General features: G+C 38.1%; 1 protein-coding gene and 1 long non-coding RNA gene across 2 annotated transcripts; both read left to right on the top strand.

The window, feature by feature from the left end:
- The first annotated feature begins 22,668 nt into the window (after positions 1–22,668).
- On the top strand, positions 22,669–25,896 carry LOC139175728 (uncharacterized). Its single transcript, XR_011560560.1, has 3 exons — positions 22,669–22,718; positions 23,653–23,777; positions 25,809–25,896. It is a non-coding gene; the product is annotated as an uncharacterized lncRNA (long non-coding RNA).
- A 7,502-nt stretch (positions 25,897–33,398) lies between these two features.
- Positions 33,399–66,007, top strand: LOC139154074 (butyrophilin subfamily 1 member A1-like). Its single transcript, XM_070728505.1, has 4 exons — positions 33,399–33,693; positions 37,527–37,811; positions 63,521–63,547; positions 65,493–66,007. The coding sequence occupies exons 1-4, from the start codon at positions 33,399–33,401 to the stop codon at positions 66,005–66,007; spliced, it is 1,122 nt and encodes a 373-aa protein (XP_070584606.1).
- The last annotated feature ends 6,082 nt before the right edge of the window (positions 66,008–72,089 follow it).

Raw genomic sequence — 72,089 nt, 5'->3', positions numbered from 1 at the left:
TCCTCTCTGACTACTGAGGACGTCATTTGTTATGCTAAATATGAGCCAAATCTAGTTATTTTTGTTTAGAAAACCTGTGTTTTTCTCTTTCATTGATTGATATTGGGAACCAGTGATGGGCCACCATTCCTGGTGCCACAAGAATGGCGTTGTCACTGTTCTGGCTCATAGCCCATCCCTGGCCCAATGGCAGTGGAGCTAAGCTACACCCTCCATTGCCACCACCGGAATGGTGTTCCCGCCATTTAGGCTCATAGGCCATCCCTGCTGGAAACTTACAAAATGGAATTTTTAAACAAAACATACTAATTAGTAACTTGAACCAATGAATGTGGTCATATTTCAGACAGCAAGGATGTGCCAAATGCCTATACATTTTGAACGTTTATGAAAAAGTTTTTATTTTATTTCTTGGTCAAAAAGATCAAAGATAATTTGCAGTCTTATTTCTTTATTCTCCATTTTTCAAGGATTCTGTTGACATAGTTTTAAGATTTATCTAATATAATAATTAAGGATGGTATATAAACTGGCAAGAACACTTATTTATTTATTTATTGGATTTGTATGCCGCCCCTCTCCGAGGACTTCAATGTGATAGTATTTAAATAAAGGTAATAGCTATATTATACAGTGTATGTGTGTGTGTGTGTGTGTGTATACACATACATGAATACACATACAACTTTCCAATAATCAGGATACCCTAAGGTTAGTTTTCAATAATAGGATCTGTAGTATTTGGATTGTAGATAACTGAATTTAATTAGCTAATCCTATTGAAAACCGAAAACTTCTTTCCCATTTTTTGCTGAATTATATATTGTTCCTTAATCAAGAAAAGTACTATATACCATTAATAATCTGGCTGAGATACAAACAATTTTGAATCTACATGAAAAAGAACAAAATATAACAAAAATTTATAATTACTTTTTGGAAAATGATAATTCGGAAGAAATAGTAAAAGAACCAATGTTAGCATGGGCTAAAAACATAGGCCAAAACATCCATTTAGCAGAATGGGAGACAACTTGGAACATTAGTAGCAAAATTACTCTATCTGTGGTCTATAAGGAGAACTTCTATAACATTTTCTGTAGATGGTATTTGCCTCCTCCAAGAAACACTAAAATGTTTCCAAAATACGCTCCAACATGTTGGAAATTCAGTAAAGAAACCGGCTCTTTTTACCACATGTGGTGGACGTGCCCCAAAGTACAATGGATGTGGAAGACCATACACAACTGGCTAACTGAAATTACTGAAAAGGAAATGGAATTTACCCCAGAGGGATTTTTACTTGGATTCTGGGGGAAAAAAAATCCTAAGCATGTACTATACCTAATTACACACAGAATTACTGCTACCAGAATAACTTATGCCCAGATATGGAAAAGCAAAAATATACCCTCAGAACCACAAATCATAGAAAAAATATTCAGATGTGCGGAATTAGACGAGATGACTAGAGATGTTAAGGGAACAAGAGAAAATGAATCAATTAAAATATGGGAGAATTGGCATAAATGGATTCAAAAAAGATACGTGACAGAAGAAATGTAAGCCTAAGATTACACTTGTACTGAATCAACTGACTATCTCACTATAAGGTTTACTACGCAATAGGGGTTTATGTTAAAAATTCTTCTTCTTTTCTCTTCCTCTCTCTTTTTCTTTATTATTAATATTAACCAAGATTGATGTAAGCTCCCTGTTTTCCCATTATTTGTTTTTATCTATGTGCTATAAAACAACAACAACTAAGAATGTATACCAAAAACGGGTAACGATCTGTAAATAGATGTATTTTTACTTGTAATAAAAAACCCAAAATAAAACAGTAAAAAAAAAGAACACAAAAACCTGGTTACAGTTTTAGGACTTAAGTTCATGTAGTGATTTGGAGAATGCAAATATGTTCTTTATCAACCAGAATAACATACTTATTTGTTATATATATTCCAGGGTGACAGAGGGCCAGAATATTCTGGTCCTGCTGGGGAAATGTAGATATGGCAGGAGTCACAGGGCGAGCCGTTCTGGAGGAAAAATAGATCGCTGCTTAATAGCGATCCCTTGTTCTGGTCCTGTGAGCTCAACGCTCACTGGTGACAAGTGTAATCTGAGCCCTGGGCTCAAGCTGCTGCTGCTCAATGCCAGATCATAATAAACAAAGCTCTCCTCATCTGGGATTTGATCCTGGATGAGGAGGCCGATCTGGCATGTGTGATTGAAACCTGGCTGGGCCTGGAGGGAGAAGTTCCTCTCTCAGAAATATGGCCAGCTGGGTTTCAGATATGGCATCAGCCTCGACCCCAGGGAAGGGGGGGGGGAGGAGTGGCTATTGTAGCCAAGGAGAACCTTTGCCTGCGTAGACTCATTGCCCCTGAGATTGCGGGTTGTGAGTCCCTCCTTGTGAAGTTGGACTTCGGGGATCAGGTGGGCTTGTTACTCACGTACTTGCCTCCCAGCTGCATGTCAACAGCCCTGCCTGTACTGCTCAAGGAGGTGGCCGGGTTGGCAGTGGAGTTCCCCGGACTTATTGTCCTGGGGGACTTCAATTTGGCGTCACTCGGTGGTTCCTCTGGACTAGCACAGGAGTTCATGGCCACCATGACAACCATGGACCTGACTCAAGTAGTTCAGGGTCCAACTCACAAGGGGGAGGACACACCCGACATGGTATTCCTCTTGGAGCAATTGAGTAATGGTCTGAGACTAAGGGGCTTAGAAACATTGCCTTTGTCATGGTCAGACCATTTCCTACTGTGGCTTGATTTCCTGGCTCCAATCCTCCCCCGCAGGGAGGCAGAACCGATTAGGAGGTTCCACCCCAGACGCCTGATGGACCCAGAGGGCTTTCAGAGGGCGCTTGGGGTTTTATCAAATTCACTCATCCACACCTTGGTGGAGTCTCTTGCTGAGGCTGGAACAAGGCTGCAGTGGAGGCTCTTGACCGAATTGCGGCATTGCGACTTCTCTGTGGCAGTAGACCCTGTATAGCTCTATGGTTCAATGAGGAGCTCCAGGAGTTGAAACGCCAGAAGAGACGTCTAGAGAAGTGATGGAGAAAGAGTAAGTCCGAATCCAGTCCAGAGTACTTGTAAGAGCTTTTATTAAGACCTACAAAGTGGCGCTCAAGGCGGCAAGATGTGCGTACCATGCCGCCTTGATTGCATCAGCGGAATCCCACCTGGCCGCTCTGTTTAGGGTGACCCACTCCCTTCTAAATCAGGGGGGAGTTGGGGAGCCCTTGCAGGGCAGTGCCGAGGAATTTAACTCATTTTTCGCTGACAAAGACGCTCGGATCCGGGTGGACCTCGACTCCAATTGTATAGCAGTATTGGCTGACAATGAGTCAGTCGAGGTGACTGGGGCTAAACGTCTTTGTCCATCTATCTGGGAGGAGTTTGACTTGGTGACACCTGATGAAGTGGACAAGGCCATTGGAGCTGTGAGTTCTGCCACCTGTTTACTGGATCCGTGTCCCTCTTGATTGGTTTCGGCTAGCCGATAGGTGACACAAAGCTGGGTCCAAGAGATTGTCAACTCCTCCTTGGGGAGGGGGTCCTTTCTGGCTCCTTATAAGGAGGCACTTGTGCGCCCCCTCCTCAAGAAGCCTTCCCTGGACCAGCCATGCTTAATAACTATCGTCCAGTCTCCAACCTTCCCTTTATGGGGAAGATTGTTGAGAAGGTGGTGGCGCTCCAACTCCAGCAGTCCTTGGAAGAAGCCGATTATCTAGGCCCTCAGCAGTCTGGATTCAGGCCTGGCTACAGCATGGAAACTGCTTTGCTTGCATTGATGGATGATCTCTGGTGGGCCCGGGACAGGGGCTTGTCCTCTGTCCTGGTGCTTCTTGATTTCTCAGTGGCTTTTGATACCATCGACCATGGTATCCTTCTGTGCCAGCTGGAGGGCTTGGGAGTGGGAGGCACTGTTCTCCTGTGGTTCTCCTCCTACCTCTCCGTTCGGTCACAGCCGGTGTTAGTGGCTTACAAATCTAATAAATTATTATTATTATTATTATTATTATTATTATTATTATTATTATCTGATTTTACATGTATTGTTTTGTATAGTAAAAGACTTGAATTAGGAATTGGATTTATTATATAAGTGGCATTTGAGAAAAATGAATGCTATCCACATATCTTAAATAATGAAGGCTAAATCCATTACAGATTTAAAAGTGAATACCATTAGAAAATTGATGTCATAAGTTATTTTTTTTAGCATCAACATGAAGAGAGATTCTTGTCCTTTGTCTGAATTTACCTGAATTCTAAAGCCTTACTTTCCTTGAAGAAAAGTTTCATTTTAAAATGACCACCAGCAATATAATTTACTTTCTGCTGGTTTTTATTACTATACTTTATACAACACTGCTTGTTTTTATTACTATACCTGTGGAATTTTGTAAAGGCTTATGATGTCAGATATATAGAAAGTGGTTTCAGAGTTAAGTTCTCCAATAACAGATATCATATTTTTCTGAATCCAACAGCAATAGTTTGGAACAAATCTATGCCAGTTGTATATGAAATCCAGGCTGTTTTGGTAAGTCATCTTTGCCTCAAAATAGTTGTCATAGATGTGGAATCCTAAACTGATATTAGGTAATATGCTGGTGTTCTCATTGATCTCCTTCACAACAAACACCAAAGACAGAACATACTGATAATTCTTCAGGACTATGCTAAAACAATTATACAATAACGTATGACAATAACAATAGCAATTAAATTTATATACTGCTTCACAATATTTTACAGCCCATTAAATGGTTTACAGAATCAGCATATTTCCCCAAACAAACTGGGTCCTCGTTTTACCCACTTTGGAAGGATGGAAGGCTTGAGTTGGTGAGAATTAAACTGCCGAACTGCTGACAGTCAGCAATCAGTGGAATTAGCCTATAGTACTTACTGTAATCACTGTATACCAATATCTGCTATCCTGTACATGTTTGACAAAGGAAAAGAAAAGAAATATTGTTCAAAGCTGCGTTTTATCAGATTAGTTTTAGTTAAATATTTAAGTCTCGCCCTCCCTTGTCTGTCTGTCTGTCTGTCTACCTACCTATCATCTCTCATCAATTTACATATACAGTACATATGGGGAAGCATATATGCTATCCACACGAAGTGTGAGCTTAGTCTTAATCTTAATGATGCAATATTTTGATCTTAGCAATATTTTTAAACAAATCAATCTTTTAAAACAGGGCTTCCCTACCAGTCTATGGACTGGCACCAGTCCATGCAAATAAGCAAAGCCCCATTTGCGGAATGCAGACAGCAAGCAAAATCATACCCACTCTGATCCATGGAAAAATTTTACACACCAGTCCCTGGTGCTCAAAAGTTTGGGGGTCGTTGCTTTAAAACCCCAACAACATTTAGAGTTTTAAAATGTTCAGTTTTCCTAAAGCATATATTTTGATCTATAATAACTTATTTATTAATTTCTTTCTTTGCAATATATCAGAAGCTATATTTGATCATAATACATTATATTTATATAGTTAGATTCTGTTAAAGTTGTAGAAATAGAGTAGGTATATTTTGCAATACAGAGATATATAAATTTTTTTTTAGGAATAGTTGTTTACATAGCATAAGTATATTTTGCAATACATTTGTATGCCGCTCTGATTCTTCAGAGAGGGGCGACATACATATCTAATAAATTATTATTATTATAATATATAAAATATTTTTCTGATTAAGTGAAGTGAAAGCAGAGCTCTCTCTTGTTTTTACCTGTAAACAAGGAACTGGGAACTAAATACCAGTAGCAGATTATATTTAAGTGAACTGAAATAAATCTTACTTTCAGTTAATAGGACAGCAACACCCATATTTGCAATGATGCAGTTGCTGGGTCTCTGTCTTCTTTGTGAGTATAATAAAAATTAATAATGTTTTTTTTTAAAGATTGAGCAGTTTACAATATGAATGAATAAAGTTTTTCATCCAGTGAATTAATTCTTGGGTTCTGCAATGAAATGCATTTATAATATATAACAGAAATAGAGCATCTGTATCACATATTCTTCTATAACTGAGGAATTCCCTTTTAATTTTTTGATGTTTATTCAAAATCAAAGTAATTTCCATCTTTTACATTATTGCCTCCATCCAATTTGTGACCTACAAACCATGGCATAACTAGAAGGAGCGCAAAATAGAAAAGAAAAATGAAGAAACCAACAACTAGAGGGTTTTTTTTCTTTTTTGAACAAATAACTACAATGGAAAAAGATTTTATTGTGCTGTGTTATTTCTAAGCCTAGATCCCACAGATAAGTCTACCCAGTGAAGTTTTTCTAAATTAAGTGGGTTAATTAAGTAGGTTAAAGTTTTTCTAAATTAAGTGGGTTATAGAAAAGCTCTAATATTTTAATGGATTTTGCTACAAAACAACAATTAAATAAGTCATATGTTTAGGAAACATGTCAAAATCTGAGGTTTAATTGGTAATATTCAATAGGACAGTCAGCAGTGTTTAATACAATTCTGGACATGGACTTTATTTTTAAAAATCAGTTTTCATAAATATTTCACTGTCATATTTTATTCAGTAATATTTGTTGTATTACTTTATGATATAATTTATATACTGCATGGCTCTGTGGATTTTAAAAAAATGACAACTAAAACTTGATCATGATTGATATGTTGCTGGGACTTTGAATAAAATATTTGCTAGATGTATATAAACATTTTCTTCCAGATTAATATTTCTTGTGCTTCAGTTTCTTATATCTGGGTTATATTGTGACATTTTCTCTTTTCGGAACTATTCTTGTTAAATGCAGGACAAAAAGATAATAAATCTAGAATTAAAATAAAAACAATATATACATAATTCTTTTTAATGAATAACACATGCATTATATTATAATTTGAAATTGTAGATAGTTTTATTATTGTAATGAGAGAAACAGTGGCATGTGTATACACTTTAAACAAATACTATGTTTAAAAATGTATCATTATTTAAAGTTTGTTTTTTTTAAAGAACAATATTTAGTTTGTTCACAAAAATTAAAATACAAAATACCAAAATATTAGACAAAAAGAAAAACCCAGCAAACAAGACATTTTAAAAGTGTCTTTAAAAAGATTAATACATATATGGAAAACTTCCTTAGTTGAATGTTGATTAGTATAATACAACAGTTAATATTCCATCCCTTATAAAGGCCAAATGTAAATTTAAATTATTCAGCTTCTAAATGGTCAGCCTTTATAAGAAAATAGTTAACAGGAAAAACAACAGAAATAAGAATAATATACAAAAATATAAAAATAATAAAGATTTTCAATAATAATGAAAAAAAATTCTAAAAGCCTCTTTTAACAAACTGTTAATTCCTGCCACAGATTGTGGACAGGAGAAAACTTCAAAAAATTTAGTTAGGTGTCCTTTGCTCAGTTGCTGTATGGGTGTAGCCAGTGAAGGGATACCAAACTTTTTACTACCACACTGTGGGCATGGCTTATGCAGGATGCCCTACACTTTATTTCAACACCTTTCAGTGCAAATTCGTTGCTCTAGGGTGGAGCTCCATTTTGCGCTACCTCACTGCGTTCCCCCTGTCTGGGTAGTAGCCCATCCTTGGGTGTAGCCATGGTGGGAATGGCCTAGTCAGCCTCCTGCATCAAGTCAGTGGAGGCATTTTTCCCCTCTCCCAGCTCTGGAGTTTTTCCTCCAGAAGGGTGAAAATGGCTTCCCTAGACTTTGGGGGTTCTTTGAATTGCACAAAATCTTAGCAAGAGGTTTTCCTGAACCTCTGTGAACCCCCAGTAGCCCAGAATGCCTCCAGAAGTCATTTTGGGAGAGGACTAAAGTTTGGCTTCTGTTGTCATTAGTTGCCATTACTAATGCACAAAAGGCTAGAATTAAAATAAATAAATAACTGCCTACTTAACTATAAATAGTTAGTTGAATTAATCATAAAAGTAAGTAGAAACATAGAAACATAGAAGATTGATGGCAGAAAAAGACCTCATAGTCCATCTAGTCTGCCCTTATACTATTTCCTGTATTTTATCTTAGGATGGATATATGTTTATCCCAGGCATGTTTAGATTCAGTTACTGTGGATTGACCAACCATGTTTGCTGGAAGTTTGTTCCAAGCATCTATTACTCTTTCAGTCAAATAATATTTTCTCATGTTGCATCTGATCTTTCCCCCAACTAACCTCAGATTGTACCCCCTTGTTCTTGTGTTTACTTTCCTATTAAAGACACTTTCCTCCTGAACCTTATTTAACCCTTTCACATATTTAAATGTTTAGATCATGTCCCCCCCTTTCCCTTCTGTCATCCAGACTATACAGATTGAGTTCATTAAGTCTTTCATGGTAAGTTTTATGCTTAAGACCTCCCACCATTTTTGTAGCCTGTCTTTGGACCCGTTAAATTTTATCAATATCTTTTTATAGGTGAGGTCTCCAGAACTGAACACAGTATTCCAAATGTGGTCTCACCAGTGCTCTATACAGCGGGACCACAATCTCCCTCTTCCTGTTTGTTATACCTCTAGCTATGCAGCCAAGCATTCTACTTGCTTTCCCTACCGCCTGACTGCACTGTTCACCCATTTTGAAACTGTCAGAAATCACTACCCCTAAATCCTTCTCTTCTGAAGTTTTTGCTAACACAGAATTGCCAATACAATACTCAGATTTTGCCCAAGTGCATTATTTTACCTTTGGAAACATTAAACTGGGAGAGGGGTGGGGTCAATGGCCACAGCAACATGGAGGTGCCCTTGTTTCCTTGAGGGCTCCCTCAGATCCCCACTGTCCGGGGGCTTTGGTTCTGCTGAACCGAGCCCAATCCTCCCTGAAGGGGAGGTGATGCAGGGGACGCTATCGAGGGCCTGGTAGGGGGTCGGCAAATCCCCGCCAGGTGAACCGACCTGGTCTCACATTGGTGGTGGTGCAAGGCCGGACAGGCATCTATGCCTGAGCCGGCACCAGCCACGGAAGACAACGTATTTTTCTGTCCCCTGTCCAAAAAAGTTCTGAACTCCTCACCAAGCACCTTGGTACCTCTGTATGATGGATGCAAACCATCCCTCTTAAACAACTCCCTATTAGACCACCTACTAACATCATGACTAACATATCCAAAACCTTCAACGTTACACCATTGCCTTAACCATTCATTAAATTCTGCAATACAAGTTGTTTTATCCTCCTGACCACAAACTAGTAACACCTCTGAGAAAGTCACTGAATCAATTATTCTGCCCAACTCCACACTAAGACATTGGAAATCTCTTTTTACTTGATTAACATTTCTCTGGGACAAATCTTTTGTGCCAAGATGCACCACCACATCAACGTTATTATCTTTACTTACAGCCTTCACAATATTTGTAATCTGCCTCCTGTCCCTGCTGGCAGTAGCCCCTGGGAGACACTACATCAGCCTCACTACATCCTTACTCGGTCCCAAATCAAGACTTCTAACAGTCGAGTCACCCACAAAAAATGCATCCTCTTTTTATTTCCACTAATTGCACCTGATGGTTTGGTAACACTATGCCTCTCTCTTACAACAATTTCCCTTTGGAACATCCCCTCATCCTCTACCTGTGAGGGGGGCTCGCTAATGTCCGCAGCAACCTCACTATTTAAATCTGCAAGAACATTAGATAAAGTCTGCAGGAATTAGATAAAGAGAGACCAAAATTGCTTTGTCTATGCTCCACTGCACGTAATCTTCCTGAACCAACAGTTGTCCACACAGCCCTTCTCCTCGAGGGGTGCTGAGGAAGTGGAGGCTGAACACATGGCTGCATTACAGCACGTGGCTAGGATAATCTTTCCACTTCTGACTGCAGGGTACAAACTAAGGACTGCAACCTAGAGATTTCACCATATAAACTAGATGTCCTTATGCAAAGAGAGCAGCACCCCAAGTTCCACAAGGTATTACGGAACACAACAGCCAAACAAGTGTTACACTGTACCAAGCCAGACATTTTATCAATTTATTGAAAAACAAGTACATTCCAAGAAAATCAACAACCTCTGTAATTAAAATTTAAAAATTTTACACATCTGTAAAACAAATATGAATTGAATTCAAGCAACAGAAATAGAAAATGGCTTTTACAGTACTAGTTAAAATGGCTTTAACAAGTATTTCATTTTTCTCCAAAGAATTGTTTTTAATTATTGATGTTATGGGCCACTAACTGTCCCAAGAAAGGATTTTTCAGTGAATCTTAAAAATCAAAGTTAAAATTAATTACTAGAATAATTTATGCACTTTAATAATTCTCATAAAAGGAGGAAATGATTTTTATATCAGTAAATTATAAATTCTTGTTTACTATAATTAATCCTATCATTGTAGAAGTGAATATATTGATTATATTCATTATTATTATTATTACTTTGTATCTTTAATGATAAAAATAAACATTTATTCTGAAGTTATGCTTAGCTTTGCTTCTCTCATACTACACTATCTGATTATTCATATTATTATGGGATACACAATAAAATATTTAATTATAATATAATTTTGAATATTTTCAATGATGGCATATTACTGGTAAATATAACAAAAATAGTATTTTCAATTATTATCTCTTAATTTTAAAGATATACAGCTAACAAGACAAGACAGCTGTAATTTTCCAGGTAAGATTTTGCTCCTTTGTAGGAAAACTTGCCTTTTCTTATAAATATCTTTGCATCCATTTTATTTCATGATTAACTACTTCTTAATACAGGAAGGCTGAATCTCTAAATATTATGCAGATTGTAATGTCATGCTATCAACTTCTGAAGGTGAGAAAGATTAGGTATTGATGTGTACGTATGTTGATATGGAAAATCAATGTATTGTTTTTAGATATTTATGATATGCAAGAAGGAATTGCCCTTTTCTAAAAAAAACCAGTTAAAGTAGCTCTTGGGCTGTTAGAGTCCAGATCTAACAGAATAGTGTATACATAGTAATAGATAGTAGATAACATGATAATCAAAGAAATAATGCATTGTGCAGAAATGAATAAGTTAACTCTAGAACAACCAAGTAGAAGGAATAAAAAGAAAATATGAGAAAAATGGTACCTTTGTTTAGAGAATAGGAAAGATTTATTAATATAAGTATGAATAAAACATGTATGTATCTATGTGTATATGTATGTATGTGTATACACACACACATATCGACTTCCATTTACAATTTCCATATATATTTTCCAATCTTATTATATCACACATAATTTTGTATATTTGCATTTGTTTATATACACACATGCGCGTGCGCACGCACACACACACAGAGTACATATACATACAAATGCAAGTACCATATTTTTCAGGGTATAAAACGCACCTTTTTGCCGCAAAAAGTGCTTTAAAAATTGGGTGCATCTTATACATCAAATGCTCCCGAGGTGGATTGGGAGGCAGCGGCAGCAACTGCTGAGGCAGCTCTGGCTGCCTTTCAAAGAGCAGCATGTCCATGTCCCAGGCCACAGGAATGTCATGTCCATGACCCAGGACACTGCCAAATCTGAGGAGGTTGGTACAGGGGGCAGAGCCATCATCTGAGTGCCCTCGAACCTACTCACCCCTGCCCCAGCCGAGCCAGGCAGCAAAGCCCTGACTTTCTTCTGCAGTGAGAGAGCAGTGGCAGCAGGCACAGCCAGGGGCAGAACTCCTTTGTTAGTGCAGCAGAGGAGGTGGTGGTGGCCGTGCCGGCAGAACAGCCCAGGAGGCCCTTCTCCTTTGCTGCAGTGGGTGCTCCAAGACCCTCCCCACAGTGCTTGGGCCATGCAAGGCTGAGGCAGGGATGGGCAGGTCCAAGGGCACTCGGACCAAAGGTCCCTCAGCTGGGGGACAGGCGGCACCTGACCGGCCCCTGCCACAGCCAGTCACCCAGCTCAGCTGAGGCAGCGTTGTTCTGAGCCACCCCTACCTCAAGAACAGCACAGTCTTCAGAGCACCCCACCACCAGCCCTGGTATGAAAACTCTCCCGTGGCTTTATAGGCAGAGCCACAAAGGGAGCCAGGTGGCTGAAGCCGCTAGCCCAGGGACACTGTGGAGAGCAGCAGGCTTCATTTTGGCCTTCACTGCAATGGCTGCCTGGCAGAGACCCAGCCATGGTCCTCTGAAGGGAGGCCTGCTGCAGTTTCCCCACCCCACACAAAAACTGTCCCTGCCCCAGCATTCTAAGGTGCGGGGCCTCTGTCGGGAATGGGGATGGAGGAGGGGGTGTGGTGATCATCAAGCCCTACAGTTGATGCATGAGCCAAAAGAAGGCCCCACGGCTGGTAAGCAAGGCCCCGTGCCCTCCCCCAGAGCCCTGGAAAAAATGGGTGGTTAAGTGACAGGCCCAGACCCTCTTGTCATGGCCCACCGTCCCACCCTCAGGACCCATGCTTGCTGCTGGACAAACTCTCCCGGCCATCCTCCTTCACTCCCTGTCAAATCTTCCATGGTTCCTGGTGATCACCACGATTCCAGGAGCTCGGTGTTGTGAGGGGGAGTTATCTCTGGCTTCGGCAGCTTCTCCGCCATCACCAGGGATACACCACATGCATACCCCTTGCTGCCCGACTTGTTGGCCTGTGATCATGCTGACAAGTCAAAGGAAAAAGCGCCCTTTTAAGCCACTCGCCCACATGCAAGAAAAGGCATGGATGTAAAGGCAAATCAGAGAAGGGATAGAGAAATGAGAGAAAGATTAAGAGAGGGAGAGAGAGAGAGAGGGAGGGAGGGAGAAGAGGGACAAAATGAGAGAGAGAAGGGGAGAGAAAGAAAAAGGGAGAGGGAGAGAAAAGGGAGAAAAACAGAAATGAAAGTGAGAGAAATGAGAACAAAAAGGAGGGGAGAGAAACAAATGAGAGAGAGAACGGCGAGAGAGAGGGAGGGCTACACAGAAAAGAGAGAATTGGAGGGAGAGAATGAGAGAAGGTAAAAAGAGAGAAGTAGAGAGAAAGAAAGAAAAAGGAAACAGAGGGAGGGAAAGAGAAAAGTGGAGAGGAAGGAAGGAGGGAGGGAGGGAGGAAAGGAAAGAAGGAAAGAAGGAAGGGAGACATTTCTCACAGAAAACATCGGGAACCACAAAACCCACCCACTTGTGGCTGGAGAAGTTACTATTACTATTTAATACTACACCATTTGGTTCAGAATACTTTTTTCCTTGTTTTCATCCTCTAAAATCTAGGTGCAAATACGGTATACAAAAGTATGTGTAATGTAATAAGATTGGAAAATACATATGGAAACAGTGTAAACAAAAGTTTACAAGTTCCAGGATTGAGAGAAATGTATATAAGATGTTTTTTAATGTGTAAAATTTAATAAACTTTATTAAAAAAAAGAAGACAAAAAAAGTAGCTCTAAGCTCTTAGAGTTCAGATATTTGTCACCTAATTTTTTCACACTAATCAAAACTTACTCAATCAGTAGTAGTCACTGTATAATTGTTTTTCTTCACAGGCAATCTTCCATCACCTGATATATATTTGAATAACTCATCAAGAGATGAAGGAGATACTATTTGGTTTAGATGTAAAATACCCCTATTCTTGAATTTTACCCGGGTAGTTTTTTGTAAAGATGGGAAAGAGATACAAAGTTGTAAACAAATGGAGAACATATATGCATATAACCTTCATTACAAAATATCACAAGAGGACACAGGATCAATTTCCTGCTTGTATCAATTCAAGGACTTAAAAAATCGGTCCAATAATTCTGGTCTAAGCAATGCCATATATCTTCAGCAAGTTTTGGGTAAGAACATTTCAAAAAAACAATATTGAGTTTCTTAACTGGTGAATTAAAAATAACATCTTATTTCTTACTTAAGAGTGGATCTTAAGATGAAATAAACAGGTTAACTTTTAAACAAAACAAAACAAAACAAAACAAAACAATGCTTTTTAAAATTGCTTTAATTTCCTTCAGAATTCAGCCTATTTCAAATATGGAACAGACCCAAGAGAATTTGCAGCAAAATGTTGCCTCTTTCTTCTTTTAAGTCTTACAAACTAATACTATAACTTTTATATATTAACAGTCATCTTTCAACCTGAACACACATACATTTATTAAAGATTATACTAAATTCCTTGACATTAGTAGTACAGCCTTTTTTTCACTAACACAGCAACATGCCAAAAAAAAAAAAAAGCCAAAAAACACTCCCAAATGGAAGATGATTATACCATTTATGCTACAAATGCAACAAAACCATCATATATAAAGAAAAATGCACTAAATGTCAAATGTGCTTAAATCACATCCACAATACCTGCCTGGAGATTACCAACTTCCTACAAAAAACTCCCTCATTTCTACATTTCTGCCCATCTTGTTTACCAAAACTGAACGGCCTAATCATCATGGCAATAAAATTCCAAAATCTTGAAACAATAGTCTCACAAGAAGATGTCATAGATTCCATCGAATCACACATTGAAGAACGTATACAAGCATGCTTCACATCTTTGGATAACAAAGTTACAGCACAATCAAAAGGAAACCTAATGTATCTAAACCATACTCCAACTCAGCAACAACAATCACTACCTCAACCATATGCCCAACAACTACTACCACAGCCATATGTTCAACCACAACATCAACTACCTCAACAATCCTCAAACCATCCTAATGACATTTCCTTTGCTCATCAGAGACACTCTGGAACATGGACAAAAATGGAATGATGCAATTCTATTTGGGCTTGAAATCACAAATGAATCTGATATATGAGCCGGGGTGCCACAGCAGGTAGAGTGCTGTACTGCAGGCCACTAAAGCTGACTGTGGGTCAGCAGTTCAAATCCCATCACCGGCTCAAAGTTGACTCAGAGTTCCATCCTTCTGAGGTGGGTAAAATGAGGACCCGGATTGTGGGAGCAATATGTTGGCTCTGTTAAAAAGTGCTATTGCTAACATGTTGTAAGTTGCCCTGAGTCTAAAGAGAAGGGCAGCATAAAAATCAAACAATAAATAAATAAATAAATAAATAAATAAATAAATAAATAAATAAATAAATAAATAAATAAATAAATAAAGATCAAATTTGAAAAATCATTGCACCCAAAATTCCAGCTGATGAAATCATTGAAATGACCAGAGATGGCCTGGAATTCAAATATAGAGATGGTTCAGTGGCTCACAAATTCTGCAAAGTTGTTCTTGCAAATGAACTTAGTAAATGCAAATTCATTAAGACCATAAACTCATTAAACAGAGATGACTCAAATCCTAAAAACCTTCGCTCTAGACCCGATTTATCCATTTTACAATGAATCCAATTCCATGAACTACAAGCAGATCTTAAAAAACGACAAGACCAAGGCCAAATTGACCTTTACATCAACTACCGTGCCAGTTGCATTAAAACCAAGACATGCAATCCACCAACCAGCCCCCAAACCAACATCAACCCAAAACACCTTAACTTCCAATCTATTCTCAACCAAGATCAACCCCTCATTAACTACAACCTTCAAACCACCATCGCTCATAACCACCTTAACTTCAAATCTATCACCAATCAAATCCAACTCCCAATAAACCACTGCTGATCTCAAATGTAAACTGATGAACTCAAGAAGCATTGTTAATGTTTTATTTGAACGAGTTCTCTTGCTACAAACTACTAAATTCGACATCACATTTATCTATGAAACATGGTTAAACGAATCCCCCCCAGACTCCATTATCACAGTAAGTGACTATCAAGTTTACCGTTCTGACTGTGAATCCTGCAGAGGAGGTGGAGTTGCAAGAAATCACTCAACCTAAAAAAAGTGCAAGTTAAGAAAATATAAAAGTGCAAGAACTTTATCTTCCTGAAACCATCATCTGTGAACTGACCTTAGATACCAAATTTCACTTCCTTCTATGTTATAGAGTCCTGGATTATGATATCACACAGGTGAACAAACTAACCTCACTACTAACGTGGGCAACCTCCCACCCACATCCTCTTATATTTCTTGGAGACTTAAACCTACCACATATAAACTGGACCCTAAATGAATGTTCCACTGAACCCATACATTCAATGCCATTACTAGTCTAGGACTAGATCATCTAGTTACTGACAACACTAGACTTAACAACTGTCTTGACCTATCTTTTGCAATTGTCTACACTCAATTTACGGACTACAAATAAAAGAATCCTTTTCTAACAGTGACCATAGCATGATTGACTTTTACCTAAACATATGCCCTCACAAAAAACATCTTAATGAAAGGACAAACAACTATAACTTCAAAAAAGACAACTATGACCTCATCAAAGCCTACCTCCCATTTCTTGATTGGCACACAATTTTCTATGCTAAGGAGAAAACAGTGTAGATTATTGGTTATGAAACAAAGAGCAACAAAATAATAATGATGTGAGAACAGAATTCACCATTTGATTGTATTATAAGTTTGGTTTCATTAATCCAGACTTTGTATATAATTTTAAAACCTATTTATTTAATGCTTTTTAATATCTCAGCCTATATTTAATTTTCCAAATAACTGTTGAAATATTTTAATTGTTATTCTGTATTCTTGTATTGTAGAACCCAACTTCAGAATGGAGGAACAAAGCTCAATTTCTCTGAGTATTTACAATATGCAATTTTTTTTATTTTTTCTATGTTTATTTTACATTTGTCCCCCCCCAAGTTTGTTTCCTACTTTAAATATTGTTTTTTCTTTCTTTCTGAATCTGTTTGCGGTTCTACATTTCTTCATTCTATTGGTACTGAATATTTGTTCTTGCTACTTCTAGTTAACAACAATGTACCTAATAATGAAAATAGCACCATTTTCATAAATATGTCAAAACTCTGCTGAGAAACTTGGACTCAAAAGAAGATTATTATATTTTCAATTTTCTATGCGTGTCTGAATCCATCTACCTACCTACCTACCTACCTACCTACCTACCTACCTACCTATCTATCTATCTATCTATCTATCTATCTATCTATCTATCATCATCTATCTATCCATCCAATTTCTTGGCTGTCCATATTACCACATGATAATAGCATAAGTGAGGCAGCATACTATTAAAATTAAAATTATATAAATAAAATAATACAGAAGTAGAGAAATACAAAATATAATAGCTAAAATATGGGGATGGAGTAGTTTATGATGATTGAAATGATGATGCTACATTCCATGTTTTACAATGGTGAGAAAGTCATATTTATTATAAAAATGATTTGAAGTCTTCATCTCAATGATAAAATCTGTAATCTATAAAACTATTCTCTACACTTGGAGAACTGTAAAGCCTCTCTAATCATGGTGTTGCCTCCCACCATTTCCAGTTAAATAATTGATTAATATATGATTTTTGCCTGCTTTTAGGCTTAGGAATTGGAATTACAGCTGCCATTTTAATCATTGCTGCACTATCATATGTGATGAAAAAACAAGGTAATATTTTTAAGTTTACAGTTGTGTTTAGATGTTAAAAACTGACAATCAGTGAAAGGAGCATATGATGATGATGATGATAATAATAATAATAATAATAATAATTATTATTATTTATTAGATTTGTATGCCGCCCCTCTCCGAAGACTGACATGATGATTGGCAGCTCAAATTTTTTCATTTTTTTCTGAGTATTACTGTGCATTTGACTATTGTAAATAATGACAATTGAGGACCAATCTAAAATGAGGAGTGGAAGGTCCTATTTTGAGAAGTTTGAAGGAATGAAATGCATGGTTGAAAATACCCCTTTTCTTATTTGAATATTCCATTTTTAAAAAAGGATTAAAATTTCAGCTTCACCCATCGTGACAAACTATGGAAACATTGGTGATAGTTTATATCAGTGGTGTCAAACTTACACCATCACGGGGACATCACGTGACGTAGCAGGACTTTCCCCTGCTTTATTAAATGGGGCGTGGGCATGGGCAATGCGTGACACATCTGGCCCACGGGCCAAGAGTTTGACAGTCCTGATTTATATGAAGAAAGCCAGTTGGTGTAACAATTAAGACACCAGAGTAGAAATCAGGAGAACATGTGTTCTAGTCTTGTTTAGCACAAAACCAGGTGGGGTATCTTGGATCAATCATTCTTTTTCAACCCTAAGAAGTAGGCATTGTCAAACTATTTCCCAAATCTTGCAAAAAAAAATAAAATAATTGTAGGATTTGTCTAGAGAATTGCCAGAAGTTTTTCTCTGAATCAAAGGGTTTGCCTCCATATCCCCATACATCCATGTCTATATGAAGTTCCCAGATCACATTTTTTTGCATCCTGCTCTATGCTTTATTGTGAAAGACAGATCACAGACTATGTACAATTTCTTTCTTTCTTTTTCTCTGTTTCAGCTATACTAAAGTGGAAAGCAACCAGGTAAATATATTGAGATTCAATGGTAACAGGAAATTTAATTAATATAAATTATATTCTAGGTCGAAAAGAGAACAGTCAGAAAAACCCATTACTCTTTTGAGAACAAGTTTATTTGATACTATTGTAATTTATTTATTTATTGGATTTGTATGCTGCCCCTCTCCAGACCAAATATTTCATTGTATGTTTTTGTTCATGGTGATATATATATATATATATTAAATCTCTTATTCCTTCTTATAAATTGTTATCTTTTTTTATTCTAAAAAAAATACTGTTCTATCTTGATTATAAAACCAGTGATGCATTTAGAGAACGGGGGAGGGAAATACTTTCCTTGAAAATTTATATTTATGTTCAAATAAAACCATTATTGATGGTTGGGTTTAAAAAATAATAATAATGAAGGTCTACTTTTTTTAAAAGGTAGGAATTAAATTTTGATTAAAATTTTGGAAAGGTTCAGTATCAATTTATTTGCATTCCTCAATTGGTGTTTCATATATCTTGTCATCACCAATAGCAATAATATCATAATCATGAATAACAACTTCAAAGCCTACCCTTGTCACTTTTAAATTATTATTCATATTGACAATATTACTTATGATGCACAGATCTTTCAGAAAAAATACTAAGTGGATATGGCTTAGCAGCAGTGAAGGGCTACCAAAATTTTTATTACCACACTGAAGGCATGACTTATGCAGGACGCCCTGCATTTTCTTTCAACATCTTTCAGTGCAAATTGGGTGCTCTGGGGTGGAGCCACTGCGTCCCCCCTGTCCGGGCAGCAGCCCAGCCCTGCTTAGCAGTATGATATGCAGTGCACTTTCTCTGCCTTATGGAATGCCCTTCCCCCTAATAACCAAGGCCTTGTCACTCTTGGTTTTCCAGAAGGTCCCCAAAATCAGGTTTTTACTAACACAATAGGGCCAGGACTTTAATGGCGCTCAGTATGCATACTCACTGTATTGTGAGTTTCATTTGATCACTATATTACAATAGTAAAAGTTGCATTTTTGCTTCATTTTTAGAATTTTATCATATTTTTTTCTTGTCTATTGGCTGCTAGTTCTCAGAATTATTTGTTGAAGAAGGATGGTAATCAATAGTGAATTGCTACTGGTACAATAGAGGACAATGCACCATTAGCGCATGTTGCGCTACACATGCAGTTTTAGTACTCTTGTGTGCATAAGATTTTGGCAATTTTTTTGCTTCTGCGATGCGTGGAAGCAAAAAAATTGCTGAAATCTCACACATGCATGCATCCCCTCGCAAGATTTTAGTGCGTTTTTGCTTCCTGTGCATGCACAGAAGCAAAAGCACGTCGGGACATGCATGTACACACAAGAGAACTGAAGCTGTGCCCACAGTGCACTGGTAGCAGCAGCAATGGTAATCCACCTCTGATGGTAATGTGGAAAAAAACCCCAACAACCACAAATGTGCACACCCAAACAAACCCACCAGATGACAACAACAAATGTAATAATTAACTAAAGTTTCCAAATCAGGAGGATTAGTAATTCTGTTTTGTTCTCCAATGATCAGACATCATCTTGAAGTTTACCTTCTGTTCCTGGCACCACACCTTTGAAGGATTAAGACAAATTAGTCAGAAAAGGGCATATTTGCTTATAGGCCTCAGAGATTAGTGGATCTTTACTCTTGAAATGAGAAGTCTTGAAGAAATGCTTCAAGACCTAATCTTTCTTCTGTCAGAGAGGAGATTATGAACAATTGATTTAATGGAAAGGAGAGTGGATTGAAATTGAGCATTAAAGAAAGCTGCCACCACCACCAGGATCACCAAATAGCTTGTTATAGAAATTCAATAATGGAAACAAGTGCTGAGGACGAGTGAGGCCTGGGGAGTGGAGTGGGCTTTCTCTGGTGTGGCAGAAGGCCAGAGCATACCAGTCATGACTGGGAAAGGCAAGTATGGCAGGAGCCGGGGTGTAGGCCGCTCACGAGGAACTAAGATTCACTGCTAGAAAGCAATTCCTTGTTCCAGCCCCTCGGAGTCATCTAGCTCAATCACTGGGTAAGACAACACGGGGTGAATTTCCAACAGTACTCTGATTACACTCAGCATACTCAACATGGGGTGAATTTCCAACAGTATGCTGATTACACTCAGCTGTACATTTCCACCCTGTGTCGATTCAGTGAAGCAGTGGAGGTGATGTGCTGGTGCCTGGCAGCTGTGAGGGTCTGGAGGGGTGTCAACAGACTCAAGCTCAACCCTGACCGCACAGAGTGGCTGTAGGTTTTACCCCCAAGGGCAATTCCATCTTTCCTTCCATCATTCTGGGGGGGGGGGACTCTTGACCCCCTCAGAGAAGGTCCTCAACTTTGGAGTCCTCCTAAATCCACAGCTGGGGGTAGAGCAACATTTCTCAGCTGTGGCAAGGGGGAGACTTGGACAGGTCTGCCTGATGCACCAGTTGTGGTCCTATTTGGACAAGGAATCTCTTCTTACAGTCACTTATGCTCTCATCACTTCAAAGCTCGATTACTGCAATGTGCTCTACATGGGGCTACCTTTAAAGAACATCTGGAGACCGCAGTTAGTCCAAAATGCAGCTGCACAAGCCATTATTGATTTACTAAAATACATTGGCTACTGATTGGTCTACAGACACAATTTAAAGTGTTTGTTATTACCTTTAAAGCCCTACTTGGCTTAGGATCAGATTACTTACAGGACTGTCTCTTGCTTCACATATCCCAATGGCTCAGATCCCACAGAGTTGGCCTTCTCCAGGTCCCGTCAGCCAAACACTGCCAGCTGGCCAGGCCCAAGGAGAAGGGCCTTCTCTGTGACAGCTCCGGTCCTATGGAATCAACTTTATTTATTTATTTATTTATTCATTCATTCATTCATTCATTCATTCATTCATTCATTCATTCATTCATTCATTTGACTTCTATGCCGCCCAATCCGGAAGGACTCAGGGTGGCTTACAAAATAATATAAAACAATACAAAAAGATACAAGCAATAAAAAGAAGTCAAATATAATATTTAAAACAAACCCCGCAATAAAACTCATTGTATAAAAAACAGTCATAATCATACCATTCATATAGTTTGGCCATGGAAGATGTACAATTCATGGCTCCAAGGCCTGCCAGCAAAGCCAGGTCCTCGTGGCCATGTGGAAGGCCAGTAGGGTGGGAGCAGCCACAGAGAAGGCCCTCTCCCACAGTCCTGCCAACCTGCATTGCTTAGTCAATGGGATCTGGAGGAGGCCAACCCTTTGTGGTCTTATTGGTCTCTGGGAGGTATGTGGCAGGAGGCTGTCCCAAATAGTCTGGCCCTAAGCCATATAGGGCTTTATAGGTAATAACCAGCACCTTGAATTGTGCCCGTAGACTAATAGAAAGCCAGTGCAGCTCACGGAGCACAGGTGTTATATGGGTTTACCGAGGTAACTTCCCCCACAGATTCATACTGCGTCACCCTCCTGGCCTTTCGAATGACTTTAAAAACATGCCTTTGTTGCAGGCCTGGGGCCATTGAGTGCAAACACTCTGCTCTGGTTGCTAGTATCTTAGTGGTTACTGAACGAATTACGGGTGAATGGTCTTTTAATCTTTGGGTTTTTTTAGATTTGTATTCATTTTTATCTTGTACGCTGCACTAAGTCCCTTGGAGAAGGGGGCTTATAAATTTGAACAAATAAATAAATAATAAGTATGAAACAAGATATTGAATCCTTATTGCTGAAGATATTCAAGAGAAAGGGTGAATAGCCATTTATCAGATATATTTTTGGATGCTTGTACTAAATGGCAGGTTGGACACACTGGCATAAATGGTTTCTTCCATCTTAATGAATCCAGAGTTCCAGGTGTAAATAATACAGTAAACTGATCTTTCCATATGCTGAGATTCTCTTTCTCTTTCTTTTTCTCTCTCTTTCTCTTTTTCCTCTCCCTCTCCCTCTCTCTGTGTAAAGAAATGTTGGATATTTGTGATAATCAATTCTGTTGTATCTTTTTGTAACATCTTCTGAGTAGAATTGCCGGGTACAGATTGCAAGATTGCTTGGCAACTCCCAAAGCAAAAGGCATTCTCCTTTTATGTGTTTTACCGCCTTGAATGTTGTGATAAAAACAACATATAACATTATCTAGCCTGCAGCATCAACATACTAAAATGAATATGTTCTTCTGCAATTTTAAGTTTAAAATGTGAGAATTTTCTCTAATAGCCCATTTTCACTTCAGCTTTTTTATCCAATCTATTTTTTTCAGAGAGCAATATATACCCAGCGCTCACACAGAAATGGAAAGCCAACCAAGTAAGGCTACTCAAGTCAATCCTTTCTTTCTGTTCACATTTTCAAATGAACTTAGATTGTTCACCTTCTGGACAGCAAATGAAATTCATTATACATTTTTTTCTATCCAAGATACAGAAAGATAGTAACAGATTACATCTTGTAATATATTAGGCATGATAGGACTTCAGCTACTTGAAACTTGAAAATATATATAGAAACTTTCAGCTTATTTCAAAACAATTAATTTATGGACAATTTTTTTTTAACATGAAGAATAGTTGATAAGCAAACATTAATAGGAATTTTTGAAATAATGAAGCCGACTTTACCACAGGCAAAGCACAACAGTGATATTAAGTAGGCTATGGTAGTTTTCCCTTATATAGATAAACCAGGACACTAGGAAATGTAGATCTTAATCTCATTTTTAAAACAAGCCATTATAAGAGAGTCTCAATTGGTCTTTGGTCCATTTTCCTGTTCCCTTACATAATTAAAAAATATAGTGAGGAAAAATGTTTCCTGTGGAATTTTGCCCATAAAGATATAAAATGATAGATGAGTCCTAAATGTTTCTTTTTTCTTTTTTGGTCATCTATGCTTCAAAAACATCAAAATGGCTACCTTTAACCTAGTTTATTTCTAAATAAAAGGAGCCAACTGTTTAAATCCAGACATGAATTTTCAGTGGTGCTGGCAAAGGAGTCCAAGACTCCTTAGATTAGTACCTAGGATTGGCAAGTAACTCCTGTTAGCTAGCTTCAAAATGAAGTGTTCACAATTGATCTCTCTAACCTGAAATAATTGAGATAACTCAAAAAGCTTCAGAAAACAATCTACAAATATAGCTTAACCTCTTCCTACAGAATGGAAAACTAATTTCAAGCTAATATATTTAAAATTAACAAGTCTGCACACTAAATGTTCACAAAATAATTGTTGCTACCAATAGGTGCATACTCCCTTATCCAAGAGAACCAACAAATCAATTCACTTGACGAAGGTGATTCAACGGTTAATGCTCTGCATTTCTATGCAGCAGTGGCTTCCAATCAGTTTAGCATGACATCTCTTCAGGTAAGTAACAACAACAACAACATTAACAACAATAACAACAACAACCGAGTTGGAAGGGACCTTGGAGGTCTTCTTCTCCAACCCTCCTGCTTGGGCAGGAGACTCTACACTACTTCAGACAAATGGTTACCCAACATCGAGTATTAAAGTATTGCATCTAGGTTTATTTTAATAAACCCGGATTTTAATTGGGTGGCAAGCATAATATATAATGGGAACAAAATAACAAACAAACAAGTAAGCAAGCCAATTTATCCAATTGATCAACTTGTGGAAGTTTAAATTTACACAAAATGATGTCAGGGACATCTAGATGTAGTTTAATTTACCTAATCCTCCAGGAAAAAGACCTGGAAGCAACAGAAGGAATGGCTAAAACAGGATTGTCAAGGCCTGGCAGCATGGAACATATCTCACAAACACTAATGAGCTGTAAAAATCAAATTATGCCCATTATTACCTATTCGATGTTAGTGATATAATGAAGCATTTCTATCTATGCAGATTGGATGTCTTCATTGGAGGCATGGCAATACAAATAATCTTATCCCAGATTATAGTGCAGAAGAAGAAAGAAACAAGAAAATAAGAGATTTAGGAAACATATATGGAAAAACAGGTCTGAGGAACCTACTGATCCATGACTAGGAATACATATATTTGACAGGGAGGAAAGGATAGGAATATACTCTACATGTATAATGGTCTCTACATGGGGCTACCTTTGAAAAGTGTGACTGTGAGTGACTGTGAGCAGTGAGTCCTGGTCCAAATAGGGCTGCAACTGGTGCACCAGGCGAACCTGGGCAAACGCCCCCCTTGCCACAGCTGAAAGATGTTTCTCTAATGTGAGCTGTGGATTGAGGAGGACACCCAAGTTGCGGACCCTCTCTGAGGGGGTCAATAATTCCCCCCCAGGGTGATGGATGGGCAGATGGAATTACCCTTGGGAGGCAAAACCCACAGCCACTCCGTCTTATCCGGGTTGAGTTTAAGTCTGTTGACACCCATCCAGGCCCCAACAGCCTCCAGGCACCGGCACATCACTTCCGCTGCTACTTAGATCTTTAGTTATTAGTATCCCAAGGTCCTTGACCGAGTGGGGATTATTTGTTTATTAAATTTGTATTTGAAGTTTTGATTCTTTTTGCCGATGTGTAGGACAGAGCATTTGCTGGATTTGGAGTTGCTATGTGTTGGATCAGTCAGAAACTGAGTCTAGGTCTTTTTGTAGAGTAGTTGTGTTATCAGTGGTGTTGAAGAATTTTACATTGTCTGCAAAAAGAACACAGGTGCTTGGGCTGAGATTGCAAAGGTCGTTGATGTAAAGAATGAAGACTGTAGGTCCCAGTACGCTACCTTGGGGGACACCGCTTTTAACAGGGATGGGTGTGGATATGGAACTTCCTATTTTGACCACTTGTTGCCTGTTAGACAGAAATGCAGTAATCCAGCTGTGGAGGGATCCTGAGATGCTATAGTATTTGAGTTTTTGAAGTAGTTTGTCATGGACCACTGAATCAAAGGCTTTGGAGAAGTCAATATAAATTGCATCTATAGATTTTCCTTGATCAAGATGAGTTGTCCATATGTTTTTGCAGTGAAGGAGCTGCAGCTGCAGTGAAGGAGATTGCAGCTTCTAATAGTAGAGCTTGCCACTCACCAACAGGTCTCCTAATGTACAGGATAAACACACAAGACTAGCCTTGGCTAGAACTAAAATGATGTTCAACTGTTGTTCTTGGTAGTGGAGCTCTCCTCTCTTCCTACTGCCTCCACCAACCAGAAACAGAAATGTCAAAATACTAGTAATACGACTGGGTTAATGACCAACTGAGTTAAAAGGACTTTGAGAACAAGGCCAATGAATCATTTTTCATCAAAAAATGGATCATAGCCAATTGCTTTAAACATGGCAATATTATTAATCTTTGTTCACCTTCAGTTTTGCTATTAGAGTTAGAAGAGAGTTAGAGAAAAACTAGAAGTCAATGTTAATTTCAGCAAATTATTATTATTTTTAATTTTAAGAGGGAAGAAACCCAAGTGGTACTCCACCAAGTCTACAGCTGTGTTAAAATTAAGAGAAAAGAAGAAACTGATTATCTGCCAAACTTCTCTAAGGTGAGTACATCACACTATAACCTTGAAGTTGGTTGGTGGACAGAACACCATCTAATAAGGATGCTATTACAATATATTGAAAAAAATTGTGCATTGAAATAATAGATCTTTGTTTTTTTCATATGGAATGCATTATATTCTCTTTTTTGTTATCTAGGAAGAAGTATGATTTCAGCTGCCTGGGTTGAATATCCATACACCATCTTGTGATAAAAGAAAGCAATTGCCTCAAAATCAGATGGAGATGTTAATAAATCATAAAAAATTGAACTCAGCTCAAGATATATTTACTTTAATCTATTTAAAGATTCACCCAGTGTCTGCAAGGAATTGGGTGGCTTATAAATCTCACAAATTAAATTAAATTAAATATATCATGGAAGCCAGATTGCTGCTTTGAGACATTTGGAGCAGAGCATAGAGAACATAAAATATTGTACAATATTAGTAGAATTGAGAAAATCTAATGATCCCTAGTTAAAGCTAATGGTTTTGATATATGTATGTTCTTACTTGATTCTTTTATTTTCTTGTGCAATTTATTATTTCAATAAATAATACTGGTTCCCTGCCCTGATGGATAGGCTCTTGTTCCCCAAGAGCGGCCTGCCCCATGTCTCCCACAATATCTGCCTCTCCCCAGCAAGATCAGAATATTCCAGCCCTCTGCCACCGCAGAGATAGGCTCCCCCACTCATCCCGCCTCCAGAACACCAGGCATGCTGATCTTTCCATTCAGTTCATTCATCGCAATCATATTCTCCATCAACAATTATCCTTTCTAAAAAATTAACCCCCCCATTAACTCCCAGGCCAAATAGAGGTGTAACATTGCAGTTCAGGGAGAAACAGGCAGGGGTTACTAACATATTGATATGGATCACAAGCTGCCTAACAGACAGGAAGCAGCAGGTGAATCTAGGAAAAATCACATCAGATACATGTACAATTAGCACACACACCCAGTCTATGTACTCTCATCACTTCTCTTCTCTCTATACACTAATGACTGCATCTCAAATGATCCATCTGTTAAACTACTGAAGTTTGCAGACGATACAATGGTGATCGGACTCATTTGAGACAATGATGAATCCGCATACAGACGGGAGGTTGAACAACTATCATTGTGGTGTGACTGGAACAATCTAGAACTAAACACATTCAAAACCGTAGAAATGGTGGTAGACTTTAGGCAACCTTCAAATTTCTAGGTTCTATCATATCTCAAGACCTAAAATGATCACCTAATATAAAAAACATCATCAAAAAAGCACAACAAAGAATATTCTTTCTGCGTCAGCTCAGGAAGCTTAAGCTGCCCAAGGAGCTGCTGATACAGTTCTACAGAGGAATCATTGAGTCTGTCTTTATAATTGTCTGGTTTGGTGCTGCAACCCAACAAGACCGACACAGACTTCAGAAGATAATCAGAACTGCAGAAAAAACAATTGCTGCCAACCTACCTTCCATTGAGGACCTGTATACTGCATGAGTCAAAAAGAAGGCGGGGAAAATATTTACTGACTCCTTACATCCTGGACACAAACTGTTTCAACTCTTACTCTCAAAACATTGCTATAGAGCACTGCACACACCAAGACAACTGGACCGAAGAACAGTTTTTTCCTGAACGCCATCACTCTACTAAACAAATAATTCCCCCAACACTGACAGACTTTTTACTAAATCTACACTTCTATTCTACTAGTTTTTCTCATCATTCCTATGCTTTTCCTCCCACTTAGGGCTGTATGACTGTAACTTGTTGCTTGTGTCCTAAGATTTTTATTAATATTGATTGTTTCTTCATTGCTTATTTGACCCCTATGACAATCATTAAGTATTGTACCATATGATTCTTGACAAATGCATCTTTTTCTTTTATGTACGCTGAGAGCATATGCACCAAGACAAATTCCTTGTGTGTCCAATCACACTTGGCCAATAAAAATCTATTCTATTCTGTTCTATTCTATTCTATTCTATCACTAAGGATCTGCAGAATTTTTTGTCCTCCTCCCAGTGTTTTTTTTAAAATGGTGGCAAACAGTCAAGTGAGTCTTCTCCTCACCAGCCTCCCATGGTATTCAAACTGTCCTTATCAGCTGCTCCCACCCACTCACAAGGGCAGGTAATAGCTTCCATTTGAGCTCGAGCCATTCTCATTCGCTGGTGGGTCCATAACACTAGTTTCTCCGTCCTCCCCGTGAGAATAGGCATCCATTCTCTGTGTTCTGTTCCAGTCTTCGTCTTGCTTCTGTTATTGGCTCATAAAAACACCACTAGCTGCTCTAATCTGTGATGACTTGAAGCTCACTCAGGCATTGGTCTCTCTCCTGCCCCTCCAGCTGCTCTCACCTGCTGATGGACCAGGATGTCAGTTCTTACACTCTCCACTCACTCAGCAACACAGCAGTATTGCAACAAACTCCGTTTCCCCCCCGGTGTCAGTCTCACTTTCACCCCTCCAGGCTCTCTCACCCACTGGTGGGCCAGTGACGCCGATTCCTCCACTTTTTGCTCTCTCAGCAACACTGCTTCTCCCAGGCATCAGCCTCACTTTTACCCCTCCAGCTGCTCTCACTCACTGGTGGACCAGTGATGCCCATCCGCCATCTTCCGCCTCCAGCTCAATTCTCAATTCACAGTTCACAAGCACTGCAACAGACTGGCCAAGGTTCCCAAAACACCCCGCACTAAAACACACCAATGTTCCTGATATCTTGCTTGGTCTTAAAAGTTTTTGCCAGTGTCATAAAAATTGTTAGAGTTGTTAAACTCACCGTTGTTCTTGGCAACATCTGTCCTCCTTTCTCCATGCTGCCAGAACTGGGAAAAATGTATGCCACAAAGCATATGTTTTAGGTGCCATCAAATCTACAATGCCACAGATGAACATATATTTTTCTGTTGGAGTATAGATTGACCAATAATCACTTATTGTTCCATGCCTATGTTTTCTACACCTTTTAGAATTTACTCAGACCAAGGAAATCACCAGGAAAATGTTTTAGATGTTGGATACTAAAGTAAAATATATCTGATTTAAGAACATTCCAATGTTGGTATGTGGGTAACCGTCAACACACCAATGTTGGTATGATGGTAACCGTCAATTTATATTAAATGATTTACTTTGCTATTCCAACAAAGGTTCTCCATTGCAAGTTCAAGAATGTATCCTCAGAATTTCCTTATAGGATATGCAATACTCTCTTTGATTCTTGACAAATGCATCTTGTCTTTTTATGTACACTGAGAGTTTATGCATCAAAGACAAATTCCTTATGTGTCCAAGTTACCACATAGAGTCCGTCAGGAGTTGGGTGATTTAAAAATCTAATAAAATAAAATAATAATTAAAAAATTCTATTCTATTCGACTCGACTTGACTCGACTCGACTCCATTCCATTCTATTCCTTGCCAAAAAAATCTGGTGCTGAGTTCATTTTCTATCTTTTGCCATATTTCCCCTTTTATAATGTTGGCCAGTAGAACTTCACTTTCCTTTGTTAAAACTTATCTCAGATCAGTCTGACAAATTTGATCAAAGCTTTTTTTAAATTAGTCAATAGCACTTATGTTATATTTAATGTTTGCCAAGTTTTTACAATTCATGTTAACATCTACAAAATTGACTTGACTTGATTAATATGAATAATATTGTGGTGGTATTGTTATTCATTATGTCATTGAATAGTATTGTAAGAATTAATTGCATTATTTTAATATATTGTTGTGATTCAGTCTGAGGCTCCTCAGGGAACGGCTGGAATTCTGCCGGCTCCATGCTCAGAGGGGGAGGACGAGGAACAGGAGGAGGAGGAGGACCAGGCAGACGGGGAAGAGGAATGTCAGGACGAGGAGGAGGGAGAACAGCCTGAGACCCCCGGGGGGGAGCTCTCCCCAGCGAGTAGCCTGGAATCATTAGATGAGAACGCACAAGCCATCATAGATATGAGGCAGAGAAGGGCAGCACAACGAAGGGGACAATTAGGTAGGTATTTCCATCCCTAATAGGCAACAGCTGGGTTTGGGTGTGGTTCTCCCTAGAAAGGTTGAAAAGGCAGGCCCGCCCTTCCTGTATTGTGGAGAGTTATCTTTTGGGAGTCCTGTGACCTTGCTTCGATCCTGGGCGTCTCTGATTCTGGCTTGTGGCCTTGAAGGCTGAAAACTTGGGGGAGGCATGGGTTTTATTATCTACAGTGGTGTGTGTGCCAGCAAGAAGCCTGTTGTATTGTCTGGCCGTCGTGACTCTTCTGTGAAGCTTCATAGCATTCCAGTGTGTAAGAACAGTTTTTGTTATCTGTGTTTGTTTTCAAAGATATAAAATGACTTTGCTTTTTACCAGCGTGTCTGGCTACTCTTTTTAGTTGGTGTTGACGTCTGGGGGAACCCAGACAGAACATATATGAGGCCATTTTACATGTTTTATTATTTTTTCTGTCTTGTATTTATAGAGTAATCTATAAAACCTACCACAAAATCCATACAATATTTAGTAAAGAGTAGGCGAATAGATTATAATAGACTAGCTAACTAGAGGGTTAAAAAAACTCATTGACAAAATATGCATGCATTCTCCTAAATGTACCAACCCAAGAATTGTCTGTTGAACTTACAGGCTAAATGAATAGTGTGACCTTTGTCTTTTAGTGGAATGGGTGTGTTTTATAACAACTAGTTAACAGTTTATTGCCCTCATTTTCAACGGTGTATTGGAGTTCTAGAAAATGAAAGTCAACAATTCAAATTAGGGACAAAGGTCTAGGAAAAATGGGAGTGAAGAAAACCTAAAGAATGTATCTAGGTGGTCTGCTTTTCAGGTAAGAAAATTATATGATTTAAAAAGATTTTTTTTAAATTCCACCTTTATTATTTTTATAAATAATTCAATACAATCCTCCCATCTTCCCTATTGCAACAATCTTGTGCAATGAATTGGCCTCAGGAAGAGTGACTGGCTTAAAATCACCCAACTGGGTTTCATGCATAATGTGGGACTAGAACTCACATTTTCCTGTTTCTAGCAACATTCTATATTTTTTGAACCGCAAAATAAGTACTTGTCTTTATTGCTATACACTCAAAAGCCCAATTGGGCTTATTATTAGGGGATGTCTTATTTTGGGGAAAGCAGGGTACATCAAATTTTAAAAATCAGAAATATGGGTCATTCTTTTTATTATTGAAATATGTTTCAGTTTAATTATTAATTTGTAATTTAAATGAATGAGGTCTTCCTTAGTGTTTATGAAATAATATTTTTGTGAAGGTACAACAATAAATGTATATTTTTATTTTATGCTTTGACATAAGCTTTTCTAGGAAATAAAATATAAATGTAGGGATATCACTAAGACCTATTTCATTAAGGAGTTATCCTTGTTAATAAAGTAAAAGAGGGTATTTACTACTTCAGCTTTCATTTTAAATAGATTTGAAATGGTTGCTTCTTCTTATCATCCAGAGATCACTTTACTAAGGAATAAAAGTTACCCATCCTAGGTGGGTGAGTAAATTTACTCACTTAGCCCTTTGGGATTGAGCGGCATAGAAGTTGAATTAAATAAATAAATTCAAAACATATAATATTTCTGAATGTATTTGATTCCAACTAATAAATAAATAACACAATCTTTAGAAATATCTGTTGAACTCACAAGACAAACTAATATTTCAACCTATGTCTTCAGAGAAAATCCTTGGCTTTCTAAGCATTTTTAATATTCCCAGTATTGAGTATAATATACACAAAAGTAGAGGAAACATAAAATCAGGGGAAAGTGGAGTGATACAAGCGGATGTATATTGAGTGCAGCCAGATATGCAATGCAATTAGATTAAACAGATGTAGATTATTTAAATTTATTTAATACTAACAGAGTCTGGGCATAAGTTCTCAACATTGTTAACCTGTACTTGCTTATTTATTTTTCTATATGGTACATTACAAAATGAACTAGAAAGAAATAATTGAGAAATATTTATTTTCACATTATGTAGGTTTACATACATCAACAAGAATCTTTATAACTGAATAGAAATATGATAATCAACAAACAAACAAACAAACAAACAAACAAACAAACAAATTAAATATTTATGTGAAGGAAGAACTTTGGCCAAAAATGAAGAATCCAAAATTGACCATTTATAGTAAGATACTGGAGAATATAGTTTAATTAAACTACAATAATAAATTTATTATTTAATTCAATTTAATTAGTTCAACCATATAATAAAAGCTGCTTTCAAATTTACAATGTAAAAATCTAAAATTCCATGAATAATTTATATGTGTTTTTTTTAGCAATTATATCATCAAAACAACAGACGCATCTTGAAACCTATTATTTTCCTTTCCAGAATTGCAGACTAAGCCTATTTTTTCTATCTGCAGCTCCATGTGTTCCTTGTTCTCTGCTGTTTGGATATTGATACTTCTACAGATTTCACATGTAGTAGGTAACTATTGTTTTGCATTAAATATATGGCAGTGACTCATTTGGTTTTAAGGTAATACCAAAATAGAAGCAATTTTCTGGTTCTTATTATTCTGCATTGAAGAGAAAATAGGGCAGCTACAATAAATAATTGATAGAATTTATTTATTTATTTATTTTGTCCAATACACATTGAGGGTTTTAGTGGGTATATATACACACACACATAGTAAAATACATGATGAAGGTTATAGAGGAGATACTCATAATAAAATATATCTAAGAAAGAATAGAAAAGAAGATATAGTAATAGAACGTATCAATGAAAGAATAGAAGAAGAGATATAGGAATAGAAGAAGGGTATAGGAGATATAGGAGAGCAATAGGACAGGGGACAGAAGACACCCTAGTGCACTTGTACTCGCCCCTTACTGACCTCTAGGAATCTGGATAATCTAAGGGTATAGTGTTGGGGGCTTGGGGATGACACTATGGAGTCCGGTAATGAGTTCCACACTTCGACAACTCAGTTACTGAAGTCATATTTTTTACAGTCAAGTTTGGAGCTGTTAATATTAAGTTTAAATCTGTTCTGTGCTCTTGTGTTGTTGCGGTTGAAGTTGAAGTAGTCGCCAACAGGCAGGACGTTGCAGCATATGATCTTGTGGGCAATACTTAGATCTTGTTTAAGGCGTCTTAGTTCTAAGAATTATCACTTTTGTCCTAACATTTATTCTAGAATCTACTCTTGATTACATATGCACCAAAGAAAAATTCCTTGTGCATCCAATAATACTTGGTGAATAAAGAACTATTCTATTTTGTTCTGTTCTGTTCTGCTCTGCTCTACTCTACTCTATCTCATTCTTACAGCCTATTAGAAAAATTCACATTCTACAAACAAGGCAATAAAATTAGGAACAAATGTGAGAATGTACTACAAATTTATAGTTTTTACATTATAATGACTCTTTTGATTTATTCCTTTTTTAAAAGGTCACTTTTCAATCAAACCATTGAGAGATCCTGTAATTGGATACCTTCACATGGAAGTAATTCTCCCATGTGAAATAGAAATTTCAAAGACGCTCACAGACACCAAAATCAAGGTTCAGTGGATCTTGAATAAATCATCCCAGAAAATTGAAGTGAAAAACAATCAAGATGCAACAAAGGATATAAGATATCAAAATCGAACACATCTCTTTGATTCTGAGTTTAAAAAAGGAAACATGTCCATGCTTCTGAGGAACGTTAGCCTCTCTGACCAGGGATCATATACCTGTATTATAACCACAGAAACATGGTATGATGAAACAATAGTTGAATTGGTTTTAGCAGGTAAGATTATATTATTTATTCATAAAATAATGAGACTGATAATTTGGATTTTGCAAGGGTCATATATATATAGCAACAAAGAAAAACAAAAAGAGAAATTTGCTTTTCATTGGCATTCATAATTTCAAACGTGATGAAACCTGATTGTATCCTGTTCTGAATCAAATTGCACAGGCAGGTCACAATACCTTTATGACTTCTGCATTTTTAGCAATTGATGGAAACATTCATTTTCTTCTGAGTAACTGTATTTTACTGAAAGGAGTATAAATGAATTCCACGGTTGTTTTCTTTTTCTTACCTATGAAATGCTCAAAGTTTCTTACACTATGAGATGATTATCTGTGTTTTTTATAGCTTTAATTTAAGATTAAAATGAAAAGCAAAAAAGGGGAATGGAATTTGTGTGTTTTGCAAATCAGAGAGTATGAATACTAACTGAAATACCATAAATAAATAATTTTATTTTTTATCTTTTTCAAGTTTTTTATTTATTTTCCTTTTTTCAAAAATATAGACATTTCATCTCTCTTTATGCAGTGTCACCTGGGTACAAATATTTCTATGCAACATCCTTCCACAAATTATATACATTAAACCAGTGATTCTCAACCTTTTTTGAGCCGTGGCACATTTTTTACATTTATAAAATCCTGGGGCACACCACCAACCAAAATGAAACAAAATGACACTCTAACACAGTTGAGGCTGAGTCTTCATCTAGTGGTGGCAATATTTACCTCCAGTCCTGACCAGGATTAGAAATTGGGACCATGGGGAGGAGTAGCAGCTTCAACTACTCGCTGCGGCCACACAATGACAAGTGCATGGCAGCTCGAGCGGAGACCTTCCTGGGTGTGGATGAGAGGCGGCCTGCAATTGGTTCATCACTAGTGGTCAGGATGAATCCTAGAATGTGATTGGTCAGTGAGCGTTCCCTGTGCCTCCACTCTTCCTGTCGCTGTTAGCTGGTGGGATGTGAGGGAAATGTTTATGTTTGGATGAAGGCGGCTTGTGGCGGGCTGAATAAATGGCCTCCGCAGGCCATATCCGGCACGCAGGCCATAGTTTGGGGACCCATGTTTAATTTCCCCATGGCACACCGGACCATATCTCATGGCACACTGGTTGAAAAACACTGCATTAAACAATTATGCCTTGTGTAACTCATTTCCTTCATAGCATATCTTTTAATAAAAATACAAAAATAACAATAAACATAATTATTCCCATCATATACATGTAATCTATTGCCATTTTATTCTTATCTCTATTTTAATGTATTTTCTATTCTTCTTATTATCTTCTTCATTCATTTCCATTTTCCTGTTTTATTCTCTAACTGTGGGTTATGGGACCATCTTCTGCCTCATGTATCCCAGCGACTGGTCAGGTCCCACAAAGTTGGCCTTCTCCAGGTCCCATCAGCCAGGCAATGCCATCTGGCAAGACTTGGGGAAGAGCCTTCTCTGTGGCGGCTCCGGCCCTTGGGAATCAAATCCCTCCAGAGATTCATACCGCCCCCACCCTCCTGGCTTTCCACAAGGCCCTGAAGATTAATCTTTGCTGGCAGGCCTGGGGCCGTTGAGTGCTAATATCTAGCTACAGCCAATGTCATGAATGGGTAATTTAATAGGATGAATGTGGATGATTCTTTTATAAACTGGGGATTTAGACTATTTTAACATTACATTTCTTACAGACATTATTTTTGTATTTTGTATTTATCTCTCTTGTGAGCTGTCCTGAGTCTGTGGAGAAGGGCGACATAGAACCTAATAAACAAGCAAACAAATAAAATGCTTCCCACAACATATAATAATCAATTTGTTCTTTCTCCTTCATTTCAGCACATTCTAATATTTTCCTGAACACCTCTTCAGTAAGAATCTCTTCACTTTTCTAATGCTATACAAATACAATTCTAGCTACTGTTAATACCTGAATAATTAAACATATATTTTCTTTGTTTTAGGTTTCAGGCAAGATATCTAGCAAAAATATTTCTTGTTTAAACTCAATATGTTGTTTTATTATCTTTTCCAAACATATGTTTATTTTGGTATAATACTTCTTTGCTTTTACACATGTCCACCACATATGATAATAAAATCCAGGTATCTGGTGGCACTTCCAACATTTAGCTGATTTATTTGTAAGCATCTTTGCCAACCTAGCAGATGGAAAGTGCCATCTATAAAACATCTATAAAGCCCTATGGCATTGGATCAGATTACTTGTGGGACTGCCTTCTGCCGCATGAGTTCTAGCGACTGGTTAGGTCCCACAGTGTCGCCTTCTCCAGATCCCATCATCTAGATAATTTTATCTGGTGGGGCCTAGGGGAAGAGCCTTCTCTGTAGGGCCCCAGCCCTCTGGAATCAATTCCTCCCAGAGATTTGTACTGCCCCCCCTCACCTTCCATAAGAGTCTAAAGAGAATCTCATCTGTGTCATCAAGCTTGGGGCCATCGGACTCTGTCCTCCTGGCCAACGAATATAGGTATGTTTGCTGTTGAATGGGAATGAGTGATTTTTAAATGTTATTAGGGTTTTTACATTTAATTATTTAATTTAATTGGATTTTAGATAGTTGTACTGTATATTGTGTTTCATGATATGTTGTAAGCCACCCCGAGTTCTCAGAGAAAAAACAAACAAATAAATAAACAAACAAACAAATTTTATATAAATTCTGTTTATATGCAGTTGACATTGTTAATTTATAATCCCTTTCCCACAGTTTCTGCCATTTATCTAGTTCTATTGTAGGACTGAAATTTTTCATCCATTGTCTCCTTTACTTGTTCTTCTGCTAGCTTTTCACCCAATACATAATTATACTGCTTATTTATTAATATTTCTTCTGTTTCTATTAAGATTTTATCTAATTCTGTTGGTTCTTTATAAAACCCTGTAATTTTGCATCTTTTTCATATCTAGTATACATCTGCATACCATGTTATATTGATCCTTTACTCACTCATTTCCTCTTTCATTTGTTTTATTCAAAAAGTCTTTTTAAAAAAAAATATTTTAATTAATTTTTCATAGAAAGACAAACAAAACAAACAAACATTGAACATATACAGGGGCTATAATTGCCCTGCTCAAAATAGAAGTCTTTCTAATATAGAAAAGAAAACACTAAAATTTATAAGATCAATACTGAGAATATAAAAAAAGACAGTTTTTTTTAAAAAAAATTCATATATTAAAACTTTTGTAAGAGAATCAATTCACACACACACACACACACACACACACACACACACACACATATATATATATATATTTCTATTCCATTCATTTAGTATTCTTTTTATTCAACCATATATAAATCCTTTCCCAAATTTTATAAAAATCTAATTCTTCTTGATTATTTAACCGCTTCGTCATCATGTCCATCTCTGCACACTATGATTTTCTTGAGTACGTCATCCTCCTTGGGGATATCTTTTTCTTTATTTCAAAAAGTCTTTATAGCTAACAATATTTTCCATATTAATAACATTTGGGCGAATCAATATTTCTGTTGTTGAAAGCCAGACTGGTATACTCAAGTACTGTTGTTTTTTAGTTTTCTCCCATACCAACCTTGGTGCATTTCTTATATTTTTCTAAATGATGCAAGATATAAGAAGTAGAGGAAGTTTTAGCTACCAGGCTATGGTATTAACATGGATGAAAGAGTGGATTGTATTTAGTAAAATATACAGTATATTTATCATGATAATGCCCATATATTTTATTTTTTTATCAATCTTAAACCAGTTTAGTTATTTGTATATTTCTTATGGACATAGAAACTAAAGGCTTTGTATTTCTCTGCAGCAAATGGAGGCAATCCAACCATTACCTTGGCAGAGTACAAAGGTCAAGGTATTGGACTTACCTGCAGCTCTGAAGGATGGTACCCAAGTCCACAGGCTTTCTGGTTGGACAGCAAAGGAAAAAATAGGATGGAGAAGTCAGCTATAGCAGACATGAAGGTCATGGCTGGAGTCTTTTCAGTTTTTGCTTCTATTGCACTAGAACCAAGTTTGGATAGTGAAGTCTCCTGCAAAATCATTAACAAACTGGTAAATAGCGAGCAAGAATCCCGAGTTCATATTTCTGGTGAGTGGGGAGATGGACCAGAGGCTGATTTTTAATAGTGGAGCTTCTTTGGAATATAGTTTTTGAAAATTATGTATTTATTCCTTGCATTAATGATATGCTGCTTTTAAATATGTATTTGTCAGCATAGTTCCCTCTAAGCTGAGCAGTGAGCAATCGCTCACTTAAAAATCATCATCAACTCAGAGTTTTCCAAACCTGCCCAGAAGCCGAGAGGGAAATTTTATTATTATTTCTGTGCCGCCCAGTCCCGAAGGGACTGCCGCTCAGACACTATACTTTTCCGCTCACCCCAAAAAAAATTTAGAGAGAACACTGTCAGTGTCTTATATAATAATAAAAACAAAAATATTATGTTTGTTTCAAGCTGCAAATCCAGCACAGACAGAATATTTTGCTCAGGTTTAATACCACATTAGCATTTTTTTTTTTAAAAAAAAAATGGATTTATATATGACTCTACAGGTTTTTCCGCTTTTGCATTTCCATCTTTAATCTGTAGAACGTTCACAATTTAGAAAATAAAAGGAAAGGTATAAAGGATGGGTGTTATATTTATGGTTTTAGATGTAGGAGCAGAAGAAACCTTGGCCAGATAATTTCTGTCCTGCCAGTGCCCAATTCTTTGAATGTCCAAAAGCTGAAAATACCACAATATTTACAAACAGGTCTTGTTTCTAGAGAAATAGATGGATACAATAGATAGAGATCAATAGATATAGCTGATAGAAAGAATTCAGCATACCTTTTTCACACCACTGGAGGTCATTTCCCTAATTTGAAGAAATATTTTTTACTTCTTTACTGAATTTGTAGATTAAACATATTATGAGTTTAACACATATTCTTGTTTTGTGACCAAAAAAGTGCAGGAAAATCACTCCAGTTGATTGATGCCATTGAATTTTGGCAGCACAATATTGAGGATCTGCAGATGTAATGAAATAGAACATAGGAGTTTGCATATTATATTGATTAAGTAATTAAAAAACTTATGGTACAGTTATGAAATAATTAAACAAACTGTATTTTTATTATCCATGTGAAGAACAGAAAGAATTTAAAATATGACAAAAAGATCATATGTGTACTATGGAGAGAGAACCCTTTCCATTTTGAATTTTATGATGGTGGTCACTGAATCACATGGTCTATCTGGAAATCTTGATCTAAAGTCTAAATTAAATTACATTCAAAATCATTATTTAATTTAAATAAAGTAAGTTTTAGATTATGGTAAGCTTAATTAAGTTAAATTAACTTGCTTAAATTAATTAAATTCATTTTAACCCAATTTAGTTTAATTAATTTAGTTAATAAATGAAATTATTAATTAAACTAACTTGAATTAAAACATTTCCATCCATCACCTTACAAGGTACACTTTGAATACTGGAGTAATTTTAGCTAAACTGTTTGTCAATTTTGAATTTCTTTGAGATAAATAAAAATGCTAAAAAGCTTTCAATGCATCTTTCAGATGTTTTTTATCCAATGTCATCCCCTTGGATTGGGCCCTTCGTAATAATATTAGTGCTTTTTGGATGCCTGATTGCTTTTGTGGCACATAAATTGAAACGTAAGTATTATAAATTTGTTACTAGAGAAACCTGTGAAGTTATATCCACAAAATATTTTAGGAAATGCCTATTTTAGTGTTTGTGCTAATAAATGTGTTGTATGTGGTATAAACATAGAAATGCACCCAATTGCATATATACCATGATTTTTCTTCAAAAAGCATGATAATCTTGGTCTAATTGTATTTTTCTTAATAATAAATAATATACTTATTTAATGACAGCCATTTCCCAACATGGAGTTCACAGGACATGGGAATATAGTAAATATTACTAATGTGTGTTGTGTTGGAAGGTCTTGACTAAGAACTTTCAGTCCAACAGCCAAAAATGCTGCTTTCTTGCTGAAAAGTAGAAGATTGGGGTCTTACAATTTCTCCTGGGATTGACCAATCCAAACTCACCAGCTCCCAGTCATGTAGATTGCTCAACTTTTGAACATAAATCTTAATAATTACCAAGATTGTAAGGGACCTTGAAGGTCTTCTATTCCAATCCCTGGCTTGGGCAGGACACCCTACACTACTTCAGACAAATGATTACCCAACATTTTGTTTAAAACTTCCATTCATGCTCCATGGTTGGAGCATTCACAACCTCTGGAGACAAGCCATTTCACTGATCAATTGTTCTAACTGTCAAGAAATTTCTCCTTAGTTCTAAGTTGTTTCCTTCCTTGTTTAGTTCTTGATGTTTTGTTCCCTGTGAAATAATTGAGGATCTCCAAAAATGAATATTTGAAAGAGATTGTGATAGAATCTCTTTTATGGATTGTAGTTTGAAATCTAACGAGTTTATATTTCTCTACTTTATTTCAGAGAGCTTGCAAAAAATATCTCAGTTCAGTAAGTAATTGTCAGTTGCATTTTTTTCCACATTATAACAATGCCTAAAATAAATAGGTATATTTTTTTTGAAAAGGACAATGCCTACTTAAAAATGTATCCCCTCCACACACACATAAAGGTGAATCATTTATGTTTAACCTCATTGAATATTTCAGTTTTTCACTTTATGTTTATTCTTGCATCTATAATTGCAATGCATGTTTCTCTCTGGACCTTCATTTTTAGATACAGTTCCCTAGCAAACTGTAAAAAACAAGGGTTAAGAAGTTGTTAGGTATTTTTGGAAGACCAATTAAAGTTTACTTGTCATTATCAATAAAAGAAGCATATATCTGTTTCCACTTAGAAGCATATACTTTTCTCATTCTGGTGATGATGTCAGTCTATCATGCCCATATAGGTCCTTGAATCTAATGGGTTGTAGGCTGTACGTGATGTGTCCGCAGGTGGCTGGTAAGGCCTATATGAGCATGAAATGTTCTCTCACATGTTGAGCATTTGCAGCTCTGGCTTTGCAGAGTGCTTGCTTCTTTTCTGCTATGAATGTTCTTATGGCCTCAGATGTCTGGCAGCCTTAGTGAATTAGCATGTTGGTTAATCAGGGTTTCAGAGGAGGTGGTTTAATATCAAGGGACTTGATGGAGGCTTTCAATGTATCTTTGTATCACTTCCTTTGTCCCCCATGTGGTCGTTTTCCTTTGCATAGCTCACCATAGAGGAGCTGTTAAGGGATGAGATGGTCTGGCATTCTAGCAACCTGCCCAGCATGTCTGGGTTTTCATCAGCAGAATAGGAATTCATGGCGGGCCTTCTCTGGAGAGGACTTCAGTGTCAGGCAATTATCCTGCCAGAGGATCCTTAGAATTTAAGGAGGCAGGTCATGTGGAAGAGGTTCAATTGCCTAGCATGACAGTCCAAGTTTCACTGGCATACAACAGGGTAGTTATCACTACTGCTCACTTTGAGGTTTGTAGCAAGGCTTATTCCATATCGGTTCCATACGTTGGTCATTTAGTCTGCCAAATGCAAAGCTTACCTTTTCAATTCTGCAGTTGAACTCAGTATTAATTGTCACTGCACAGGAAAGAGTGTTGTCAAAGTTACTTTATTTTGGTGACAGCTTGGAGTCTTCACAGGTTGAACAGTTTCCCATTGGTCCTGTATCTTAGGCTAACTCTCAAGAAACTGTTTTTTCCAGAACAAAAAGTTTCTTCCAACACATAAACAACAAGAAAGAATCAAGGAAACAGTCAGCACACTAAAAAGAAAAGGTGGCAAAGAAATCATAGACAACAGAGACAAAGTAGAGCTGCTCAACATCTATTTTGCATCAATTTTCACACAAAAAGAAATCACCAAACAACAAATCTGCAACACAGCTACAAAAAACAGTTTTGCAACAGAACTCAACATAAGTAAAAACATAGTACAATTGCCAGGACCAGATGGATCATACCTCAGAGACCTAAAAGAACTGGCTGATATCATCACAGAACCACTACTCCATATCTTCCAAAAATCCTGGACCACATGTTAACTACCAGAAGATTGGAAACAAGCTGACGTTAGTCGCTATCTATAAAAAAAGGGGGAAAAACCAGACCAAGGCAACTAAAGACTTCTATACCTGGAAAAATACTAGAAAAAATAATTAAAAAACAGATATGTCACTACCCAGAAACAAGATAATTACCAACAGCTAACAAGGGTTTGTCAGGAACAAATCATGCCAAACCAATCTCATATCATTTTTCAACACAGTGATTAAATCAGTAGAACAGCATAATATAGTAAACCTAATATACTTGGACTTTAGTAAAGTTTTTGATAAAATAGACCACAACATATAATGATAGTGAGTGTGATTGTGATTGTGATGGGACACTATTTATGGGTTAATATAATTTTTGTTCTTAACTTTATTAAGGAGATCAATTTTAAGATGAATGTATGAATTTGATTGGATGGAGAGGATGTCTGGGATGTATGAAATGTATGGAAGGGACAGTTGGTCAGGCGGCTTGGAGGCAGGAGGAGGCAGGGTGCCTATCTTTGAGGTGGTGGAGGGCCTGGATATTCTGGTCATGCTGGGGAGAGGCAGATATGATGGGAGACATGGGGTAGGCCGTTCATGGGAAACAAGGGACCTCTGCTTGAAAGTGGTCCCTTGTTTTGGCCCCATGGACTCAACCAAGGGAACTGCTGATAAGCGAAATCCGGACCCTGGGCTCAGGATGGTGCTGCTCAATGCCAAGAATAAATAAATAAATAAATAAATAAATAAATAAACAAACCAACCAACCAACCAACCAACCAACCAACCAACCAATCAATCAATCTGCTATAAATAAAGCTCCCCACATCCAGGATTTACTCCTGGAGGAGGAGGCAGACCTGGCCTGTATGACTGAGACCTGTCTGGGCCCAGAGGGGGGAGTTCCTCTCTTAGAAATGTGCCCAGCCGGGTTTCAGGTGTGGCACCAGCCATGACGCTAGGGAAGGGGGGGAGGAGTGGCAATTATAGCCAAGAAGACCTTCAAGCTGCGTAGGCTCACTGCTCCTGAGATTGCGGGTTGTGAGTCCCTTCTTATGAGGTTGGACCTAGGGATATAGGTGGACTTGTTGCTCACGTACCTGCCTCCTAGCCGCTTGTCAACAGCCCTGCCTGCACTGCTCGAGGAGGTAGCCGGGATGGCAGTGGAGTCCCCCAGACTTATTGTCTTGAAGGATTTTAATCTGCCGTCACTCGGTGAACCCTCAGGGTGGGCGCAGGAGTTCATGGCCACCATGGCCACCATGGACCTGACCCAAGTAGTTCAAGGCCCAACCCATGAGAGGAGGCACACTCTCGGCATGGTTTTCCTCTCGGGACAGTTGAGTAATGATCTGATATTAAGGGGCTTAGAAACGTTGCCATTGTCATGGTCAGATCATTTTCTACTGCAGCTTGATTTTAAGGCTCCAATACTTCCCTGCAGGGAGGCGGAACTTATTAGGAGGTTCTGCCCCAGATGCCTGATGGATTCAGAAGGTTTTCAAAGGGCGCTTGAGGTTTTGCCAGATTCACTTGTCCACAGTTTGGTGAAGTCGCTTGCTGCAGCCTGGAATATGGCTGTGACAGAGGCTGTAGATCGAATTACGCCTTTGTGACTTTTCTCTGGCAACAGACCCTGGAAGTCTCCTTGGTTTACTGAGGAGCTCCAGGGAATTAAATGTCAGAAGAGACATCTAGAGAAGTGTTGGAGAAAGACCAGATCCGAACCTGTCCGAACACTTGTAAAAGCTCATATTGAGACAAAGTGTGCATACAATGTCAGCCTGATTGCATCTGCGGAATCTCACCCAGCCACCCTGTTTAGGGTGACTTGCTCCCTTCTTAACCAGGAGGGAGACAGGGAACCCTTGCAGGGTAGTGCCAAGGCTTTTAATACATTTTTCGCAGACAAAATCGCTCAGATCCGGACTGACCTTGACTCCAATTGGAGTGCAGAGTCGACTGACAATGAGTCAGTCGAGGTGATAGGGGCCCATCTTAGTCCATTTGTTTAGAGCAAGTTTGACCTGATGACACCTGATGAAGTGGACAAGGCCATTGGAGCTGTGTGTTCCACCACCTGTTTGCTGGACCCTTGTCCCTCCTGGCTGGTCTCGGCCAGCAGGGAGGTGACATGGAGCTGGGTCCAGGAGATTACCAATGCTTCTGTGAGGGAGGGGTCCTTCCTGGCTCTGTACAAGGAGGCAGTTGTGCGCCCTCTCCTCAAGAAGCCTTCCCTGGACCCAACCATATTTAATAACTATCATCCTGTTTCCAACCTTCCCTTTATGGGGAAGGTTGTTGAGAAAGTGGTGTCTCTCCAGCTCCAGCGGTCCTTGGAAGAAGCCGATTATCTAGGCCCTCAGCTGTCAAAATTCAGACCCGGTTACAGCATGGAAACTGCTTTGGTCATGCTGATGAATGATCTCTGTTGGGCCAAGGACAGGGGTTTATCCTCTGTCCTGGTGCTTCTTGACATCTCAGCGGCTTTCGATACCATCAATCATGGTATCCTTCTGTGCCGATTGGAGGGGTTGGGAGTGGGAGGCACCATTTTGCGGTGGTTCTCCTCCTACCTCTCTGGTCGGTTGCAGTCAGTATTAGTGGGGGGGGGCAGAGGTCGACTTCTAGGTCCCTACCTTGTGGGGATCCTCAGGGGTCAGTTCTCTCCCCCCTGCTGTTTAATATCTACATGAGACCGCTGGGTGAGATCATCCAAGGGCATGGGGTGAGTTACCATCAGTACTCTGAAGACACTCAGCTGTACATCTCCACCCCATGTCCACTCAGCGAAGCAGTGGAAGTAATATGCTGATGTCTGGAGGCTGTCAGGGTCTGGATGGGTGCCAACAGGCTCAGATTCAATCCAGACAAGACGAAGTGGCTATGGGTACTGCCTCCCAAGGACACGTCCATCTGTCCATCCATCACCCTGGGGGGGAATTATTGACCTCCTCAGAGAGGGTTCGCAACTTGGGCATCCTTCTCGATCCACAGCTAACTTTAGAACACCATCTTTCAGCTGTGGCGAGGGGGACATTTGCCCGGGTTCACCTGGTGCACCAGTTGCGGCCCAATTTGGACAGGGAGTCTTTGCTCATGGTCACTCATGCCCTTATCACCTCAAGGTTCAACTACTGCAATGCTCTCTACATGGGGCTTCCTTTGAAGAGTGTTCGGAAACTTCAACTTGTCCAAAATGCAGCCACGCGAGCAGTCTTGGGCCTTCCAATATCTCCGGGACTGCCTCCTGCCGCACGAATCCCAGCAACCGGTTAGGTCCCACAGAGTTGGCCTTCTCCGGGTCCCGTCAACTAACCAATGTCATTTGGCGGGACCCAGGAGAAGAGCCTTCTCTGTGGCAGCCCCGACCCTCTGGAACCAGCTTCCCCCAGATATCAGAGTTGCCCCCACCCTCCTTGTCTTTTGCAAGCTCCTTAAAACCCACCTCTGTGGTCAGGCATGGGGAATTGAAAATTTTCTCTCCCTTCCCCCTAGGCTTATAGAATTTATAATTTGTTGGTATGATTGGTCTCTTAAATTGGGGTTTTTTAGATTACTTTTTAATATTAGATTTGTTACATTGTATTTTATTGTTGTTAGCCACCCCGAGTCTTTGGAGAGGGGCGGCACACAAATCTAAATAAACTAAACTAACTAAACTTCCAAGAAATGCTCACGTCTCACCATCACTCTGCGGACTGCATTGGCTATCGATCAGTTTCCGGGCACAATTCAAAGTGTTGGTTATGACCTATAAAGCCCTACATGGCCTAGGACCAGATTATCTCTGAGACCGCCTTCTGCCGCACGAATCCCAGTGACCGGTGAGGTCCCACAGAATTGGCCTCCTTAGGGTCCCATCGATCAAACAATGTCGGCTGGGGAAGAGCCTTCTTTGTGGGAACCCCGACCCTGGAATCAGCTCTCCCCAGAGATTCACACTGCCCCCACCCTCCTTGCCTTCTGAAAGAGCTTAAAAACTCATCTTTGCCGCCAGGCTTGGGACTTTTAGATCTTCCCCCTGACCATTGAATGCTTAAGTATGATTGTTGAGTGATTCGCCGATAAGTTTTTCTTTTAATTGTTTTTAAATGTAGCATTAATTGGATTTATATTACCGTTCTGATTCTTATATATGCTGTGAGCTGCCCCAAGTCCTCGGAGAGGGGCAGCATAAAATCCAATTAAATAAATAAATAAATAAACATACTACTCTACAAATTGGAAAAATGTGGGATAGATTACAACACAAGTAGATGGATTAACAAACTGATGAAGTGAACAAAGCCACGGGAGCTGTGAGCTCCACCACCTATTTGTTGGACTTGTGTCCCTTCTGGCTTGTTTTGGCCAGCAGGGAGGAGACATGGAGCTGGGCACTTGTGCGCCCCCTTCTTGAGAAACCTTCCCTGGACCCAGCTGTATTTAATAACTATCATCCAATCTCCAACCTTCCCTTTATAGGGAAGGTTGTTGAGAAAATGGTGTCACTCCAGCTCCAATGGTCCTTGGATGAAGCCAATTATCTAGGCACTCAACAGTCAGGATTCAGGCTATAGCACAAAAACTATATTCTGGTGCTCCTTGACCTCTCAGCAGCTTTCAATACCATCAACCATGGTATCCTTCTGCACCAACTAGAGGGGTTGGGAGTGGGAGGCAATGTTTTATGGTGGCTCTCCTCCTACCTCTCTGGTCACTTGCAGTTGGTGTTAGCAGGGGGTCAGAGGTCAACTCCTAGATCCCTCCCTTGTGGAGTTGCTCAGGGGTTGGTCCTCTCCCCCCTGTTGTTTAATATCTACATGGTTTCTGAACTCAAATCAGAGTGTTGGTTATGACCTATAAAGCCCTACATGGCATGGGACCAGATTAATTATGGGATCACCTCTTGTGTATGAATTCCAGTGACCAGTTAGGTACCACAGAGTCGTCCTTCTCCAGGTCTCATCAAATAGACAATGTCATTGGACAGGATCTAGGGGAAGAGCCTTTTCTGTGGGAGCCCTGACCCTCTGGAACCAACTCCCCCCAGAGATTCATGTTGCTCCCACCCTCCCCGCCTTCTGTAAGAGTTTAAAGGCTCACTTATGCTGTCAAGCTTGGGGTCATTAGATTCTACCCCCGGTCAATGAATATATATATAGTAAGTTTGTTGAATGGGATATTTGCATGTTAATAGGCTTTTTGGTTTCTTTTTAAATATAATTCTTAATTTTAACTTTAATTATTATCTCAATGTATACTGCTTTTATATGTTGTGAGCCACCCCGAGTCTTTGGAGAGGGGTGGCATATAAATTTAATAAATAATAGGCTGACCAACCCACCAAACGAGTAATCCTCAATGGATCTAAATACATATAGAATGTGGTAGGTAGTGGGGTATCACAGGGTTCACTCCTGGGCCCAGTGCTCTTCAATATATTTATCAATGTCCTAGACGAGGGAATAGAAGGCGAACTAATCAAATTTTCAGATGACACCCCTGGGGTATTGGCAGGGGTAGCCAATACCCCAGAGGACAGGCTCAAAATACAGAAATATCTTGATAGACTACTACTGTGGGCTCAAACTAACAAAATGAAGTTCAATGTTGAGAAAAGGAAAATCTTACACCTAGGCAAGAAAAACCAAAGAGTCACATACAAATTAGGAGAAACCACACTTAACAGTAGCGACCGTGAGAGAGATCTCAGAATTTTGATGGATAAGCAACTAAATATGAGCCAGCAATTTGCAGCAGTGACTAAAATAGCCAACACAATCTCAAGCTGCTTCAACAGAGGAATGCACTGCAAGACCAGGGAGGTACTAATACCACTCTATAAAGCATTTTTTTGACTATGTCACAAAGGTGTTGGATGAAGGTGGTGTCCTGGATATTGCCTATCTGAACTTCAGCAAAGCCTTTGATACGGTTCCACATAAAGAGCTGATAGATATATTAGTGAAGATTGGACTTAATCCCTGGATAGTTCAGTGGATTTGTAACTGGCTGAAGCGTAGACATCAGAGAGTTATTATTAATGGTGAGTATTCTGAGCAGAGACAGGTTACAAGCGGTGTGCCACAAGGGTCTGTTCTGGTCCTATTCTTTTTAATATGTTTGTGAGTGACATAGGGGAAGGTTTGGTAGGGAAGGTTTGCCTATTTGCCGATGACTCTAAAGTGTGTAATAGGGTTGATATTCCTGGAGGTGTCTGTAATATGGTAAATGATTTAGCTTTACTAGATAAATGGTCAAAGCAATGGAAACTGCAGTTTAATGTTTCCAAATGTAAAATAATGCACTTGGGGAAAAGGAATCCTCAATCTAAGTATTGTATTGGCAGTTCTGTGTTAGCAAAAACTTCAGAAGAGAAGGATTTAGGGGTAGTGATTTCTGACAGTCTCAAAATGGTTGAGCAGTGTGATTGGGCGGTAGGAAAAGCAAGTAGGATGCTTGGCTGCATAGCTAGAGGTATAACAAGCAGGAAGAGGAAGATTGTGATCCCACTATATAGAGCACTGGGAGATCACATTTGGAATACTGTGTTCAGTTCTGGAGACCTCACCTACAAAAAGATATTGACAAAATTGAACGGGTCCAAAGATGGGTTACAAGAATGGTGGAAGATCTTAAGTATAAAATGTATCAGGAAAGACTTAATGTACTCAATCTGTATAGTCTGGAGGACAGAAGGAAAAGGGGGGACATGATCGAAACATTTAAATATGTCAAAGGGTTAAATAAGGTTCAGGAGGGAAGTGTTTTTAATAGGAAATTGACAACAAAAACAAGGGGACACAGTCTGAAGTTAGTTGGGGGAAAGATCAAAAGCAACATGAGAAAATATTATTTTACTGAAAGAGTAGTAGATCCTTGGAACAAACTTCCAGCAGACGTGGTTGGTAAATCCACAGTAACTGAATTTAAACATGCCTGGGATAAACATATATCCATCCTAAGATAAAATACAAAAATAGTATAAGGGCAGACTAGATGGATCATGAGGTCTTTTTCTGCCATCAGTCTTCTATGTTTCTATGTTTCTATGCCCTGGTCAGACCACACCCGGGGGTACTGCATCCAATTTTGGTCACCTCACTATAAAAAAAGACATTGAAGCTCTAGAGAGGATGCAGAGGAGAGCAACCAGAATGATAAGGGACTGAAAACCAAGACATATGAAGAAAGGTTAGTGGAACTGGGCACATATTGTCCAGCAAAAAGGAGAGCCAGGAAGAACATGATAGCAATACACAAGTACTTGATAGTTGCCGTGGAGAAGAGGGAGTCACACTATTTTCCAGGGCTTCAGAGGGATAGACCAGGACCAATGGAGGGAAACTGACCAAGGAGAGATTCAACCAGGAAATAAGAGATAACTTTCCAATGGTGAGAACGGTCTGCCAATGGAGGTTGTGTATGCCCCAACACTCAACACATTCAAAAAGAGACTGGACTGCCATCTGACTGGGATAGTGTAGGGTCTCCTGCTTGAGCAGATGTTTGGATTACATGACCTGCAAGATCCCTTTCAACTCTAACAATAAATAAATAAAAATAAAACATAAAGGCATCTGACAGCATGGCTGAAAACATTATGCTGAACAAACTTGGTGCCAACACGCACCCTTGCTTGATGCCATTTGTGATGGCAAAGGCCTCTGAAGCTTCCTCATGGTCCAGCACATTGATGTATCTTCCGGATGAATTTATCAGGACACTCAAATTTTGACATGATGCACCACAGGCCTTCATGACTGACAGTGTCAAAAGCCTTAGTGAGATCCATGAACATGGTGTACAATTCATGATTCTGCTCTTGACACTTCTCTTGGAGCTATCAGGCTGCACAGATCATATCCACAGTGCTATGCTTTTTGCGGAAACTGCACTATGATTCAGGTAATAGATCCTGTTCTAGGTGGTCAGTCAGGCAATTCAGCAACACTCATGCAAGGATCTTAACTGAGATGGAAAGCAGGATATTCCTCTGATTATCACACACTCCCTTTTCTCTTGTAGAGGTGCATGATGGATGCCTCTTTCAGTTCCTGAGGAATGGTTCTTTGATTCCAGAAAAACTGGAACAGCTGAATGAGTTTGTCAACAAGTGCCATCATCACCACCACCACCCTTACAGATCTCTGCTGGTATTGCATCAGATCCTGGAGCCTTGGTCTTGGACAACTAGTTAATGGCCGGTGGGATTTCAGGCTTTGATGGTGGGGAATCCAAGCTGTGGTTGATATCCATCTGGGAAATTGTGACAATTGCCTCATTGTTGATGGAAGATGGGTGGTTCAATACAGATTAGAAGTGTTCTGCCCAACGCTATAGAATCAGGGTCTTCTCAGAGTTGCACCAGCTGTGTCCAGTAGAGGGCTGAGGTCCATACATGGATCTGAGGCCTCCATAGAATTGTTTAATGTTGTTTCTATCGGCAGGGTTCTGAATTTCATCTGCTTTGGTACTCAACCAGGAGTCCTGCATCTTGCAAAGCTTGCTCTGTGTGATGATCCTACGAGTGTTGTTGAAGGCATTTTTCTTAGCTGTTGATGATGGGTCATTCTGATAAGCATGATGAAGCTGGTGCTTTTCAGCAAGTAGGCTTGATCTCTTCATCATTTTAGTCAAAACAGTCCTGTTGTTTCCTGTGTGAGAGTCCTTGAACCTTTAGTGCAGAAGAGTGCACAATGTCCCTTAAGTGTTCCCAGTCCTTTTCAGCATTTCCCTCTATTTCTTTCTTTTTTATTCTGGTAATAATATACTGAATGCAATATATCATTTCAGTTTTAAGGAATAATAATTGTATTACTTTCTGCAGAACAAGAAATAATAAAAACAACAACAACCGGTAAGTGTGTTTTTAAAATATATATTCTATAATGTAAAATTGTCCTGCAATATACCTCTCAGTATGTTAGTGCAGCTCTCCCATAAAAACAACTTTCTAATTTAAAAGGTTTAAAGAAGAAATAAACAAACAGACCCATAAAATGTTATAATTAAAGAATTTCAAATATTTGGTTTGCTGGAATAATAATAAATGTATTATTTTGTATTTTTAAAGGTTTGGAGGAAAAAAAACCTCCACTCAATTTTTTTAACTTTTAGCAATCTGACTGGCATTCTCTGAACCTGATTGCTTTGTTCTTTCTGGAAGATGTGTATAGGTGGAGAGAGAGAGATGAAGGTGATAGATAGATGATAATAGATGATTTAGTGTTATGAAAAGAATAATGCTGCTATGGTAACTGCAGCAGCATAGATTGTATAGGTTGTATAGGTGTTGAGGATTCTTGGAGAGAAATCTGCCAGATAGGCAAAAAAATATCTTGCATATCTCAGGACTGGTCTGAATTTAGAGGAGGGATTTAGGATACAAGAATAATGAATAAACACTATGACTTATATGAACTCAGATATTCAAACAAAGCTCAGGAAGAAAGATAATTTTGGGGTCCAGAAATAGTCATTGGCTATTCTAGCTCAGTGATCCCAAGTCATATTTGGAGGGATTCTATTAGGAGGTCAAGGAACATCATATTTGGAGGGATTCTATTAGGAGGTCAAGGAACATCATATAGCATAGAGAATAACATTATTCTTTCTGATAACTTAAGATTTTCTAGCACATCGGGAAGCCATCAGTGCTGATGCTATTTATTTTTGTCTTTTAAGTATAAAATGAGGCTATCCAAGAGGCAAAGTAGCAGAATAATAGTATAGGTAAGACTGCAGTATAGGAAAGTTTTATAAATTTGTACTTTTGTCTGATAACATTTCTGTTATTTTCAGAAAGAAATAATGAAGAAAATGCAATTGGTAAGATAGGAATATTTTCCTTCGATATATGTGGATAGGATTGGGTTTTGTAGCTGTAAAACTATAATGTCGTTTTTTAAAACATAAAGGTATAATTCATATTGCTGAGAAACCATAACATTAGAAACATTTTGTACCACTCTCAGACATTTTAAGAACTTAGAACAGAGAAGAAATTTGTAGAGAAAAACACAATGAAAAACAAAGTTACTGATTATAACTAAAACGAGAAAAAAGTAATAATTGAATTTAGGCTTTCAGAAAAAATTGAGAGGGCAAATTAGAGAAGAGAGGAGAAAACACATATTGTGTTAAACTACTTTTCTTGAGGTTTATTAACTTTGTGGCACAGGAACCAATGGATCTAAGTTATGGCATATTTCACTGACGTTAATATTGCATTTCCACTTCCATTTAATCAAAACAAACTGAAAATTGTATGCTTTTATGCGCAATTACTTTCAAACAATTTATCTTTCAAATTTCACCATCTTGAAAAATTGATAAGACATTAGACATTTATTGAGGATTACCAGAAATAAACTTTACCAAATTATAACTTTTTTGGGGGAGGGGGGGTTGAATTTTTTAAAATTTTTCTTCTCCAATCACGTGTACAGAAAAAAAGATACCATTAATTTCAAATTAATTTACAATATATCATTTTTACAATTTCAGTATACATGGATTAACCAACGCCACCTCCTTATGATTTAACATCTGGACCAAAAAATTATTATTCAAAGTAAAAAAAAAAAAGTCTGTGTACATTTTAGACTGTTACTATTCTTAATCACATTGAATTAATTAGATTAAAATGTTTCAATTTTCTCAAAAATCTCCTCCATATCAATTTTCATATATACTTTAAAACCTCTTTCATAATAAATGCCCTTTAAAATAAAAGAGAAAAGAAAAAGAACCTTAAGAGGAAAGAAAAGGAGCAAATATCTCCAACACGGTATTTAAATTACTAAAACAAATTAGCTAAAATATATATAAAGGGGGCAAAAAAAGGGGAGCCAACCATATAGTATGTGCCAAATATCACCAAATTAATAAACCAAATTAAAAAAGAACCTAATTAAAAATAATTCCCTTTTATGAATAGAAATACAGAATAGTAATAAAGATTAAAGAAAATTAGATAAAAGCAGGGAGAAAATAAGAGAGGAAAAAAGGAAAAGGTAAGAAAAAGGGAGGATAAAAACAAAACTAAATACTCCATACATTCATCATATCCTGTTCTGGTTATAAAGCTTTCCATCTATAACACTTTCAATCCAATAACATCATCCTACCCTATTCTACAAAAAGAAAAAAAAAGGTCACTGCATGGCCAGTGTAATCATCTTCCCTGTACTAATTATAAAACTTTCAATCCATCATCATAACCTATTCTAGAAAGAGAAGGGGAAAAAAGTCATTGTGAATCAGCGAAATCATCTGCCCTACTCTAATTATAACAATTTCAATCCAGTAAAGTCAACATATTCCATTCTGAAAAAAAGGGAGAAAGAAAAAGAAAAAAGAGGGGGAAAAGAAGATCATTAAATTAAATTTAATAATCATATTCCAAATTATATTAAAAATATAGTTAACATTTCTAGTATATCATTATTCCCTTTTCTTTAACTTTTTAAAAAATATCAGCAAATATCATTAAGAATATTTTCTCTTTCCATGCTTTTTCTTTTTACATTCATCATAGTTTATCTGCTTATAGTTCATTTACTTATACAATTCCATAGTCCTTCTCATCTATATATTTGAATCGACAACAACATTAACCAAATTAATCATTACACCTTAATCATTAATATTAATCATCCTACTAAATCTAAGCAAACCTAAACATTTTCAATTCAATTTCATATTCAGTAGTATTATTTCATTATCCTAATAATGTCCCCATCAGAATAATTTTATACATCTCAAAAAGTAACTTAGTTAATCATTATTTTGTATGCAACTCACTTAAAATCTTAATCTTTACATTAATCATTAAAGCTAGACAACCCTATCAAACTGAACCATTTTCAATTTCTCATTTAACAGTAAGATTTCATTATTTCCCCCTAGAAAAATTTCATTATTTCCCCCCCAAAAAGAAATTCTTTTTTAAAATCTCAAATATTTTAGTTTAAACATTCAATTCAGCTCAGTTAAAATCTAAATCTTTAATTAGATCCTCCTCCATTAAAACAATTTATTCCTAAAAAATTCATTACATTTTCTTATAATAAAGTCCAATTTAAAATCAATTTAAAGTCAATTTCATTTAAAAAATCCATTAAAAAGTTTTAAAACCTCATTTAAATCCTTTACTTTTAATAATATTATTTCATTATTCCAAAATTTTACCCACCAGAGTAGTCTTATATGTCTCAAATATCTTAATTAATCAATAATATGTATGCCACTCAATTAAAATTAATTTAGTCAATTAAAAATCATAGTCCCTCCTCCATCAGAACAAATTCTTCCTTACAATTTCATTAAACTTTCCATATAGTAGAGTCCAATTAAAGTCCAATTAGAGTCTAGTTTAAATTAATAGTCCTCAATGGATGAAAGGACAAAAACACTGATAGCAATAGCAGAGATGATTAAATTAAAATAAGAGAAAATAAGGCATCCAACTTTATTTCTTCTTGGAAACTTCTCTGGATTTTGTGCTTGAGATGGCAAAACAATGAAACTGTGACTTTGGGTTTTGATGGTAAGATAACTATGTTACAGAAATGTCTGGTAGATATAAAGTACATAAAAGTAAATACTACTACTACTACTACTACTACTACTACTACTAATAACAACAAAGTTGGAAGGGATCTTGGAGGTCTTCTAGTCCTTCTTAGGCAGGAAACCCTACACTACTCAAACAGATCGTTATCCAACTTCTACTTAAAAACTTCCAGTGTTGGGGCATTCACAACTTCTGGAGGCAAGTTGTTCCACTGATCAACCATTCTGACTGTAAGGAAATTTGTCCTTAATTCTAAGTTACTTCTCTCCTTGTTTAGTTTCTACCCATTGCTTCTTGTACTCTCAGGTGCTTTGGAGAATAGGTTGACTCCTCCTTCTTTGTGGCAACCTGAGATATTTTAACACTGTTATCATGTCTCCTCTGGTCTTTCTTTTAATTAAACTAGCCATGCCCAGTTCCTGCAACCGTTCTTCATATGTTTTAGTCTCCAGTTCCCTAATCATCTTTGTTGGTTTTCTCTGCACTTTTTCTAGAGTCTCAATATCCTTTTTGCATTGTGGTGACCAAAACGGAATGCAGTATTCCAAGTGTGGCCTTACCAAGGCCTTATAAAGTGGTATTAACACTTAATGTGATCTTGATTCTATCCCTCTGTTAGTGCAGCCTAGAACTGTGTTGGCTTTTTTGGAAGCTGCTGCACACTGTTGGCTCATATTTAAATGGTTGTCCACTAGGAATAAAAAACCCATCTCATAGTTACTACTGTTAAGTAATGCACCATATATGCTGTACCTGTACATTTTTTGTTGCCTAAATGTAGAACCTTGCTTTTTTCACCATTGAATTTCATTTTGTTAGATAGCGCCCATTGTTCAAGTTTGTCAAGAGCTGTCTGTATTTTGCACCTATTTTCTGCTGGTTTGGTGTCATCTGAATTTTGATAAGTTCCCCATCTATCCCCTCGTCCAAGTCATTGATGAAGATGTTGAAGAGTACTGGACCTAAAACAGAGCCTTGGGGGACTCCACTGCATACATCCCTCCATGTAGATGTAGTTCCATTGAGCACTACACACTGAGTCCAGTTAGTTAGCCAGTTTTGATTCCATTGGGAGGTGTTGCTTCCATCCCACATTTTTCTAGTAGGTTATGGTCTACTTTGTCAAAAGCCTTACTGAAGTCCAAGTAAACCACATCAGCATCATTCCTCTCGTCCACTAATTTTGTTACTTTGTGAAAAAATGCTATAAGATTAGTCTGGCATGATCTGTTTATGATAAATCCATGTTGGCTTTTGGTTACTACTTTGTTTGCTTCTAGGTGTTCATTGACTCGTTGCTTGATTATCTTTTCCAAAATATTCCCTTGTATTGAAGTCAGGCTGATAGGTCTATAGTTTCCTCGATCTGTTTTTTTCCCTTTCTTGAAGATGGGAACTACATCAACTCTTTTCCAGTTCTCTGGCAATTCCCCAGTGCTCCAAGATCTTTGAAAGATATAGTTCAGTGAATCTGAGATCTTGTCTGCCAGTTCCTTTAGAATCTTGGGGTATAATCCATCTGCTCCTAGTGATTTGAATTCATCTAGGGTGGACAGGTGTTCCCTTACCATTTTCTTCCCTGTTTTAACTTTTTATTATTATTTTTTTATTATTATTTTTATTATTATTATTTATTAGATTTGTATGCCGCCCCTCTCTGCAGACTCGGGGCGGCTCACAGCAGTGATAAAATAGTATACAATGGCAAATCTAATATTAAGTCTAAAATAACAATTTTACATTAAAAACCTAAAAAAACCCTTATATATAAAAACATACACACAAACATTCCATACATAGGCAAGGGGAGATGTCTCAGTTACCCCATGCCTGATGGCAGAGGTGGGTTTTAAGAAATTTATGAAAGGCAAGGAGGGTGGGGGCAGTCCTGATCTCTGGGGGGAGCTGGTTCCAGAGGGTCAGGGCCACCACAGAGAAGGCTCTTGCCCTGGGTCCCGCCAGCCGACATTGTTTAGTTGATGGGACCTGGAGAAGGCCAACTCTATGGGACCTAATCGGCCACTGGGATTCGTGCGGCAGAAGGCGATCTCGCGAACTTGTGTTCCTAATATGTTTTTTGTGATGCTGTTTTTTGATAGGCTGAGCTATTTTTTCCCTTTGTGTAAAGACAGATGAAAAAAAACATGTTCAGTAGCTCTGCTTTTTCCCTGCTGCTTTTCACCTTCTTGCCGTTTTCTCTCTGCAATGGACCAATTGTTTCCTTGACTTTTTTCTTGTTTTTAATATGTTGGAGGAAGCTTTTTTTGTTACTTTTTACTCTTGTTGCAAGCCTTTGTTTATTGTGAGCTTTAGCTTTCCCCATTTCATTTTTGCAGGTTCGAACTATTTGCTGGAATTCTGCTTTAGTTATTTCCCCTTCTTTCCACATTTTATATTTGTCCTTTTTGTCTTTCAATTTGTCAGAGGGTTCTTCATGCAGCCATGCTGGTTTCTTTAGTGACCTATTAATTTTCTTCATCATTGGTATTGAATTAGTCTGGGCTTTTATAATCTCAGTTTTCAAAATTTCCAGAGCTTCTTGAGTTGTTTTCCCCTTGAGGATTCTCATTCATGGAATCTTTCCCAAGTTCTCTCTGAGTTTATTGAAATTAACTCTCTTAAAATCCAAGACTCTAGTTTGATTTTGTTCTACTGTTTGTGTTTGCATAATGTTGAATTCTAATATTGTATGATCACTTGCCCCCAAGGTTCCTGTAGCTTCAATACCTTCTATCATTTCATCTCTGTTAGTGAGAATTAAGTCTAATATGGCTGATCCCCTTGTTCCCTTCTTTACTTTTTGGGTAACAAAGTTGTCTGCTAGGTTTGTTAGGAACCTGTTGGTCCACTTGATGCAGAGTTTGTCTCCCAGTTGATGTCAGGGTAGTTAAAATCCCCCATTACTATTGTGATGTGCTTCCTACATACCTTGGTTAGCTAACCAGGAAAAAGTTCATCTACTTCCTCTGTTTGATTGGGTCACCTATAATATAGACTTTTGGCAATGACATTTCCCCCACCCCTTTAATGTTGACCCAAATGCATTCAAAATGATTTCCATTGTTGTTATGTTCTATTTCTGTAGAGGTGTACTTATTTCTTATATATAGTGCAACTCCACCTCCTCTTTTATTTGGTCTCTTTCTTTCAAATACAGTGATACCTCATCTTACGAACTTAATTCATTCTGTGACCAGGTTCATAAGTAGAAAAGTTCGTAAGACGAAGCAATTTTCCCCATAGGAATCAATGTAAAAGCAAATAATGCATGCAAAACCATCCCAAAAGTCACCCCTTTTGCCTTGCCCCATTGGGAATCCCTGCCTCCAGACTTCCATTGCCAGCCAAAGAGCCCATTCTTGCATTGCTGGGATTTCCCTGAGCTTCCCCTCACTGGGATTCAAAGGAGCGCTAACAAAAATGAAGGGAATCCCAGCAAGGGGAGGCTCAGGGGAATCCCAGCGCTTCGGCTGGGAATGGAAGTCTAGAGGGGGGGGGAATCCCAGCAGTGGTGGCTCGGGTTCGTAAGGTGAAAATAGTTCGGAAGAAGAGGCAAAAAAAATCTTAAACTCCGGGTTCGTATCACGAAAACTTCATATGAAGAGGTTCGTAAGACGAGGTGTCACTGTAATTTAAATCCCTCTAGCTGTATATTTCATTTGTCAGTTTCATCCCACCAAGTTTCCATAATGGCAACTTGAAGCTTTATGTCTTATTGTACAGTGCTAAAAGAGAATATTTTCCTTTCCTCTTTTTTTACCCTACATTTCTCTTACTTCCCTTCCCCATTTTCCCACTATTTTTATTTGTATGTTATAATTTAATAATAAAATTATGGCAAGCACACAATGCATTCTAAAAATTGTATTCATTTGTATAAAGGCAACAACTCTAATAAATATAATATTTGTTGTAGAAACAGAGAAAAACATGTCTGAAGCAAGTAAGTGTCCTTTTAAATGATGAATAATCATAGTATGCTTGGTGAATTCACCAAACATGAACATGGGTGCATACATGTGCAAGTTATGAGTTCTAGCATTACTAATTACTAATCTTTAAAAATACTCTTGGAAAGTGAGAAAAAGTAATCATATTGTGAAGAAAAATAAAGGCAAAACATAACAGTAAAATATTATAGGAGGATAGCTTAAAACCATAGATGGGTTTTTTTAATTTTATCTCCTACATTCATAATACCAAAGATGTTCTGCAAATAACATAATTATGTTAAGAGTAACATTATGTTAAGAGTAACATAATTTCTATTAATTTGATAGACATCTGGTACTGGAGACCATAAAGAGAGCCCCTGGGTTAAGATGGCAATTGAGTTTATAAAGTTTAATATCATGTGACTGTATCACTTAGCAATGGTAATTCCAGCAGTCCTCATTGCCATTGTTAAATGAAGATTGTGGGTCATTAAGCAATGGACCTCATGTGAACAGGACTTTTGACTTCTTGCAAAATCAATTGGTGATCTGTGAGGAAATTGCAAATCCCAGGCACAACAAATACCAGGCAGTTTGCAAGCAGGGCAGTGGCTCAGTACTTCATATTTCTAATCTGGAGGGTATTAAATAATATTCCTTTTTATATAAAAATATTCCTTTCAATCCTTGTTAAAAATGCTATATGGTCAGGATTGCTTATTTGTTTTATAAATGGGATAGTCTTCTTTGAGACATTAAATTCTTTTATTAATTTATATCAATGATTTATTATAGTAATTCAAACAATTGTTTTATAGATATTAATGAGATTCAGGAGCTTCAAGGTAGGAGGAGATACAATATATACATATGGACTAAATGCTAACTTGAGGGATAAGAAACAATAGAAATGATATCATGACATTTTATAAATATTGAAGAATTTGTTTTCTTAATTTCTTTCAAGTTTAGTTCAAATAACTTTACTGTACAATTACTGCGTGTACGAGCCATGGTGGCACAGTGGTTAGAATGTAGTACTGCAGGCTATTTCTGCTGACTGCTGACTGTAGCTCAAATCTCACCAGGCTCAAGGTTGACTCAGTCTTCCATCCTTCCAAGGTAGGTAAAATATGGACCCAGATTGTCCAATATGATGACTGTATACCGCATAGTGAGGACAGTAAAGCACTGCAAAGCAGAATATAAGTCTAAGTGTTATATAACTTGCAGGATCGATTGAGGGGACTGCAAAAAGTCCTAATCCAGTTGTATGGGACAAGTTTGAATTTACAATGTCTGATGAAGTAGACAAACTGTTTATTGGACCAGTGTCCCTTTTGGCTGGTTTCGGCCAGTAAGGAAGTGATATGAGGCTGGATCCAGGTGGTTGTCAATTCTTCTTTGAGAGAGGGATTCTCTCTCAAGAAGCCTTCCCTGGGTCTGGTTATTTTAAACAACTACCCTTCTGTCCCCAACCTTACCTTTTTAGGGAAGGTTGTTGAGAAGGTGGTGGCACTCCAGCTCCTGTGGTCCTTGGATGAAACAATTATCTAGACCTTTATTAATCTGGTGCACCAGTTGCGGTTCTATTTGGACAGAGAGTCACAGTCACTCATGGCCTCATCACCTCAAGGCTCAATTACTGAAATGTGGTCTACTTGGGGCTACCCTTGAAGAATATTCAGAGACTTCAATTAATCCAGCATACAGCCATGCAAGTCATGTTCAGTGTACCAAGGTACACCCATATCAGTCCAGCAGTCCGCGAGTTACACTGGTTGCCAGTCCCTGAACCTTTTTAGGGAAGGTTGTTGAGAAGGTGGTGGCAATTCAAGGTGTTGGTTATCATCTATAAAGCCCTACATGGCATTAGACCATATTATTTATGGTACTGTCTTCTACCTCACATGTCCCAGCAACTGGTTAGGTCACACAGAGTCAGCTTTCTCCAGGTCCATCAGCCAAACAATGCTGACTGGTGGGTACGCAGGTAAGAGCCTTCTCTGTTGTGGCCCCAGGCCTCTGGAACTAATTCCTCCCAGAGATTGGTACTCCCTCCACTCTCCTTGCCTTTCAAAAGTAGTTTAAAAAATCTCTATGCTGGAAGGCTTGGGGCCATGAGCGATAGTTTTTACTCCAGCCAGTAGTATGAATGAAGGATGACTAACTGTGTTTATACTGGGTTTTTATTTTTCTTAACTTTTTAAACTGTTTCGCACTGTTTTTTATCTGTTCATATTTTTATCCTTGTAAGCCACCCTGAGTCTGCAAAAAGAAGGGTGGCCTATAAATCAAATCAAGTTAATAGATAAACAAACAAACAAATAAACAAACAAACAAACTTTATGATGTACTTCTTTCAAAAGTATAATCAATGTTGATATCTTTCTATTCCAGAACGACTCACAACTGAATTAGGTAAGTTTATCAAAGGTATGTTTTACCTTTGATAAAATATTTACAATTATTTATTTCTATATTTTTAAATACAGCTTTATTAAATTAAAAAATATTAAAATAGAAATGACTACAAAAAGGAGGAAAAGGGAATTCAAAAGGGAAAAAGTGAAAAAGTGAAAAGAAATGTGAAAAAAGGGAGCAGGGAGAAAGGCTTCCAACTTTTTTGCAGATACAACTATATAACCAAGTAACCTCTTACTTTAAGTTAAACATAACACAACCAATATCTAATTCTGAATTTAACAAAAATATAACTTTATTTTATAGTCTTATAAAATAATAAAATCATTAATTCAAAATACTTATCCATCAATATTAAACAAGATTGTAAAAACAATCTCTAGTTTAAAAATAAACCTAAATAAAATGATAGAATATTCATAATAGGCAATTTCAATGCATCCATCAATTCATTTTTCAAATCTACTTTTTTGTTATTAATTTTTATATTTACTTCATCTGTGAACATTGCATTACTAAAAAACCAAAAAAGCATATAATTTGATTATAGTATTGATCCATCAAAATAATTTCCAAAAATTTCCAACCTCAATACCTATCATCTTTACATTTTTATGTAAAAACATACTTTATCATAAAATTCATTTCTTAAACCCACAAATCCTTTTTGATAATCAACATTAATAGTAAACCCAGTTTTAATTTTTTTATTTTATCTCACTAAAATAAAACAAAACAATCTAATATCAAAGAACATTTTAATTCTTTAATGAAGTTTAGTCCCACTAAAAAAAGATTAAATATCAAAATCTTCATATTGTTTTTAAAGGATAAATCCAGGTCCTGGATCATTTTTAAAAATTGAAGTTGTTAAATTTATAATAGCTTTAAAATATTGAAAGCCACCAAGAGAGCAAAAATCAAGCAAACAAACAAGTTGTGGATGAGCTGTCCCGAGGGCTTCTTAAGTTCACCAATTTCTTACTGGAAGTCGATCATTTATTTCTACTGGAAAACAATTAATTACACCTTACTAAGGTATCATATTTTTTGCTGAGCAATATTTCTCAAAAATCAATGCTGTACCAAAGCTTTTGAGAATTTTGTACAGGCCCAGAATACGGTACAAATTTAACCTGTCTCTCTGGATCATATTCATATACCCAAACTCTTCAATTTAAAATAGAACATTGAACCATTACAATTTTCTTTTGGACTTCAAAAAGAACTTGAGATCTTAGATAGACAGAATATCTATCTATCTATCTATCTATCTATCTATCTATCTATCTATCTATCTATCTATCTATCTATCTATCTATCTATTATGCCTCTCTCCATAAAGCCTTCATTCAAACTCAGATGCAGGAGGGATTTACCAATGAAGTGTCATGAGTAGTTTTGTTTCGGTCTTTCAGATAAACTTTGCACTTGAGAGAGAGTTTCCAAAAGTCACCTACAGCAGTAACTCCAAACTGCTGTCAGTCATTATAAATTTGTGTTTTGACAATTCATGCAAGTACATAAATATCTGTGCAATGACATTGTGTGATAAGGACCCAGATTGTTGGGGACAATCAAGGCTGACTCTGTAATTTGATTAGAAAGGAAAGCACTGTCAAGTGGTATATTAGTCTAGGTGCTATTGCTATTATGATTTCATTTCCCACAATATTCTGTTTACCTACAGAGTAAGAGAAAGGAATTCTTCCCAATCACTATTGTAATACAATAATGATCTTCAGATGTAGCAGAAACTACATAACACAGGAACAACTGATGCTTACCATTTTCTTGGAAATTCATGTTTTCTTGCTGCCAAACATTATACTTTATTTATATGGTGCATATGTGTCTGTCAGAGGTGGGCTCTAACTTATCTTGCCACTGGTTCACTTCCTCCCATGCCACATGGTTGTATGCAGTGATGGGCTACCAAAATTTTTACTACCACACTGTGGCTGTGGCTTATGCATTTTGTTTCAACATCTTTCAGTGCAAATTGGGTGCTCTGGGTTGGAGCTCCAAATTTTGCTACCAGAACTGCGTTCCTGACCGTTCCCATAGGAGCCCATCACTGGTTGTATGTGCATTGTGTGCTGCATGGGCATTCTTTCGCAGAAGCCAAAAACAAGTGCAGGGGTGTGGCCAGTCAGTGATCACTACAGGTTTGGCAAACAGGGGGAAAATCCCACTACCAGTTCTATGGTGTCTCTATGTGTGTGTCCTTCATCAGGCTGCAAAAGTAAAGCTCAAAACTTTGAGATCTCAACATTATTTCTCCAGCCCAGCATAGGAGTTCCCTTCCCTATATGGAAGGAATGTGATCACTTTATTGAACAAGTGCAAACCTGGCTCTCCCAGTTGCAGTTGTTAAGTAACTAGAAAGAGCTTGATAGGTGGTTGCAAGAGATGCCTACTGAAGCAAAATTGCAGAGATTCTCATTTAGTTTATCCAGTCCATAACAGGAGTTCCCTCCCCTTCCAAAATAGGATAATCATGCATTGGACTGGTAAAATGGTGAGGATCTTTGCAATTTTGCTTCAGTAAGTTGTTCTTTTGTCACATAAGTTCCCTTCTACCCATATAAGAGAGCTGCCTGCCCTCCTTGGGCAGTTCTTTCATTCTCTCCATTTAATGATCTGCACAGTTACTAAATTTGAAAAGCTGGGATTGTGGCTATTTAGTGAAGCAGTCATTTGGGTCTCTCATTTAATGACCACTTTACTCAGCAAGTGATATTCTTGTCCCAATTGTGTTTGCAACTTGAGGATCACCTCTATTGTAATCAGGTTTTGATTGATGTTCTTTTCCTTTTGTAGAATTAAGAAGAAATCAGAGTCATGCAGGTAAGAAGTTGTTAGATCTAACACATCCAAACTATTTCACAAAGTTCCATGAATGTTAACTTATTAACAGTTGAGTAAATGTATTCAAAGACATGGACAGGGACCTAGCTAGAGAGGAATTTCAGGAACTCTGCATTTTCCTTAAGTGTGTGAGCTCATGCTTAGGAGAAGATATATTTTGGGTGTATTCAGAAGTGGGCCACCAAAATTTTTACTACCCCACTGTTGGTGTGGCTTATTTTGTGGGTGTGGCCTGATGGTCACGTGACTGGATAGGAGTGGCTTGCCAGTCATGTGACCACGAGGGAGTGGCCTACCAGCCATGTGACCAGGGGTGGTTTAAAGGTCAATATTATTAAATTCAGCAGCCACATGAAAGAAGAAGTGCACCATTGTGCCTACCATCCCTGTCCTTCTGTCCTATTGTCCAAATTTAACCATAGTTACTTGCTTTTATTTATGTTTATACCATAACTATTATCTTATACATGTTTTGACAAATAAATAAATAAAATATATTCTAAAACATTCTGAATCAGCCTTGGGATTTAGCATATCACAATGGTAAAAAGCAGTGTGAAATGAGACTGCTACTATGTTTCACACCTCTGTAATATAAGGCACAATTAAGCCAAGTGGCCGATATATTTGTACTATAAAAGCAACCCATCAGTATACTACGTAACATAGTAGAAGTTAATGGTTTTAAAAGAAGATTATGAGGTAACACATTGAAAATTTCCTGGGAATGGAAAAGTTCCTCCAATGAAATGCTTCTTGGGATTGATATAACAAAGGGGAAATAAAGGATAGATCACTTACATTCTGTAGGTAGGATAGCCTAAAAACAAATTAATTTGACAAGTGAACTCTGCCAGAGAACTCTGCAATGGTCACTATTTAGTTCTCTGCCCCATCTTCCTCTAATTGCAGAAGAGTCCAAATTTGTCAATTGTAAGACTTGTGGACTTCAACTCCCCAAATTCCCCAGCTAGCCGCCTGGGAGAATTCTGGGAGTTGAAGTCCACAAGTCTTATGTTGCCAAGGTTGCTTTAAAGACTTTTTTTTAAAGAAGTGAAACTTAGCATAAATGGCCTTTTTAAATATCTACACATGGGGAAAGGCAAGGAAAGGCTTCACCAGTTGGTTTGATATCAGACCACTGTTGTAAGGAATATCCTTCTGGATATTAGCAGTGCAGGGGTTTCGGTGTACTGAATGAATAGTTTTTTTAAAAAATTCCAGTTGGCTTAACTACATGGCAGTTGTTTACTGAAGATTCTCAGTCATACAACTGCCAAGATTTCTCATGCTCCTGCTGAAGTGTACGAGGAGCGGGACTACTTTCCTTCGGCATCTGGGATTACCCGGGGAATAGCACAGTTGGGTATGGGCCTAAGAGACGGGGACATGGCCGGCTGGGTTATTCCACAGGTAGTCTCAAACAGTTCATCTCTGTCTGTTTAACATGAATGCAAGCTTCTCTCTCCCACTGCCAAGAGAATGGTCAGAGTGAGTAAAGCCTCCCTTTCTCCCAGTCTCCCAGCTCAGGGATGAGAAATGGAGAAGATACAAATATTTACCAGAAGCTTCTGCTCAGCAGAGATAGAAAAATAAATAATTAATTATGTCCAATCCTCTTTCCTGTAAGAATGTCACTGAAGAAAATCTTGATTCACTTGATAGCATTAAAATCTTTTTATTAGGAGAGCCCTATAAATAAAAATAGTGCATCCATTTTTTAAAATAATTTTCATTAAATTACAATTATTGTTTGAGACACCTTGAAAAACCACAGTTATTCTACTTTCAGTTGTATTCAGTTTGTATCAGAGATGCAGACAAGTCATTTATATGAGTAAACACTTTTAGTAAAGCCTACTAATATATTTACTTTTCTGAAAGGTGTTTCTCTCTGCTACTGTTTTCTACTTTTTATTTGTAGTTGCTGTTTATTTGGATTCAGAATGTAAACATCCAGATCTCACCATCACAAAGGATCAGAAGAAAGCCACTCTGGAGGCTTTTGGAGAAGCAAAATCTGCTGGGGGTTCTCTAGTGGTTGTGGGGAAAGAAAGTTATGTTGCTGGGAAGCACTACTGGGAGGTAAGGGTGGGGGACCGGCTGGACTGGGAGTTGGGGGTGCTGACTCAGGCTCAAAGGGATAAAGCCAGAAAGGAGAACTTTTCTATGCCACTTGGCGAAGGACACTGGGCACTAAGAAGTGTCAGAGGAGATTTGTTTTCTAGTCAAAGTAAGGAAAAGATTGAAAAAAAGGATATCCCTTATTCAAATATTGGCTTGTTTCTGGATCAAGAATCAAGGAAATTGTATTTTTATAATGCCTATATAAGGGCACCATTTCCTATAACCACCATTACCATTCACTCAACTGAGAAATTGTACCCTTTTTTAAGTTTCAATGAGTGTGCCTCAGAGCATGTGCAAAATACTTTATAAATTACTCCATATGAAAATCCCATTTCCCTTTCATTATTTTTAAAGAAGTAAGAATATAATCAGATTTCTCTGAGAAGTATGCTTCCATACAGTACCAGACTTAGTATAGTGTCAAAACTTCCAAAAAGGTTAATCCAAGTGCATATTTTGCTTCTTTTACAATTTTTTAAAAAAGTATGGCTTTTTATGTTCATATGTTCAGTAATACCACATGTAAAGAAGAAGAAGGCATGCTCAGGTATCTTTCAGTTCTGATGACTGGAAAATTAGGTAACCGTACTGCCACCCTCCCTTTATTAAAAATAGACCCTGCAGAGAAACTACACCAGCTAAATACAGAAGGAAAAGAAAAACAAAAACTTTGGGAGTCTGTAGCTCAGCAAAGCTGAAGTGGATGATAGAAGACAACAAGATCAAATCCAAATCCCATAATACACATACAATAAACATATTTTTAAATATATAATGAAAATTTAAATTAACTAAATAGCTTTCAACTTTGCATAAGCTAACCTTCTTCAGGATTGTAGTCAGTTCCCACACGACACAAACAAATCTATCCCTTTTTTACTTAAAATTCCAGAAGATTCCATTTTTTACTTGCATTATTTATTAGACAATCAAGAAAAATCTAAATCAAGAAATTCACTATAATATGTGCTATCTTTGCTCACCAATGTTATTTAACAATCATTAGAGTTGGAGTTAACTTTTTCTAGTCAAAATAAGAAAAGATTGAAAAAAAGAGTTTCTCTTATTAAAATATTGGCTTGTTTCTGGACCAAGAATCAAGAAATATATGTTTCTATAATGCCTGCATACAGGCACCACTAGTTATAACTACCATTACCATTCAGTTAACTGAGAAATTGTACCCTTTTTAGAGTTTCAGTGAATGTGTCAAAATTGTGCTCAAGATGCATTATGTAATTGACATGACAATCCACTTTCTTTGAAAAGTTGAAAAAGAAGAAGGGCTCTATTCAATTGTTTTCTAAGAAATATTTCAATCCACCACAAAAAAAATAGTATCAAACATACCATAAAAATCATCTAAGTGATTTACAATTATAAAAGGTATTGGCTAAATATTGACATGACCCCTTTCAACACAAAGCTTTTTCCTGAGGGTTTAAGTCCTCAGCTAAGCAAGACATCCTAGTTGTCAGGCCCAAGGTTAATATGTGAAGTCAAAGGCTGGCCTGACACAGTTTTGGTAGCAAGAAAAGAACAGGGGGGTGAGAGAGTGAGAGATTTATGCCAAGCAGCACACATTCCTTTATGCAGAATCCAAAAAAAACTGAACACAGGGGAGTGAGAGAGTGAGAGATTATGCCACATAGCACACACTCCTTTATGCAGAATCCAGAGTAACTGAACACAGGAAGGAATTAGAAATCCCTGCATCAGATTTGTCCTCATGATTGCACTTGTGGGGATGGGAGATGAGCTTTTGGCCTGGATGTAATCTTAAGGGACCTTAAGTTGGAATGAAACTTGCTGAATCCAAATTGGCTTTGTTAATAAATGTGACTCTACGCTAAAGAAATAAGACGTGGAAGTTGATTTATTCTCTCAGATGCTTTTTGGTTCTCATGACACTAGTATTTTGTTTTTCACATATGGATCAATCAATCAATCAATCAATCAATCAATCAATCAATCAATCAATCAATCAACCAGAATAGAACTGGAAGGGACTTTGGAGGCTTCCTAGTCCAGTCCCCTGCTTAAGCAGGAGATTGTATATCATTTCAGACAAGTGACTGTCTCATCTCTTTTTAAAAACCTTCAGTGATGAAGTTCCCATAACTTCTGAAGGCGAGTAGTGTTGGGCGAACCCAACAAAGTTCGGGTTCGGCAAACTCACCTGAACTTTGCTGTAATGGTCGGGTGAGTTCGCCGAACCTGAACCCGAACCTGAACCCGAACCCGAACCTTTGCTTGCAGCAAGCCACTGTAAAAATAAACAAGGAGGTGGGGAATTTTCTTCCTTTTATTTTTACAGAAAAGGATGCCGCAGCCGTGCTGCAAGCAAAGGGAGGTGGAAATCCCACAAAGGGATTCCGGGGCAGGGCTTTGACATTACAGAGACTCCTTTCTCCCCATTTCGGCCGGCCAGGAAGTAGTCTGCGTGACATCAAAGCCCCACCCCTGGAATCCCTTTGTGAGATTTCCCACCTCCTTTTGCTTGCAGTGCTGCAAGCAAAAGGAGGTGGGAAATCCCACGATGGGATTCCTCACTCTCCTCGCAGGCAGCAGCATTTCGCGGTGTTCTGCTGAACCCGAACCTGAACTTTACCCGAACTTTTAAAAAACATTTGGGTTCGGGTTCGGCATGCCAAACACTGCAAAGTTTGGCATGAACCCGAACTTTGCAGGTTCGGTTCGCCCAACACTAAAGGCAAGCTGTTCTGCTGGTTAATTGTTCTCATTGTTAACAACTTTCTCCTTAAATCCAGGTTGCTTCTTCCCTAGATTAGCTTCCATCCATTGTTTCTCACCTTGCTTTCTGGTGCTTTGGAAAATAAGTTGATCCCCCTCCTTTTTGTGGCAATCTCTCAAACATTGAAATAATGCTATGATTCCCCCCTCCCCACCCTTCTTTTCTTTAGACCAGTGGTTCCCAACCTTTTTTTGGCCATGCCTCACCTAAGCATCTCTAAAATCCCAACCCCCCCCCCTTGATGTATAATTCTTATTATTCAAGAAGTGAACTCCTATTCATGTGAAGGAAGTCTTAAAGGCCATTAATTTGATCTAAATGAGCTTGCAAACAACATTGCATCCATGAAAAATAAAAATAAAAGGAGGAAAGAACAGGTGAAGCACTGAGGGAGAAATCACCAATTGTTTAATAATAATGATGAGGATGTTGATGAGGATGAGGATGAGGATGTTTCAAAACATGTAATAGAGAACTGAAATGCACAAATATAAAATAATTTTAATGGAAGCCTTTTCTGTAATACTTTGATCCTTTTAATAACTATACAATAAATTGAAGATACCTAACAAATTAAAAAAATTAATGAGATCCTTGTGCTTTATGACTGCTGCAGAGAGATTTTATATTAGTCACCAATTTAGTCAGCTTCAGCCTTAAGTCTCCTCGTTTAGTGATATCCAGTCAATTTATTTATTTTTTTCAGTAGCAAATCATTTACAGCACTAAAGCCACATTCAGCTAAATATGAAAACGGGAACAGTAATAACAGTTTTCTTGCAAAGTTGGTTGAATTTGAGTTGGTTGAGTTTCTGTCTCATCACAAAGCCATGCCATCACTCCTTTTATATTGAATAAAGTTTTAACTGACTCATCATTTTGCATTTCCGAGCGTTCTTCTTGGTACTGTGTCGAAACATAACACAGATCCACTAGCAGTGATTGTATCATCCATGTTGGAAAATCAATTTGTTTTAAATCAGAAAATCTTTCTTTCAAATCATTAGCCAATATTTTCAGATGATCCACAATGACAAGTACAGCAGCATCAGTCACCTCACATTTTTTTAGCCAATGAAACAGCTCAAAATTTTGTCAGAAATATGTTGCTGACATAGCTCTATAAATGCAATGAATCCAAATATTTTCGTCTTTACATCAAAATAGTTTTATTTGTTCTTTGAAGTTGTTTATTCAACATATTAAGTTTTTCAAAGATATCAGCTAAATAACTCACAAATGCTTTACCATCAATGGTTAGCAGGTGCTTCATTTCAGGCTTGTCACTTAAAAAGTCACTAAGAACATCAAGTAGTTCCATGAATCTTTTCAAACAATTCCTCTTTGAGAGCCACCCTACCTCAGTGTGAAGTAAAAATCTCACATGGTCTGCATTGACCAGACATCCCACTTTTGGTGGGACAGTCCCGATTTTTAATAATTTGTCCTGTGTTTTGTTGCATTTTTAAAAAAGTCCTGATCTATTTTCAGTGGCCATGTGGCTAGCTCCCAGCCTTCTCTCCGCCCTTCCCTCCTCTTCCCCTCCCTCAGAAAATCTGATACAAAGATAAACAGATTCCCTCCCTCCTGCCAGCCACAATTTGCAGAGGAAGCCCACCAGGGAGGAAGAAATAGAGACTGCTCCCGGCACCCATTTCCACCTCTTCCTCCCTGGCAGGCTTCCTCTGCTGTTGCCTCAAGTCCCATGAGAAATGGGAGATGCAGAAAGAAATCATGTCCATCTGGGCTTGCCTCACTGGCCCCAGCCCTCTCACGGGCTTCAACTTCAGTAGCCACGAGAGCCTGAAGTTCCTCTCCCTCAGCAATGCAGGTGGTGGCTACACCAGCAGCAGTCAGCACTCCAGCTGGGAAGGCTGTACTCTGTGCCCCTTTTCATGCTGGATCTTTATAACAAGAAATCTGATGAGTAGGAGGAAGTAGAGAAAGAGAGAGGGAGAGAGGGGAAGAGAGAGAGATACAGAGGGGGATGGGAGAGAGATACAGAGAGGGGGAGAAATGAGGGAGAAATAGAGATACAGAGAGAGATATAGAGAGGGAGAGAGAGATGCAAAGAGAGGGAGGAGAGACAGAGAGTGGGAGAGAGATCCAGAGAGAGAAGGAGAAAGAGATAGAGATACAGGGGGGAGAGATACAGAGAGGGGAAAGAGAGGGGGAGAGAGATCCAGAGAGAGGGAGGAGAGATAGAGAAAGGAAGAGAGATACAGAGAGAGGTGGAGAAAGAGATAGAGATACAGGGGAGAAAGAAATCCAGAGAGGGGGGGAAGAGAGGGAGAAAGAGATCCAAAGAGAGGGAGGAGAGACAAAGGAGGGGAGAGATCCAGAGAGAGGGGGAGAAAGAGATAAAGATACAGAAGGGGGAGAGACAGATCAAGAGAGAGGGAGGAGAGACAGAGAGGAGGAGAGGAGAAAGGCATAGATACACAGATGGGGGGGAGACATATATACAGAGACACATAAAGACATAAAGATGGAGAGAGGGGCAGAGAGGGAGAAAGATACTCCAGAGGGGGGAAATATAGAGGGGGAAAAGGCGAAGAGAGCCATAGAGAGATGCAGAGAGAGGGAGAGAGATCCAGAAAGAGTGGGGAGATAGGGAGAGGAGAAGAGACAGAGACTAGACAGGGGGTAGAGAGAGAGAGAGAGAGAGAGAGATATAAGGGGGAGAGAGAGAGGGAGGGAGGGGGAAAGGATTTTATGGTTCCCAGTTCTCTATCCTGATGATTGGCTGGTATGCATGGCAAGGGGGGGGGTGTCATGTGACTGGGTGGGAATGAGTGATGTCAAGTTGGCCACACACACCTAGGTTTTTGTGGCTCCCAGAGTTGTTTTTCTGTGGGAAACAGGATTCAAATGGCTCTTTTAGTGTTGAAGTTTGCCAACACTGGTCCCAGGGTTGGCCTTCCCACTCTGCTTGCTCTCACGCTCAGCTGACCCACTGGTTCATTTTGGCATCAGTGTCAACCTCTCTCACTGGCCTCCACATTGGCCTCCCAGCTCACTTGGCTCACTCGCTCATTTGGGGATTGGCATCAGCCTCTCTCATTGACCTCAGCATTGGCACCATAGCTCAGCTCACTCAGTTCGCTCGCTCACTTGTTTGGACATTGGGCATTGGCATTGGCCTCTCTCACCAGCCTCAGTCTTGGCTTCCTAGCTTGGTTCGCTTGTTCGCTCACTTGGCTTGTTTGTTTGGCTTGCTGGCTCATTTGGGCATTAGGTGTTGGCATCAGCATCTCTCACTGGTCTCCCCATTTGTCTCTCTTGTATGCTCATTTGTTTCCTCCTCAGGCCATGGGTGGGCTTTCAGCACTCAGTATTCACAGAGACATTCACAGAGGGGTCTTCAGATATTCAAAAGTTCTGGTAGTTTAGATTAGTGGTTCACTAGCACTATTAGGAGCCTCAATAGATGGTAAAAACAGCCATGGATGCTCTCCTCCTCCTTTCATTGCTCAACAGTAGTAACTGTGAGAGGGATTTTATACATTTATCCACCAATCAGGTTGTAGCACATTCTGTAGTTTCACATGACTTAGCATTCTTTACTTGTTACAATCATTATATTAATTATAGTGCTTCTTCCTGCATTGGGATATTACGTCAGGTCAGTACTGA

The sequence above is a fragment of the Erythrolamprus reginae genome, chromosome Z (genome assembly GCF_031021105.1).
Source record: "Erythrolamprus reginae isolate rEryReg1 chromosome Z, rEryReg1.hap1, whole genome shotgun sequence".
NCBI lineage: Eukaryota > Metazoa > Chordata > Lepidosauria > Squamata > Dipsadidae > Erythrolamprus > Erythrolamprus reginae.
Note: the sequence above shows the minus strand (reverse complement) of the source record. Positions and strands in the feature narration are given on the sequence as shown.

Coding starts and splice junctions, on each gene's coding strand:
- LOC139154074 (XM_070728505.1), top strand. CDS start 33,399: ATGGAAGTAATTCTCCCATGTGAAATAGAAATTTCAAAGACGCTCACA. Junction 37,812..63,520: donor ATCCCGAGTTCATATTTCTG/GTGAGTGGGGAG, acceptor TTCCTTTTGTAG/AATTAAGAAGAAATCAGAGT. Junction 63,548..65,492: donor AAGAAATCAGAGTCATGCAG/GTAAGAAGTTGT, acceptor TTTTATTTGTAG/TTGCTGTTTATTTGGATTCA.